Below are 72,089 nucleotides of genomic sequence, written 5' to 3'. Positions count from 1 at the left end.
TTTTTTTTTTCTCCTTTTTCAATCATTATATCCTGTACTAGTTTTTTTTTTATGTATTCATTATAGTAGAGAGCTTTCATCAAGTAATTGCTCCTAATTGATTTTATTCCAGTTTTGAGTTGTTAATTAGTATCTTTGAGTCCCACTGTTCTCTTGTGTGTGTCTCATTTCTATGTAGCTGAGAACATTTATAAATACATGGATTCATCCAATAATCGAGAGCGGATTCACTGTGCAGATTTAAGGGCAGATTTGGTGTGAGCACGGTATTTTACTTAAATGAGGGGTAAATGCTTGCATATGGTTCAGGGGGTTAGAGGTATTGGGTTGTTATTTTTAATCAATGGTATTGTGTCATATCTGTGTATGTGTATGCTTACGTGTCTGAGTTGTATGTTTGTGTGAGGCAGTCTTAGTTTGATTAGGGTCTAAGTAGCATTCGATTGCGAAAATGTTTATGTTATGTTTGAGCTTTAAAAACAAAAAAAGAAAAGAAAAGGTTTAAAGAGCAGTTTTTTTTTTTTTAACATAGATGGACATAAGTTTAGGTTGGGTTGCAGCGAATTTTGTTATGAGAAATTCTGAACTAGTTGTTTGTGGAGTCATAGCAATAGTAATTCCTTCTACTTTAAAGTGCAGTCCATATCTCAGCCTTGTTGAGCACAATACATTTCATGCTATGCCCCTTGTTTGAATATAATCTATTCCATAGATTAGCCTTGTTTGCACAATACAAGTTAGCGCAGTTCAGCCCTTTTGTTTGAGCATATTTTTCACCCCATTGTTGCTCCTGTTTCAGCATAGATTTAGCCATTTTGCTACCCAGTTTTAGCATAGTTTTAGCCCTTAAATCTGTCCAGTTTTTGGGTACAAGATCTGCATTTTCTGCACAATTTTAGCACACAAATTCTGCCGATAAATCTGTTTTTGTTTAACACAGTGCACACACACAAATATGCCTCTGTTTAACACAGTGCACACACACAATTCTGTCCCTAGTTCACCCATGAATCTGTCCCAGTTCTATCACAATTCAGTCCATAAATCCAGCCTATGATTTGACACCGTTTCAACACAGATTCACATAGATTCAGCCCCACTGCTGCCCCTGTTTCAGCCCTTGTTTCAGCCCCCTATTTGAACCAGCCCCTATGTCAGTCCATGTTGAATCAGCCTGTGTTTATATTAGCCTTTGTGTCAGCCCCAATTTCGACACAATCCTGTCCATAGTTCCAACCTGTTTTGGTGTTAATTTGGTCCATGGCAGCCCTCATCATGGGAATCCACATTTTGTTGATTGGGATAGGGTAATGACTATAGTAGTCCTCACAATAACAGCCCTTTCATAGTTATTGAGTTAGAGAAATGTCAATAACAACCTCATTCTGTTTTCTCCCAAGGTGAAATAAAGTCAGTGATGTCAGAATTGAGGTGTAGCAATATGAGTATTGGTTAGAGGACTGAAGGCTCTTCCATCATAACTTTCAAGAGTATATCCCTTTCTTACATGAGCAATTTTGTTGCCGTTATATATCCCCTGTGTCATTGTCATATTATTAGAGTCCCATACCTGAAATTAGGAAAATTTTGAGTGATAAATGATAATTCAGTGAATAGTTGAAATTATTTGGTGATCAAACTATTTTATTAAAGTAGGAGGGAATATGTACATTTATCTTGATTTTGTTTGATTATTCATGGAAATCTTTGGACATGATACTAACGTAACTGTACTTGTTTTTGGATAGACACAATCATGCACTAGTTGGATATTTTAGTTAGAAAAATTATCTTTGCTTAATGGTTGTGTCAGCTGCACCTGAACTGATGTTAATATGCAGATAGAATGTTGATCATAAAAAAATTTATTATTATTTGTTCCTTTGTTTTGGTGCGGCAAGTGCAGGTCATAGAGCAAAGTTGGTTTAAAGTCTTTTGTATAAACATAATATAGTGCTGATTATCGCTTAAAGCATGTATGTTTCATTTAGTTAAGGGTATTTCTGCTTAATTGTTGTAAAAGCTAAGAATCTGTAGGTTTCCTTATTACCTTGATTGAGCAAGGGTATATCAGATTCTCTTGAAAGAATGAAGCTTACATGATCAGTATAACACGATATTAGATGAGGGATAATTGTGACAAAGATTTCAGCTCTATAATGAGAATTTTCTAGGGGAAGTGTTTCATTTATTAGGTTACTTTTTTTTTATTCCTTATTGAGATTACTATCTGGGCAGCTTGATATGTTAAATTGGTCTTTCATTTTCTTTCAGATAAATTAGAGGGGAAGATTTTCATATAAAACAAATTGATTAGAATCTCATATAAACTTCCCTCATGAAATATAGATTAATATGAGGATCATTTGTAGAAAATAGAGGATTTGGATGCACATGTTTGATGTTTGGGGAATAAATAGTTGCTGAAACAGGGCTGTGTTTATAATATTTTTAGATAAATAACTTAACATGATCCTACATTAGTAAAAAAAAAAAAAAACATAAACTCAATTATTTTGGCATTAGTTAGAGTGTTACTAGCTATAAAGTAAACTGTCCCATTCAAATTCTACTCGAAATTTTAACTCTATAATGAGGCATTATATTTTGAAAATGATATTGCTTTATCAATTCGTCTTTCTGCAGTTGACCTTCAAGGGTACTGCATAAATGTGGTAGTGTTATCATCCTTGAGTTATGGTAGAACAGAAGCCATTTTTGCTTGCTTCGCTTTTAATTTTATAGTCGCGTAAAACCATATTTCTATGGTCATAATCCTGGGACTACCGACCCTGTTATTTTGCAGCTAGGATTTATATTGGTTTAAAAGCACATGGCCTTTGTCTCATACTTCTTCTACAGTTTGTAACTATATTTTGTAGCATACAGTGGATGTCCTTGTAGAGTTTTATCTTCTCCAGTCACGATTTATCTTGCTATCTCTGTTGGCTCATTACAACATTATAATATTCCTTTTTAGTATATTGATCTGAATCATTCGTTTCATTCTAAGAGACTTCTTTTGTAGTTATACAGAAAATATTTTGGATATCCACACTGTTAATGTTCTAAATTACTGAAAAAGTGTAAGATTGTCTTTTGTGATGAATATTTTGGTTATCATTGACTGCATTATTTTTTAAAGGATTTGTAATGGGTCCAGTTTGTTTAAACTTCTATCCATTTGGAATTTTAATGTAAGAGTATTCCTTTTTGTCCAACCTCATTTTATAGAACCCTTTTTATAGTTGAAGACCGACTTGGTCTATTAGTTGCCTAATCTTTTTATCATTGCATGGGCAATGAAAGCGCTAGCCCAAGCTCATCCTTAGGGGACTCGTTTAGTCCAAATAGTTTTCCTTCTTTCATTTAGTAGGCTAGCCTAGCCTTTTAAGTGCGTTTGGGCGTTGGGCATTAGTAGTCCAAACCCATCTATAGGGGACTTGCTTAGTCCCAGTAGGGTTTCCCTCTCTTTTATTTAAAAACTTTTCTATTTTTTTAGATGGTAGCTTCTCCTTTTCATTAATTGAGCGATGAAAAAGTCATTTAGAGTGTATCCTTGGGAAGGTTGCCTTAGCAAAGAGTACTCATAGGAGGCATGTCTTGCCTCATTTGTTGGAGTCCCTATTTAAAGACAAGCCTTGTCTCATTTGGGATTTTTTTTTTAGGAGGTTTGCTCAACCTCATGTTAGTGTCTCCCTCATTTCTAGAGGGAGTCTTTGACTCATTCACTCTCCTTTATAGAGCAAATAGAGAATTTTGGATTCGTTGGCTTCCCATTTAGAATTGGTTATCCTATATGTTAGGAGTTCGCCCCGTAGTCTTTTTAGTTCATCTATTAGATAGAAGTTTATCTTTTAAGTTGCTTTTACCTGCTAGGGTTCTTAAATCATTTTCATTGTTCTTGAGACTTTTGTCTACTTGTTTGTGGATTGTTACAAATTATGTTTGAAATACTAGTTTGTTGGTTTGGGGTTTCCCCTTTTACCCTAAGGGTTTTACCCTAGGGTGTTTCATTGTGTGTACCCTTTGGCCTTTGACCAAAAGGGTGAAAAACATTTAAAATTTTAAAATCCATAAAACCATTGAAATCTTAAAATCTCAAGAGCATTGAAATCATTAAAAATCACAAAAACATTAAAAATTTGAAATCCAAAAACAATTGAATATTTTAAAATTCCAAAAACATTGAAATATCTTAAAATTCAAAAACATTGAAATATCTTAAAATTCAAAAAAACATCTTAAAACATTTAAAAATTAAAAAAAATTAAAAAAAATTGAAATATCTTAAAATTCAAAAACCAGTCGAAAAATATCAAAAATCTTAAGTCATGTTGAAATGCTTTTGAGCTTTTTAGCGTATTAGGAGAGTTCATTTTTTGAACTACGTTAGTTTGATCCTCTTTCAAGAGGTACGTAGTGCAGCTTGGGATCCACATCCCAGGTCCAGCCAAAACTTTAAAAATAAAATTTGTCAAACCTTCTAAAAATGCAAAACCTTCTTTAAAATCTTTTTTTCAAAGAGATCTTCCCCTAGAGTTAGGAGTCTGTCATAGCCGTTTGGTTTGTTTTAGAGTTAGGGGGCTGTCTTGATTTGTTTGATATGGTGTGTCCTGTCGTGTGAGTGTCCCTAGAGTTAGGAGGCCTCGAGTCGATCGGTTAGACATCTAGTCGAACCGATGGCTAGACTAGGAAGCATATAGTCAGCCTATGGTTTTCATTAGGTTGCATAGCCTAGATACACGTAGGATATAGGGTTCACGTGCATTAGCTTAAGGCTAATCAACTTGCATTAGTTAGGGCATATAGAGAGTCCTAAAAATTACAATTCACATGAATTTAAGTAATTGTGTAAAAAAAAGCTATAAAAATCAGTCGAGTCTAGTGGATCGAGTTTAGGATAGCGGTTTTAGATGGTTAGGCATCGTAGTTTAGAATAGGTCATTCGAACTACGTTGACTCCGATTCTTCCCGAGGCCGGGATACGTAGTGCAGCTGGGATGGACGGCCATCTTGGTTAGAGTCAAGTCGTATTAGAGTTAGGATTTGTCTTGTCCTGTCATATATATGATTGATTTATGTTTTATATTTTGATGTGTTTTCTTACTTTCTTGTATTGATACTATACCTTTAGCTATAGTTTGCATGTGTTTGCACATCAGAACTTAGACCCCCATTAGGCATGTCACTTATAACCTAGCTTTGCTTAGGTGACACATTTTTTTCATTTCGTTTTGTGTATGTTTGTTTCTTTATCCTCAGGAAATGCATGCTTAGGTAGACGATTCCTGAGAATTGTTCCTATTTCATATGATTTTTGCCCGAAATTCTTTAAATTTAATAATAAATGGCATAAGAGACCAAGTGCTTGCACTCGGACGAATTGGGGGTGCTCTCAGACCTTCTCCATTCGTAATCAGGCACGAACCCATATATATTTCTGGTTATCCATGGTATACAGAGCATATTTTTGTTTAAAGGTTCCATGGCCGTATACCATGGATGGCGACTCTGAGTTTGTTTAGATACGTTTCGAATCCGGACTTGTTCCCGAATCGAAAGGTATCTCTTTTATATCGCCACTCGTGCTATGCTATGAGGGTGGCATCTATTTCGAGAGTTCCTTGGTAGAGCTCTCCATTCACGTGGATGATCCAAGAGGCCGCTGGGGGCTTGTCCCCCACCTCTCTCCCGGATCGGGGTCCACAGGTACCACCTTGACGCTACTTGACAGTCGGGCACCATATAATTTCTGAATACTTTTTATATTTGTGAATTGTATTGTTATACTCTTCATCCCTCATACATTTTCTTTACAGATCTCTTCTTTAATGATTTTGACAGAGCTCTTTAATGTTTGTCATCTTATTGCATTGCTTAATTCACTTGTATAGCACCATTCAAGTGACTGTTTATGTGCAGTTGAAATCAACTCATTTACAGCTTTAAAACTCTAGTATTGGATCATTTATAAAGTCTTATCTCTCTTCTATAATTGTTGTTTGAACGTCACTGCCATCATACATTTACCGACACGCATCATATTTGAACCAAGCTATCAGTCAGAAACACTTACATATTGCATCATTTTCCTTTTCATTTATTCTGCTACATCCAGACCTATTATTTGACCCATTCTCATAACTACTGAGATACGGTTTACTACTTCACCTACACAATTTCTCTAAAGTAAATCCTAATCTCCTCATCCACCTTATTAGCATAAAACATGTCAATATTACTTTAAAACCCCTAACATTGACTTTAAATCCCAATTCAAGTTTAAAATTACCTCATTTGGATTCAAATCCTAACTTTTAAAAGTCTGTTGTTACTAGATTCAAAGATTCAAATACTTAAAATTTTAAACATTAGAAGTTTTCAGATACATATACTAGTAGGTTGGGTTGCACACATGGTACAAAAGATACACCAATACGGAATCCACAATTAATATTCTATATATTTACTACCTATAAATATATGTAAATGATATCAGCACAACCATCCTTTGATATCTTCACTAACACATCTTGTCTTTTAGTATTTAAAGAGTTGTCAAAAGGTTATTACAGTTCCCAAGAAGCTCTCACAAGCCAAATAAAAAAGAAAAGACAGGTTGGGTCTGTTGGGGTTCCACGTGAAAGCAAAGATCCCACATCGGATGTATAATGAGATGTGGATGGGCGTATAAGGGAATCGGTTTCCTCCCCGTAACGGCCGGTATGCCTCCGAGCACGGAAAGATCTCACAGTTTCCACGTTCTTGCCGCGTTGAGGGGCGAGATTGTCCACGGTGCTTCCACGTGGAGGGGGGGATTGTTGAGGGTTCCACGTGAAAGCAAAGATCCCACATCGGATGTATAATGAGATGTGGATGGGCTTATAAGGGAATCAGTTCCCTCCCCTTAACGGGTAGCTTTTGAGGGTGAGTTCTACCTGCATCCTGACAGGGTCGGTGCAATTACTAACACATGGCTGTGTTGATATTATTTCTCTACATATATTATTTTATCAAAAGAGATTTATAAGACTCCTTAGTTGGTTCCAATTAATCCATGTTTCACAGATTCTATTGAATGGGCCAAGTACTCATGTCAGATTCTTTTGTAGAGTTATTGAATTATTTGTTGTTATGTACAAGATTCAAATATAGCCTTATCTTTTTTGAAATGGTGCATCTCTGGTTGGAATGGATCAAGATGTATTATTTGTAGTTCTTATGTATTTATGGTATTCATGTCTTAATGCAGGAGATTATTTCCTATTTATGTATGAACATGAATGCTTTCCCTATATATTTTTATGTTATCTAATATCATGATTTTTGGTACACAGGAGTGAGACGAACTTGTGGAAATATATGGGGGCATAGGATGTGAGGAGTTTGTATCATCACGTCTACTCTCTCGATTTATCTATTTGTATCCTCTATGTCAAGACATGCGAATATATGCAAGAAGTTTTTGTGTAGCAAATCACAAGAGGGGAACATATATCCAAGGCTTTTTTGAAGTGATTGGATTACATTTTTGACTGGGCTATAGTTTCTGTTGTTGTTTTGTAAATGTGATGTGCGTATATAGGTTTTATGTATATTGTAAGGAAGTTTATAAACAGATTCTACTAAAAGTACCAGTAGCGGTCATAACCGCTGCCATAGACCCTTTTTGTTGTAGTGAAGGAAATGGTTTGTTTGCTGACTTTGGATGCCTTTTTTTATGTTGTTTGGATGCCAATATATATGTGCATGTTACTTTCTAATGGGTAAATGTTTTGGTTAATTTTACATGGAAATGATTTGTTTGATGACTTTGGATGCCTTATTTTTCTCTTGTTTAGATGCCAACAGATTCATGTTATTTTCTAATAGGTACAGGATTTATACAGGTTCTAAGTCCCCCAATCTGCTGGTCTGTTTGCCAAAAAAAAAAAAAAAAAAAAAATTCACCGGCGGTCATAAAACCGTCGGTAAATCTCAAAATATACGCCTCTATAATATTCCCCGACTGTTATAACCGCCGGTGTATGTCCTAAATACCGACGGTACGAATGAGCGTCGGTATATACAAACGAGAAAAGTGTCATTTACCGTCATGTTGCGACGCTCATGACCGCCGGTGTAAGGTACATTTACCGACGGTTTCGTCAACCGTCGGTGAATGTTTCATTCCAACCCAATTTTCCGTCACTTAGCGATGCTCATGACCGCCGCTGTAAAGTACATTTACCGACGGTTTCTTCAACCGTCGGTGAATATTTATTTCAAAGCCAATTTTTCTGTCACTATACCGACGCTTCTAAGCGTCGGTATAAAGCCATACACCGACGGTTATGAGTGAACGTCGGTAAAAGTGTTTAGTCACGGTGAAATTACCGACGCTACGACAAACCGTCGGGGTTACTTAAAGCGACGTTTTTGCGTGCTTTTACCGACGGTCGCGAACGTCGCTGAATCTCCTTTTTCTTGTAGTGAAAGCTAAACTTCTCATTTTCTTCAGTCAAATATTCATGATTCTTTTCTGCCATCCAAATTCTTTGGTTCTATTAGGTAGAGCATTTCAAGTGTGATATTCTTAGCTATTTGTTCCTATTTATAACTGATTCCATTCCCTAGGTTGGGGATTAGCACGTCCTTTCATACCAGTGGAGTATTCATAGGTGGTACCGCAGAACATGTACGAGCCCCCTCTAATGGAAAACTAAAATTCAATGATGTCTGCTGGTTGGTTCAATGATGTCTGCTGGTTGGTAGTGAGAGGACTTTTAGTACCCGCATACCAAAAATGGGGCTCTAAGTAATATGATTAGTCAAATATTTGGCAAAAGGCATGAACATGAAAATGAATTGAAAACAAAAGAAGTCAGAAAAAAAGAAGTGGTGCTGTGATCATTTGTCCTATATGTGCAAATAGAATTCTCTACCACTCGGTCAATTCCATTCCACTTAATCCCTCTTTCATGGCCACATATCTTTCCGGCTAAGGAATGGGACAACTCATGGGTTCCAATACCCAAATTAGATACTTTTGACTTGTACTATCCTGACAGGACTCCCCCAAGAAACAATCGAGTTATTTAAATTGAGCTAAAAGTCTTGGTTCCGATCCTTCTAGTGATGCTAGAAGTCGTTTCGATATACGATTTCATTTTTGACTCACCTTTCGAGGAGTTGGTTTCCCAGATCGATTGAATCAACATTTCCCTCTTTGTGATACCTAAGAATCGTTCTAAACCCATTGAATTTTTTGATAATGTTTTTTTTTCCGATTGAAAGACAATTGAAGATGAATAAATAGGTACAAATTTCACCTATTTTGGACTTAAAATGTGAGAGTTGGAGAATTGTGGATGGAAATAAACATCTTTTACCATTTTACAAAAATACTCCTAACGGCTAGTTTGACGTGTTTGGTCTATATATACCCATTTAACTTGAACATTAAGGACTTTTGCAAGGTCTACCAATCCTCCATAAATACTTTCTGAAAAAATACGAGACTACAAGGGATTTCACCATATCAAATCTCAATCATTTGGGTTTTTACAGGCACGCGTGTGTAGCGCAGGACCTTCCCGATTTGCACAATAGTCAACTGTGCTAGCTCCCGATGAACGACAGAGTGGTATATGGATATTCTGCTAGACAATGCGTGAAAAAACCGCTGTAGCAACGGAACCGGAGAAAGTATACAGAAAAGACAATTCTTTTCTATTAGACTAGTAAATATTGCCTTGTCCCTCCTTAGGAATTTGGAGAAGTTCCTTGTCATGAGGGCAATCTCTTCAAATCTTACTCCCTCTTCTTCTTCTTTACCTGTATAAAAAACCATGGCAACACTTTTTACTTTTTCCATTTTGTTTTTAATTGTTGGTCTTTAGTTTTGAACATCATTTCATGGGTAATCAAAGACCCTATTAACTCTTCTAAGCCCATTCTATTTAATTCTTTTGCTTCAATGATTGCATTACTTTAGACTTCATGTTTTAGGTAAGGTTTTTGGGATTTTAGATACAAGTTCTTTGTTTGAGAATTGTTTTCCTATCCCTTTTAACTCATTTGTAAGATTAGTAACTCTAGTGTGCATTCGGCTATAGTTTCATCAGGTTGCATTTGAAATAACTCATATAGCCTAAACATATGATTTATATTTGATTCTTTTACTTGACTTGTTCCTTCATGGGTTTCTTCTAGAAGATCCCAAATTTCTTTAGCCGATTAAAAGTTAGCTACCCTATTAAATTCTTCTGGTGATAAGGCACATATTAATGCGTTCATAGCTTTAACATTTATATTTGAGGCTAATTGTTCACTCTCAGTCCAATCATCTAAAGGTTTGTTAGGGTCTACATACCCGGTTTGAATGATCTTCCATGTGTTAAAGTCTTGGGATAGGTAGATTTTCATTCTTGGTTTCCAACAACCATAATTTGTACCATTGAAATAGGGTGGTCTAGTGGTAGATTTGCCTTCTTGGTGTTGGGCATTTAGTGGATCTTTTACTGTAACCGGTTCAGGTTTTTAAACTAGAGTTCTAGCTCTGATACCAATTGAAATGTAGGTTTAGGCAAACAAGAGGGGGGTGAATTTGTTGGGACTTTTAAACCTTCAAATTTCTTTACAACTTTTCAACTTAATCCCTAATTAATTACTCTTTTCTTAAATGATTAGCTTAATAGAAAATCAAGAAATAAGCAATATGCACAAATTCAAAGTAAAGGAAAGAGAAGTGAGAAGAGAAATGAACACACTCGATTTATAGTGGTTCGAACCCTCAACCCCAAGGCCCTACATCTACTTGTCTCAAGTTTGTCACCTTGAGATGTTTCCACTATTTGGATCCTCCACAAGGGCCGGATTCCTAGCTGCCTAACAAGATGTCTTCCAAGGGAATTAAGAACAGTGCCCTTCCACCTTTTATAATGAAGCTCAAGTTGGGGAATGCTTTCTCTCCCTTTAGGGGCTGATTGCACAATGGATTGCACAATGGATTGCTTACACAAGATCTCTTCAAGTTAAATCTCAAGTCAAGGCACAAGTTTGGATGAGAAAAAATCAAGCCTAAATTGACAGCAAAGAGTTATTAGAGGCTTAGGAGGGTTGGTAGATCAATAGTGAAATACTCAAGAGGGGGGGTGAATTGAATTTAACTCAATATTAGGCCTTTTGAAAATTACCTATGAACCCTAATTGGAGTTCCGAGAAGCCTAAAAATCTTTATATTTTGAGATTTTATTTCTTGTTTGATTTTTTTTGGCTTTTGGAACTCAACTCCTTATGATAATTATGGAATGTTTATGAGGGTCCCAACATGTTGGTCCACCACATAATCATTCACTAACCCGTTAAAGTTCTTTAAGTGTTATTTGAAAAATATTTTGAAAACACTTTGCCTTGACTTGGAAATCTAAAGAGACAGGATGTACAATGATACCTATGTAGCTTTCAACTTCTCTTTAGTCTTGGTCTTCACTTGATCTTCCATTTTGTGTATGCTTGCTTGAGAGATGAGGTGAGCTCCACTTAGCTCATTTGACTCTTGTTGGGTACATCTTCAAGCATGACCAAGTTGAGTGTTGGTTTCTTCAATGATCAATCCTATCTTAAACACAACACTTCAAAGCAAATTGATTAGTATTCAAAAACACAATCAATTATGTTTAGAATCATCAAAACAAGATTGAAGAATAGACCCTTGGGCTTACAATCTCCCCCCTTTTGATGATGACAAACAAAATTGATTATGAGGTGTGTGTGGAGTGACATAGTAGGCAAGTGAATACTAGAACTCCCCCTCAATATATGCACACATATAAATGATACAAGTTATAAGCATGTGGTGCATATAGTAAATTTGAATAGATAATCAATTTCAAACCTTCTCCCCCTTTTGTCATCGACAGAAAGGGTGTAAAAAACAAATTTAGGAGTAGATAACTCCCCCTAAATCAATGCTTATGGTATAAAAATATATAACCAAGTAATGCACATATACCTGTTCATGATCGAGATGTTGACATATGTCAAAATATTAGGTATTTTAATTAAAGTGAAGATACCTCTCCAACTTAGAAAACTAAGAAGGCTAAGAATATCAATTGAGTGATTTTTAAGATTAAAGATTTGACATCTCATTCATGCAGATACTACCAAACAAAGATTATATATATAAATACTATATAGATACGCTGGTGAAAGGCACAAAGTATTTATTTTGCAATTTCTTTAATTTGATCCGCACTCCAAATGTTTAAGGCACTTCGGATATAACAAATTCTATCATCACTAAGGGGTTTTGTAAAGATATCCGCTAATTGATCTTCAGTGTTGATATATTTTAAGCAAATATCCCCTTTTTGTGAGTGATCTCTGATGAAGTGATGCCTAATCTCAATGTGTTTTGTTCTTGAGTGTTGTATGAGGTTCTTTGTTAAGCTTATAGCACTAGTATTGTCACATTTGATGAGAATATTTTCCATTTTGATTGCATAGTCCATCAATGTGCTTTTCATCCATAGGACTTGAGCACAGCAAGCTCCAGCTGCCACATATTCTGCTTCTGTTGTGGACAGAGCTACTGAATTTTGCTTCTTGCTAAACCATGAAACAAGTGATTTACCCAAGAATTGGCAAGTTCCACTAGTGCTTTTTCTATCTACTCTACATCCAGCAAAGTCTGCATCTGAATATCCGATGAGAGTGAAGGAAGATGATCTTTCATACCACAGTCCTAGACTTTGGGTTCCTCTTAAGTACTTGAAGATCTTCTTAACTGCTGATAGGTGAGATTCTTTAGGATCCGATTGAAATCGAGCACAGAGACAGACAGTAAACATAATGTCTGGTCTGCTGGCTGTCAAATAGAGCAAACTACCTATCATACCCCTATACAATTTCTGATCCACAGATTTGCCAAATTCATCTTTTTCTAGCTTAGCAGTAGTACTCATGGGAATTCTTGATGTCTTACTGCTATCCATGCCATACTTCTTTAATAACTCCTTTGTATATTTTTCTTGATTTAAAAATATTCCATTTTTGTATTGTTTAATTTGGAGTCCTAAGAAGTAGGTTAACTCTCCCATCATGCTCATTTCAAATTCATTTTTCATTAAGGTTGCAAATTCATCACACAATTTTTGATTAGTTGAGCCACAGATGGTATCATCCACATAGATTTGGACAAGGAGAATATCATGATTTTCTCTTTTGATAAACAAGGTTTTATCCACCTTTCCCATCTCGAATCCTTTTTCAACTAAGAAAGTGCAAAGCCTCTCATACCAAGCTCTAGGAGCTTGCTTTAGTCCATATAAAGCTTTATCAAGCCTGAAGACATGATTTGGATGTTTGAAGTCTTCAAAACCTGGAGGTTGCTCAACATACACTTCCTCTTGGATATAGCCATTTAGGAAGGCACTTTTGACATCCATTTGATATAGTTTAAATCCTTTATGAGATGCATATGCCAAAAGTATCCTAATAGCCTCCATACGGGCAACAGGAGCAAATGTCTCATCATAATCTATCCCTTCCTCCTGATTGTACCCTTGGGCTACAAGCCTAGCTTTATTCCTAGTGATAATTCCATTTTCATCCAATTTATTTCTATACACCCATCTCGTGCCAATGACTGGATGATCACTAGGTCTAGGCACTAGCCTCCACACTTTGTTCCTTTCGAATTGACTTAGCTCTTCTTGCATGGCCATCAACCAATATTCATCCTTTTCAGCTTCCTTGATGGGTTTTGGTTCTAATTCGGATAGGAACGCCAAATTGTTACTCACACTACGATAGTATGATCTAGTTCTTACTGGCAATGTGGCATCACCTAAAATTTGGGATTCAGGATGATCTACCAATGTTCTCCTATCCCTAGGCAATGAGTCATCATTTTCATTTTCTACTTCCTCACTAGGTAATGTATGACTTGTTGATGCATGAGGAGGAGCACTCAATTTTGGAAAAAGATGTTCAATGGGTTCATCCTCATCATGTGGCATTTCTTGAGGTGTTGGCTCTCTTTCATCAAATGTCACATGCATGGATTCTTCTACAACTAGGGTTCTTCGATTAAATACTCTATATGCCTTGCTATGTGACGAATACCCTAAGAATATTCCATCATCCGACTTCTTATCAAATTTGTGTAAATTTTCTTTAATGTTTAAAATGAAGCATTTACATCCAAACACTCTAAAATAGCTTATATTTGGTTTCAAGTTTTTCCAAAGCTCATAAGGTGTTTTCTTAGAAATTGGCCTTAAATATACCCTGTTTATAATATAGCAAGCGGTGCTAACCGCTTCCGTCCAAAAATATCTAGGGAGATCATTTTCATGCAACATAGTTCTAGCCATTTCTTGGAGAGTTCGATTCTTTCTTTCTACTACTCCATTTTGTTGAGGTGTTCTAGGTGCGGAAAAATTATGTTTTATGCCATGTTCATTACAATAAGTGTCAAAATGTACATTTTCAAATTCCGTTCCATGATCACTTCTAATGTGGGAGATGGCAATACCTTTTTCATTTTGAATTTGATTGCACAATGTAAGAAAGTTTTCATAAGTTTCATCTTTATGTCCTAGAAATATGACCCATGTGAATCGTGAGTAGTCATCCACAACTACAAACACGTACCTCTTTCCACCTAGGCTACTAGTCTTCATTGGTCCAAAAAGGTCCATATGAAGTAGCTCCAAGGGGTAGGAAGTTGAAATCATATTTTTAGGTGCAAATGAGCTTTTCAATTGTTTTCCTAATTGACAAGTTCTACAAATGTGATCTTTGATGAATTTTAACTTAGGCAAACCTCTAACACTTTCTTTTGAGGAGAGGGTTGAAATGAGATCCATTCCGGCATGACCCAACCTCCTATGCCATAGCCAAGAATCCTCACTAATGGAATTAAGACAAGTCACATTTTGAAGTCTAAGATCATCTAGTCCAATTGTGTAAATGTTATTGTCTCTAGAACCTGTGAATTTTACTTCTCCATTTTTCTTATTTTTAACAATGCATTTATCAGGATTGAAGACAACTTCAAAACCATTATCACATAGTTGACTAATGCTAATAAGATTATGGGATAAGCCAATGAACAAATAGTACATCATGTATGGGAGAGGTAGAGTTACCTATGGTGCCTTCACCTTTGACTTTTCCTTTCTTATCATCTCCAAAGGTAACGTCTCCACCATCCTTGAGTGATAGGGATGCGAATTGAGTAAGGTCTCCGGTCATATGTCTAGAGCATCCACTATCAAGGTACCATGTGTTCTTCTTGTTATGGCTTTTAAGGCATACCTACATATGAATAGGCAAGTGAGATCCTTTGGGTACCCAAATCTTCCTAATCTTGCTATGTTCATTTGTTTTTACTTTAAAGTTCAATTTAATTTTATCTTGTTTGGCATGCATGCAAGCAACTTTATAATGACCTTCTAAACCACAATAAAAGAAAGTTTTGGTACTATTAGAAGAAGCCTTTAAAAGTTTGTTTTTATAGTTGGATATTGTAGTATTCCATTTAAGACCAAGTCCACTTTTATCATATGTCATTCTTTGAATGTTAACAAGCCTATCCAATTTCAATGAACTATGTTCAAATTTTTCAAATAGTTTCTTTAGTTCATCATATTCAAAAGATATTTTACCATTTTCATGCTTTAGCTTGTTGTTTTCAATCGAAAGCTCTTGTCGGTTTTCATTCAAAATGGTGATAGAAGCATTTAGCTCATGAATTTCTACTTTGTATTTTTCATTTTTATCATCTAAAAATTCGTGATCTTTCTTTAACCAACCAAATTCTTTTGTCATGTTAGCAAGAGAGTTTTCAAGTGAAGCAATCTTATCAAATTGAATTTCAAGTTCATCATTTGCACTTTGTAAGGAATCAAGAACTTCTTTCAAAACAACGACATCATTTAAAGTGTTTACCTCGTTATTGTCGTTTGTTGAGGCCATGAAGCATACGTTCTTTGCTATCAAGCAATCTTCGCCATCATTTTGTTCGCCTTCGCTTTCAATTTCTTCATCCCACGTGGCGGTCATTCCTTTCTTGCCTTCTCTTCTCTTGAAGCGGTTGTTTGAAGTGGGTTCATTGTTGAGTGGACAATCCGGGCAAATGTGTTCAAGCTTCTTGCAACCGTAGCATCGGGGTTGAGAAGACCCATCACCGAGTTCTTCTTTCTTCTTGAATGGGGGATTTGTCCTTCTATTTCTCATGCCTCCCATGTTCCTTTGCAAGAATTTGATCCTTCTTGTTAGGAGGGCAACTTCATCTTCCATGTCTTCCTTTGCATCTTCATTTTCACCTACATTAGAAGCAAAAGCAATTCCTTTTCCTTTTTTGATTTTAGTTTCGATTTCGGGTGCTTTTGTTTTGAAAATCATTTCATGGGTGATCAAGGACCCTATTAGGTCATCTAGGTTCAATGTGTTCATGTCCTTGGCTTCGGTGATTGCGGAGGTTTTGGATTCCCAAGACAAAGGTAAGGACCTAAGGATTTTAGTCACTAAATCTCTATTTGAAAATTATTTTCCAAGACCCCTTAATCCATTTACAAGATTGGTGAATCTAGTGTACATGTCGGCAATTGTTTCATCGGGTGTCATTTGAAAGAGTTCGTATTGCCGAAAAAGATGGTTCATTTTAGATTCTTTTACTTGATTGGTTCCCTCATGGGTGACTTCTAAAGTGTCCCAAATTTCCTTAGCCGAATTCAAATTTGATACTCTATTGAATTCTCCGGGAGATAGAGCACAAATAAGAGAATTCATGGCTTTGGCATTATAATTCGAAGCTTGTTGTTCGGCTTCGGTCCAATCATTTAAATTTCTTGTGGGTAAGATGTATTCATTATTAATTGCTCTCCACATTTGATAGTCTTGGGTTAAAAAGATTTTCATTTTGGTTTTCCAAAAACCATAGTTTGTTCCATCAAAATAGGGTGGCCTAGTGTTTGAATAACCTTCATGGTGTTGAGGGTAGTTTGCCATTTTAGAATCTTTACTCTAGACCGGTTAGGGTTTTCTAAAAATTAGAGACGAGGCTCTGATACCAATTGAAATACTCAAGAGGGGGGGTGAATTGAATTTAACTCAATATTAGGCCTTTTGAAAATTACCTATGAACCCTAATTGGAATTTTTCTTCACTTAATTAAATATTTGGTTAGTGCAAATATAATTGAAAGAACAAAGTGAAATGCCAAGCCAAACAATAATGGAAATGCAAGAGTGAGAAATGACACACTGATATATAGTGGTTCGGCCAACGGCCTACTCCACTCTACTCAAGGTCGCACTTGAGGGATTCCACTATTGGAGACCTCCACGATGCCCGGCTCCGAGGCGGTTACAATTCCAAGGGATATTAAACAAGGATGCCCTTACACCTTTACAAAGACTCTCCTTCTCCGCCGAGTTCTAAGCGGTTGCTCTCTAGGGAATTAAAAACGGAATGCCCTAGCCACCTATACAAGATATGAAAGATTGATAGCTTGGCTTCTTCTTGAAAGCTTGATGCCCTTTGTAGTTCCTTGATTGCTCTTCAACAAAGATTTGCAAGTGATAGCTCTAAAATATCCAAACTCAATAGGTTCACAAGTGAAAGGCAAGTTTGGGAAAAACCAAAAATCTTAAGCTTGAAAGGGTTGCAAGTTAGCTTGAGTGCTTAAGAGAGTTTTTTAAAAATCAAGAGGAGGGAAATAATCCTCTAGATGTTGTATAAATAGTCTCTCCTCAAAATATGACCGTTTGGGGGTGTAGATAACAGAAATCAACTTTTAAATCAAAACCCAACGGCTCTTTTTTGAGCTGTCGCAAGGTTCTCGGAGTTCCGAGAAATATTCTCGGAGTTCCGAGACAACGGCCAGAAGAAATAAAATTTCTACTGGACCATTTCTCGGAGTTCCGAGAAAATGTCCAGACGCTACTGGACCTTTTCTCGGAGTTCCGAGGGAACTCTCGGAGTTCCGAGCTCGGAGCTCCGAGAAAAATCTCGGAGTTCCGAGAAGCCTAAAAATCTTTATATTTTGAGATTTTATTTCTTGTTTGATTTTTTTTGGCTTTTGGAACTCAACTCCTTATGATAATTATGGAATGTTTATGAGGGTCCCAACATGTTGGTCCACCACATAATCATTCACTAACCCGTTAAAGTTCTTTAAGTGTTATTTGAAAAATATTTTGAAAACACTTTGCCTTGACTTGGAAATCTAAAGAGACAGGATGTACAATGATACCTATGTAGCTTTCAACTTCTCTTTAGTCTTGGTCTTCACTTGATCTTCCATTTTGTGTATGCTTGCTTGAGAGATGAGGTGAGCTCCACTTAGCTCCTTTGACTCTTGTTGGGTACATCTTCAAGCATGACCAAGTTGAGTGTTGGTTTCTTCAATGATCAATCCTATCTTAAACACAACACTTCAAAGCAAATTGATTAGTATTCAAAAACACAATCAATTATGTTTAGAATCATCAAAACAAGATTGAAGAATAGACCCTTGGGCTTACAAATAGAATGGCTATAAATGCAAGTATACATGTATTTATAACCCTTAAGAACAAAAACTATCCGTTACAACATTCTAACGGCTATCGCGGATGACCTCTCGGTCGATCAGGTTAGCCCAACAACTATCTTTTTAAAAACAGATTCGTTCAATGTCGGTCGAACTGCCATGGTTGACTGGGTCCAATCGACCTCCAGGGTCGGTCGACCTAGACCGACTTGCTGGTCCTCTTCTGATATTGGCCATTTTGAGGCCGATCGACCTAGAGGGGGTCGGTCGATTAGGGAACAATTTTCCCAAATTTTCTTTTTAAAACCATTTGATAATTTTTCAAACTCTTGGTCATGGTTTTATCTTTATTTCGAAAACGTTTTGGGAGTGTTTTAACAGTGCTTTGACTTGAAATAAAACAAGAGAGAAGGATGCACAATTCTAGGTAAAAATCTCACTTCTCTTGTCTTGGCCTTCAATGATTTTCCTTTGAATGTGCTTTTTGTTGGATGCTTGAATTTGAGCTCCTCCTTGAGAATATCTCCAACGGATGATGATTCAAGTGTGCTCTAGCTCCTTTTACATGTGTATGGTTCATTATCAAGCTTTTGGCCATAGTGTGGTGGTGAAGTGCTAAAATAGATTGATCAGCGAAAAATCTGTCTAATGCACTAAAATGTCCGAAAAAACCTGCTAGGGAACTACAGAGCAGTGGAAAAAACAAAATAAGTAGATACATCGGATCGAGTGTTATCAGACAACCATCACCAGTCCATAAAATCTAATCAATTTGAGTTTGTTAACCATCAAAATAAGGGATTAGTTGAACCCTTGGGCTAACAGTTCAATGCCCTCTAAACCATTAAGGAACACTCTTAAGCCTTATTTGAACTTAATATTGAGTGAGAAATACCCTTGTGCCTCTCTTAGAAGAATTTGTCAAGGATTGGGCTTAGGATCAAATTTGTATATCTTTTCTTGTAAGAGAACTTTGTATTTGCCTTTGACAAAGGCACTCTTCCGTTCTTTCTTGTACTTTTTATTTGGCAAGTATTCAGAGACACAGAGACATCTCCGTGGGCGAGTGTTCAGAGAGGTAGAGCCATATCCGTGGGCAAGTTTTGGAGACGCAGAGTCTTTTCCCCTGAAGTTAAAAAGATTGCATTTTAGTGAAAGCCATCAACAGTTATATTGAAGTGGATGTAGGTACGAGTTTGGACCGAACCACTATAAAGATCTGTGGTGCCTCTCACTCTCTATCTTCTTACTCGCACCTTGATTTTTATCTTCATTAGTTCAATTATTATATTTGCGTTTGGTTTTTATCTCATTAATCTTTAAAAGGCAAAATTTTCTAAAACTCAATTCACCCCCTCTTGGGTTGCACCTGGGATTTCAATTGGTATCAGAGCTAAGACTCCTGCTAAAAGACGAAGAGTCTAAAAGAGAATGACAACCACGTTGGGGTATGCAGATGGCCAATATATCTCTAGACCCCCATTCTCAATGGGATTAATTATGCCTATTGGAAGACCCGCATGACCATATATCTAAAATCATTAGATTATGAAATGTGGAAGCTCCTTGAAGATGGGTATACATTTCCATCCAAACCAAGAAAAGAACGGATCACCAATGAAAATAAGTTGGCTCAATTGGAATCTAAGGCGAGTAGTTATGTCATCTCCGACTTGGCGCTCAAGGTTCAAGTTCAGAATCTGGATCAGGATATGGAGGATCACTGGCAAGTATTTCTGATGGAGTTCTTGATGACATAACTAGAAGGTATACTTCGAACAAGGAACACCCGTTTGCAATTGAGGCTTAGAGATGGTCGGCGAGTAGTAATATTGTTCCTGATTATGGAGTTCCACAAGTTCAGGAACAGTTTCCAGGGTACATCAAAGACAGCAACATCGGCAATAGTTTTGCTCAGAGGCCTTATTTGGATGACCTTGAAATGTATGGGCAGTGGGAGGCTGATATTTGACTACAGCTCGGATTGTATGGTAAGCAAAGTTCAGATGATTTGCTTCAAAGGAACCCATATCAATTGGGTCAAGATTCTGGATTGGGAAAACGGGCTGCTTCGCTGTCTTCTCCCTTTAGGCTCTCGGGTTCAGTTACCGAATCATCCAGATTGAACTTGTAGGCAATGCAGCGTTATGCCCCTTGTCTCGATGAGATGAACTATGGGAGGTCTAGTCCTTTTGCCACTGATATGTCCTCCATGACAGGCCAAAGTAGCATGTCTGAGATGTCCTCCCTGACAGGCAGAAGTAGCGTTTTTGACGCACCTGGTGCACCACCTACTTATAATGCTGACACACTGGGCTTTGCACTGGGCCCTCAACAGCCTCCATATCCATATGATAATCCATCTGGCTGGCTTAACTGAGTTACTTTGTAATAAATTATCTGGGTTTGTTTTAATCAGTGAATTAACGTCATAAGACACCATTTACTAGCCTATGCTTGTCAAGATTACTTTAGTTAATGATCTGCAAATTTTTGCTTCTTGACCTTCTGGATTTTTACCATGTTCCATTGGGATATTCTAGCTATGGTCCTTGAAAAACTTCTGATCTTTAACTGCATTCTCTGCTCTGGATAGGAACACTTGCATCACTGCTCTGTATCACTCATATCAACTTGGTTCCTTGTGCAGGCTACTATAAAGCTCCCTGCAAAGCTATCTCATTTTTTCAGTTTACGCAGGTTTTATATCCTGCTGAACTGACCCATAGATCTTTCAATAACAGCAACTAGATTCTTTAGTCCTAAGAAAATTCAATCAACAACCAGATCGTCAACGGGTTCTGGACTCTGGTTCATTGATTCTCAGACATGAATGTAGAACTTTGGGCTGAGAAATTTAGACACAAATTTGGTCTAATCATATTGGTGTAGCCATTCAGCCAATTTTTTTTGGCTGTTTCCACATAATTTTTTGAAGAGGAAAAAACACAACACAAATAGAAGCAACCCTAAGATAAATTAAAGGTTATGCATATAAAATTTACATTGGCCACATGTACCCTCATCACGACAATAATATATCTCATAGACGATGAGAAAAGTTTATACTTTAGTGATTCCTTCTTGTATGACACAGACTTTCTCATTGTCCATGTGAATTTCTCCCCACCAACTTCGTGACCGAGGAAGATGATGTGTTCTTGAGTAAATGAGCACTTTTCACTTCACATAGAGACAAACCATCGTAATTATTAAGATAAGATAACCCTTAATGTATGACTACGCTCTATTTCACATGCCTCAATAGACCCTTATCCCAAGATATATGTCTTTAATGACATGCAGTTGTATGACAACATCTCCCATCTCCATTCGTTCTCGCGGTGATTCTACACAACAAGTTACACCGATTCTAAACACCGACAACAAGCAATCATGGATTCTATTTTTCATGTTGCTATGAATTTCATTGTTGTTCTTGGTAGTTTCGACTTCCGAAAGTAGTTGTTGATCTGCAATCTCCATCACTCGACCTGGCAAAGCCATCTTAGCAAATTGGTAAAGACTTAGACCATCTGTAAATATGATATCAGTAGGTCTCTTTCCCGTGAATATTTCCAACAAAAGGATCCCATAACTGTACACATCTCCACGTGTAGATGCCTTTCCACCTATCCCATGCTCTGTAATTTACATATTAGTACAATAATTACAATTTGATCTTGTGAGAAAGAAAGCATGGCGTTATGAAAAATCAGATATCTGATAACTAAAAAAAATAAAAATGCAGTTGTTTACCTGGAGCAATATATCCTATAGATCCCTTTATCCCCATTGAGTTGGTTTGATTTTCTGAGCGGCTATCATTGGCTTTGAAAAGGAATTTCGCCAACCCAAAATCACCTAAATGGGCAATCATGTCATCGTCAAGGAGAATGTTGCTTGGTTTTAAATCGCGATGAATAATTGGTGTTTGGCCATGGTGATGAAGATAATCTAATGCAGAAGCCACATCAATGGCTATGTTTAGCCTCTGAATAAGTGTCAAATTCCTCATTGGGTGCTCCTCATCTCCACTTTGATGCAACCAATTCTCCAAATTCCCGTTAGGCATGTACTCAAAAACTAAAGCTTTGAAATCATTGCCATGGAAATCAATACTCGAGCATGAAGTTAAGATCTTAACGAGATTTCGATGCCGTATGTTTCTTAGGGCTTCACATTCAGCATCAAAGCTCTCATAAGCTCCTCGTTGTTGAAGGTTGAGAACCTTTACTGCAATGGCTGTTTGGTTTTGGTCCAAAATTCCTTTATATACAGAACCATAACTTCCCACACCAATCAAATTGTCCAAAGAGAACCCATTAGTTGCTCTAAGAAGCTCAGCATAAGAAACTTGTAAACATTGATTCTCCAAGGAAATTGTATTGAAAGGCTTCTTTTTCGACTTTCTTACCCAATAAAAAATAGCGAAGAAACATGAGAATAAAATTAAGCATAAAATCAGGCTTGTTATGGAAAGTATTACTCTCAGAGAGTGGGACCTTCTATGTTTCTTGTAAACTTGTACAGAGCATGCAGGCAACTGTAGTTCGAATATACCACCACAAAGTTTGTTGTTTCCCTGGACTGAAATTGCACTTGCATTTCTAAAGATCCCTGCTTTTGGCACTTCACCCTCGAGATCATTAAAAGAGAGATTTAGATACTCAAGGAAAGGAAACTTCTCCAAGTATTTTGGAATATTTCCTGACAAGTTATTGTTTGAAAGATCTAGCTCCCGAATAGCTTTTAAAGTGCTCAATGATGATGGAATGATTCCTTGAAGAGAGTTATGATCCATATAAAGGTATTCCAAACTAAGACAGTTGCCCAATGTACTAGGAATTTCACCAGATACTCTGTTGTAAGAAATGACCAATGTCCCAAGTTGGTTCATGTTTCCAACTTCTGATGCTAGGGACCCTGTGAAAGAATTATGTGAAAAATCGAGTGATTTTGATGGGGAGGAAAGCTGAAGAATTTCTATGGGTATGGTACCACTAAGGTTATTTTTGGAAAGGATTAGGTCTTCCATATGCTTGCACTTTCCAAAACTGGATGGAATGCTTCCTTGTAAGTTGTTTCCAGATAAAATGAGTTGTGACAATTGACTTATATTTCCAATGGAAGGTGGAATTTGGCCAAAAAAATTATTATGGGATAAGATTAGTGCTCTCAATTTGCTAAGCTTCCCAATTCCTGTAGGAATAATACCTGTTAAAGAATTCTCCTCCATGCCCAGTGCGGTTAAATTCACGAGATTCTCAATCCCTAGAGGGATGCTCCCAAATATCTGGTTTCTTCCTAAACGCAAATTTATCAGTTGGGATGAGAGATTAGCTATAGAGTTGGGCAATACACCGCTTATGTAATTAATATCTAGAAGTAACTGTTGTAGACTAGAACAATTAGTCAAAGAAGTGAGAAAAATCAAGTCATTGGATTTTCCCTTGCTACCTAGCTGGTTACTTTCAAAGCTGAGTATGTTGAGATCCTGAAGGCTTCCCAAATTCATAGGCAGGGACCCACTAAAGTTGTTGTTACCAAAATCAATTAGTGTTAGTCCTGAAGCATTGGCTAATGAAACTGGTATGGGTCCTGTAAATTGGTTACCACCAACAAGAAGTTGCTCTAAATTGGGGAGGGTGAGGCCCAGGTCTTGAGGAAGGCTTCCGTAGAGTAGATTACCAGCCACAACGAATAAAACCATTGACGAGATATTGTAGAGCGAGTGAGGAATCATACCAGACAATTTATTTGTATAAAGAGAAAGTTCTTGTAGGCTTACCAATCGTCCTAGTTCATTTGGGATGCTTCCTTCCAAAATATTGCCTGCCAGATAAAGATAGACAAGAGATGAAAGATTCCCAAGAGAAGATGGGATGGTTCCTGTAAGATTGTTTTCAGAAATTTGTAAGAAAGCAATCCTCGAGAATGTGTGGAACTTGTCAGGAACTCCCCCAACAAGTTCATTGTAAGTTAAATCTATGTATAACAATTTTGAGCAATGGATTGTTATATTGACTGGAATTACTCCTTGATAGGAATTGGTGCTGAGATCGAGCCAACTCAATCGGAAAAGGTGACTAATATCTGAGGGGATTTGGCCATTGAAATTATTGTTGGAGAGATCTATTCTGCTGAGGAAGGAGAGGTTTGCTATGTAGGGAGAAGTAGGGCCCACCAAGCCTTGATTGGTGAGGTTCAAAATGGTGACCCTTAGAGGATGGCGGAGACTGCATGTGACTCCCTGCCATTGGCAGAAATGGAGAGTATGGTTCCATGATGTTAAGGCACCATTGGGATCATCAATTATTTCATTTTTGAAGGCGAGCAAAGCTAGTCGGTCGGTTTCATTTCCTAATGTGGCAGATTCTACTGCTAAGAAGATGAATAAGAAAAAGATGAAAGTGAAGACAAATGATGGCCCAAACATCCTAAGACTCTTGTTATTTGGAAGCCTCTGAGAATTGCAGATAAACCCAGACACCAATGGCTGTATTTATCGGCTATATATTACAAAACAGAGAGAGTGCCGTATTGACTAGGGCATTGAGAGAGAGAGAGAGAGAGAGAGAGAGGCAACAGGTATTGACTAGAGCTATGTCATTAAATGTGCGATGCGTTTAATTTATTGTTGGTTGTTGATATTGAGGAATTCTAAACTCAGGGGCGCCCTTGCAAAAAAGGGATCAAAGGGCGCCCCCCTTTGGCTAAAATGCATTTAATACATTTATAACGGCCGGTAGTCAAAGAGTATTAAATGCACTTCAGCCAATGGGGGTGCCCTTAGACCCTTTCTTGCAAGGGAGCCCTTAACTCTAGCATACCTCCTCTTTTTTTCTATTCTAAACTACTTGAAATTGGGTCGTCCAGGAAGCGGTTGAATTGCATCGGCGAGATATAATAGTGGGTATGTTATTATGTCAGACGAGGACTGAGTCGAAGTCTCGCACAGTTGGTTAGGGGTTTGTTCCTGAGGAGTTTAATTCCAGCTTACCTACCAAAAAAATATTATTAGGATAACAAGAGGGCTCTGACCTTAAGGCCCTATTTGTTTTGGATTTTTGAGAATCGATATCTGTGTATAAAACTGATTATTGGACTCTTTTAAAATCCAAAACAAACATAGAGGGTTTTGATTGTTGGTTTATTTCTTTTTGTTGCTAAGTTGCGCAACTGGATCTTAGTATTGCAGGGATTTCATTAGCTTCATTTTGTACCATCATGGTAGATAGTTTTTGACTCTTAAAAAGACCAAAATGCCCTTATATATGAAAATACAAAATACTACCAAAAGAACCTTCATGACTCTGCTCACTAAACCTCAGTTCCAGACCACTAAATCGGGCTCAATTAAGGCATACTTGTTGAGAATCGCCGTGATTCATTCATGGATCTAAGCTGGTGGTATTGCTGAGAACCTTTGTTAGCCCAAGGGTTCCCATGGGTTCAACTAATCACCTTTACCATGTTGTTTTGATATTAGCAAACCCAAATTGATTAGTCTTTATGAACTAATGTGTTGCTTTGTAGGATTGTGCCTTAGACAAGAAACTCAAATGTCAAACCAAAGTTAGCACATCTAGTACAATACAACTCAACACATGGCTTGCGGATCAACATGCACAATGAACCAAACGAGCTTGTACATACATTGGACACATCATCCTTGGAAGATGTTCAAGTCAAGAGCTCAAGTTAAAGATCCCACAAGCATGCCTAGCAAAGTGCCAAAAGACACTACAACAAACGTTACATTTAGGACCGGACATTTAGCAGCGGTCATAAAAGCCGCCACCAATTGGGGATTTGCCAGCGGTCTAGACCGCTGTTGAATGTCCCTCGAAGGACTAAACTTTGCAGCGGTCATGACCGCTCGTATATATGAGCAAGTTGGACGCGAAAATTTTCTCCGTCCCGTGCGAGTATTTTCTCCGTCCCGCATTACTGTTTTTCCCCATTTCTTTCGAGCTCTTCTCCCTTCCCACCATCAGCCGAACCACCCAAACCCATTTTCCCCTGTTAAATCCCTACTCAAACCCTCTTCTTCATTTTCTTCTTCCTCTAAAATTCCATCAGCCACCTCTACGCCCCTCAAACTCACCTCAGCCAATACTCCTTCCCCACTGACCACCTCATTCTTACCACTACCAAACCCTCTTCTATCTCCAAAACTCCTTTTCCCCATCATCGCTCCACCATCTTCTTCTTCTTCTTCATCTTCTACCTCAAACCCATCTCAGCCAACACCCATCACCATCCTAGCCACCCAACCCTAACCTCCTTAAACCCTTCTTCCTCATTTTCTCCGGCAAGGCATTGCCGGATTCTGACCAATTTCCCCTCCCCACGTCAGATCTACTATTTCTGCCCATCTCCTTCAACCACCATCCATCCCCCATCTTGTCTTATCTACTCCACCCCATCTCCACCTCCATAGAACCCATTTCCATTCCCATTTTCGCCCAAATCAACCACCATCAAACCTTCCTCCATTTCTCTGAACCTTAAACCCTCTTTTCATCTCTCCCGTTTAACCTCCATCGGCCACCACCTCTGCAAATCATCTCTATCAATCTCTTTCTCAACTTTTAGGGTTTGCCAAAAAGGGGAAAAAGCTTTTCAGGAGAGGGTTTTTGCAGAGAAAGAAAGGAGGATGCGATTCCTTTTAGGGTTTGGCTGAGGAGAAATAGGAGGAAGAAAAAAGGGAAAGACATCGCCTCTATGCTCAATCCCCTCTATCCTATTCTCTCTTTCATTCCACCTCTCTTCTCTTGTTGTTCATGTAGGGTTTCTTCTTGTTACTTCTTTCCCTCTCTATCATCATCTCAACAGACAACTATTTCGCCTTTCCCTCTCTTTCGATATTGCCCTAAAAATCTCGCTCTGTTTTGGAATTTCGTAGAAGAAATCCGTGGATTTCGGATAAAGGTAATCATCTCTAGTGTTTCCATCTTTATTTTATAGGATTTCTTCTGTTATTTCTTTTTTATTGTGTCATTTCTTCTTTGATTTTTTGTTTTTCTCTTTTCAGGGTCTTCAGGGTTTAGGGTTTGAAGAAGAAGAAGAGGAAGAAGAAGAAGGTATGTTTCCTATTCAATCAAAGAGGTTGACACATTTTTTCAATAAAAATGGCCATTAATATATTTTTAGAGTTTTTGCACATGGTCCTTCTGAATTTTTAAAATAAATTGAACATTAAAAAAATTATATGAAGAGAGAACTACTGGCCAGACAGTTACGATCCGAATCCGTGGTAATAGAAAATTTTTGGATCTCACACGAAGATATGTGTGTGCAATCGAGGCCGTTGATCTGATCTTGGTCTTATGCGAAATAAACTGATATGATTTTTGATATAGAATTCTAAAAAAATGAAGAGAACTTAGAGAAAAGGGGAGAAGAGGACGAAGAAGAAGAAGTTCAGAGAGAAGATATTTTTCTATTATTCCTCTCACATGCGTTGATTACACTTTTATAGACATTCCTGACGGAATTGATGCTCTGACAATCAATCCTAATTGATTCTGCTATACCTGGCTTTCTAGTTTTTTAAAGAAATTGAAAAATAACAACTTGGGTTAACAACTCTGTAACTAATCTACTTCTAATTAGCTCTGACAATCAATCCTATAATCCTTCATCCAAACATGGTTCTTCTTCCTTCGACTCTCTCTGTCTCCACCTTGATGCGACTTGACCTCCTTCTCATCCCAGCTTTGATTATCAGATACGCTCTGTTTTCTATCATTGCCCCCTTCTGGAAAAATAACCTTGTCCTCAAGGTTGAAGGATGGATATTCTAACTGTAGCTCAGTCAAATTTTCCCAAGAAGTGTCTTCTGGTAACAGGCCGTGCCATTGAACAAGCACTTGAGTTACTTGTTGATTTTGTTGGATTACCACTCGTCTGCCCAAAATAGCAAGGGGTGTGATAATTGGATGATTGTCGACAGTGTGGGAAGGCAAAGGGCAAGGGGTTTGTAGAGCAGGTCCATGGTATGATTTGAGCTGTGAAATACAGAAAACAGGGTGGATTCTGCTACCTTCTGGTAAATGTAATTTGTAAGCAACATTTCCAACCCATGCAGCAATTTGAAACGGACCATAAAATCTCTTGCTGAGCTTCTGAGAGTGTCTACCAAAAACAGAGTGCTGTCTGTAAGGTTGAAGTTTTAGTAAAACCCATGTTCCAACCTCCAAATTTTTATCAATACGTTTCTGATCGGCCATAGATTTCATTCTTGATTTAGCTTTAGCTAAATTGTGCTTGAGTTTAGCTAGGATTGTATCCCGTTGTGTCAGTTCCGTGTCAACAGCCTCAATTTTGGAGGACCTAGGAATGTAATGTGGTAAGGAAGGTGGGGGTCTCCCATACACTGCTTCAAAAGGAGTCATTTGTATGGCTATGTGGAATGAGGTATTGTAGGAATATTCTGCCCATAATAAGTAGGAATGCCAATGCTTCGGGTTGTCTTGAACAAATGCCCTTAAATACTGTTCCACACACCTGTTTAACACTTCCAATTGCCCATCAATTTGGGGGTGATATGCAGAAGACAGGTTTAGAGAAGTGCCACTTAATTTGAAAAGTTCAGACCAAAATTTGTTGAGGAAAATGTGATCTCGGTCAGATACAATTGACTTGGGAATGCCATGGAGTTTTACCACCATTTCTGTGAACAATTGAGCTACCTGGGCGGCATTGAAAGAAGTTTTCAGAGCCCCTAAATGCGCATACTTGGATAACCTGTCGATGACCACGAAGATGCTAGTATAACCATTTGATAGAGGTAATCCAATGATGAAATCCATGGAGATATCCTCCCAGATTTTGCCAGGAGTTGGTAACAGTTGAAGCAGACCCATGGGAGGATTCGTTGCATATTTGGTTTGTTGGCAAACTAAACAATCTTTGATGAATTGCTTGATATCAGAACACATTTTGAACCGGAAAAAACTGGCAGATATGTGTTTGAGTGTCCGTAATACGCCAGTGTGGCCTCCTTGTACAGTGCTGTGAAATTCATAAATGACTTGGTGTCGCAAGGACAATCATAAAAAAAATATGGGAAAACTATAACAGTGGGCCAGTGAAAACAAACCAACCATCTAGGAGCGAGCAATGAATGATCAAATGAGACAAACAATGAAAATAGAGTGAAGCACCATTGACAAATTAAACTTTAACAAAACATATCCTGTGTCCCCAAATAACAGTAAGGTTCAATTTAATGGGAAAAAGTGACTTACCCTACTTTGTAGAAGAACCAGATGAAAAGGAATCAAATCGTCAAATGCAGTAACAGACAAGTAATCATTTCCTACATGACATAGAGAAGAAATGCATTAGAAGCAACCCGACTCTAAGAGTCATCACATGACATAGAAAATAGCATGAAGAATTGGGAAAAAATTGATGTTACAAAAACATAACAGCAAGAAACAATGAGTTGCATCAAGACATTGTGATACTGAATAAATGTAGATCTTACATGTGCCGGAATTATTATTAAGTGTAAATCCAAGAATATAATTTCCAAAGAAATATCCACTATACTCGCTGTTGGTCCACTATACCTTCGACATTTGGCAGTGGGGGACTGTCAGGTAATTGTTCCAGTGATGGAAATCAACCAAATGAGGAAGATACCAGCTTCACATTTATTTATTTTTCATATTGTTTCTACAATAGAAGAGAAAAATGATCTGCGGGAGTATTTTGATGTAGATTACGCTGTCCTTACTGAGGTTCGATAGGGACACAATGTGTAAGGCAGTTTGAATGACCAATATTTATGCGAGGTGATCATTCTATTGATTATCAACTTTGAAATCTTATTGGCCGCCTCCGCCATTGGTTTGGGGTCTAGGGCAAAGTTTATCACCTTTGAATTCTTATGCAACCTGCATTGTTTGATATTATACTTATCGCATAGTGAATTCACCTCTTTCATGAAATGTGAACTGCTGTCTGAGATAAGTAAATGTGGGGTACCATATCGGCAGAGTTCATTCATCAAGATAAACTTTGCTCACCAGTGCAAGGTTAGAGACGCAAATGAAGCTTTTTCGGCCCATTTAGTGAACAATTTATTCATGACCGGCAAATGATTTGGGTCTATTTTTCCAATGATATCTATTCCCCATGTTGAAAAGGGCCATGGTGAAGTCAAAGTATGTAACCTCGCAGGTGGCCCGTGGAGATTTAACACTTGTGGCACTGTCAAACTTTATGAAAATCATTCTCCCGGGGTCGTCTAGTAGTATCCTTGTCAAAGAATTTTCTTTTCTAGGGCCTTACCACGGATGTGAGGACCACGACCCCATCGTGGATCTCTTTCATGATCCTAATGGCTTACTCTTCATCTACTCTCTACCACAGGTGACGAAATTCGAGGCTGGGTTCCTTATGGCTCTATTTTTTTTATAGGAGGCTTCATTGGGGTATTTGTGGCACTCGATGAGTCTTAGATCGTGGAACCAGGGTTTTCCATCTGGCGCCTTTGTGGCTGTTTCAATTGCCCCAACATTGGTGGGAGTTGTCCTTTGCTTTATGATGATGAGAAATATTCTGTGATTGTGGAACATAAGCCCATTTCTGATTGAGAATTCTGGTGCTGCTGACCCCTTGTTAATCTGATCATGGAGCTCCAATAACTCAGCATCAATAAGATTTTCATGTTGGAGCTGTGCTTGAATGTTGAAAACGGGTGTAGAGACGACTAGCTGTAATTGGGTAGATTGTTCAACATCTGAAACAGAATAGTTTTCTCCAACTCTTGACAAGGCATCTGCTACCTTGTTCTCTTTTCCCGCCTTATACAAAATGGTGTAATTGTACCCCAACAACTTGGAAAGGTATTGCTATTGTTCGGGGGTTTGAATAATTTGTGGCATCAGATTTTTCAAACTGCGATGATCAGTGAAAATTGTGAAATTTCTTCCTAACAAGTATTGTCTCCATTTCTTCACTGCTTCGGTGATCGCAAATAATTCCTTTACATAAGTAGAAGCCTTAGACATGGTGGAAGTCATTTTTTTACTGAAATAAGCGATTGGATGCTTATTTTGTATGAGAACTGCTCCGATTGCAATGCTAGAGGCATCGGTTTCTAAGATGAAATCCTCGTTAAAATTTGGTAATGCAAGAACTGGAAGTTGTGTCATGAGGGATTTCAAATGTTCAAAGGCTGACTGAGCATCCGGAGACCAATGCAAAACATTTTTCTTCATAAGGTTTGTGAGGGGGGAGGCAAATGTGGCATAATTTTTGACAAACCGTCAGTAATATCCTGTAAGGCCCAAGAATCCTCGCAACTGTTTCAAGTACTTTGGTGGAGGCCAGAGTTGCATTGCCTGAATTTTGGCCGGGTCAGGCTTTACCCCATTTCCAGAGACTAGATGACCAAGGTACTCAATTTGATGTTGACAAAACTGGCATTTACTTAATTTGACAAACAACTGGTGAGTGAGTAAACAGTCTAAAATGCATTTCAAATGAGACACATGAGTATCCAAAGTTTTGCTGTAGATGAGGATGTCATCAAAGAATACGATGACAAACTTCCTGAGGAATGGTTTGAAGACCATGTTCATGGTCTTTTGGAAAGTGGAGGGGGGGTTGGTAAGGCCAAAAGGCATTACTAAAAACTCGTAATGGTCCTCATGGGTTCGAAAAGCTGTTTTTGGGCAATCTTCCTGCTTCATACGTATTTGATGATAACCAGAGCGCAAATCTAGTTTAGAAAACACCATTGAACCATGTAATTCATCTAAAAGTTCATCAATGGTAGGTATGGGAAATCTGTCTTTGATTGTGATAGCGTTTAATGCGCGATAGTCAACACAAAAACGCCATGAATTGTCCTTTTTTCAACTAGAAGAACAGGGGATGAATAGGGGCTGTGGCTCGGTGTAATTATACCCGAGTCTAGCATTTCTTGAATTAGTTTCTCAATTTCTTTCTTTTGGAAATGTGGGTATCGATAGGGCTTTACATTCACTGGTTGGGAACCCGGAAGTAAATGGATGTGATGATCAATGGCTCTTGTTGGGGGTAGGCTTGTTGGTAACTGGAAGACAGATGCAAATTGGAGTAACAGTTGGGAAATAGGAGACGGTAATTGTTTCGGAATATCAAAGGATTGGGTATTGGACATGAAGGGAGTTGAAATTGTGTGATCAATACAAATCAATTGAAAACAAGAGGCAATGGAATCGGTCTTTGTGAAACCCTTTAGTTGAGTTGCCTTCAGGAGACAAGGATTTAAGTCTGATTCGCCCACTAATTTTACAAGTTTTCCCTGCCATGTAAAATCCATGGTGGACACCTTATAGTCAGTTAAGATGTGAGTCAGCGAGCCATTGAACGCCCAAAACCACATCTGCACCTTTGATAGGTAGCAAAAATAGATCCAAGGTGAATTCGTAAGTCTGTAAGTAGAGTTTAACCCCAATGCATTTTTTGTTGCAGAGGAGGTACTCTCCATTACCAATTACCACTCGGAAAGGTGCTGTAGGAACTATAGTCCAATGCAGGGACTGGGCTATTGTTTCTTTGACGAAGTTATGAGTAGACCCACTATCTATTAAAACATGAATGGAAGTTGATGCACATACCCCTGTTACTCGGATAGTACTCAGATTTTGATGTCCCACCATAACATGGAAGCTGATTTCAGCGGATTTGTCTGTAGGTAATTCCTCACTTTGATGGAATGAAGGATCGGAAACAGAGTCTTCTAGTAGTAATTCTTCTTCTTCTTCATCATCAGCTATCTTTAGTGAGAGATCTATTTGCATGCTCTCTCTCTCTCTCTCTCTCTCTCTCTCTCTCTCTCTTTCAATCTCTTTGAAGGTATTAATGGCATTCTGGAGGTACCAAAGTCAATTGTCACATATCTAAGACGTAGTTATTATGTATAGAAGGAAGCATCTTAGTCTTGACTTTACTTGATTATATAAAGAGGGAATTGTATATATGTTGTTTCTTCTTAGTTGGAATACAGTTGGACTATAGAAGCATTGGCTGTGGTGCATTTTGTTGTTCGTATGATGCATAAAGAAGTTTTTAAATCTCATTTTTATTTCCCCTTGAGTTGATACATGTGCTTTGGATCACAAAATTCCAACAAGTTAATTATTCTTAGAGACAATCATTTACTTCTTCAGTGAATACCCATGATATTAGGGACAATCATATCCGGGTTGACCATCCGACCGGATCTCCGTGGTGGTTTCAGTTGTACACGTTTCTTCCCATTGTTTTCGTTCTGTTCTGGAGAAAATTAGAAAAACAATCATGGATAGAAGTTGGATTCAACTTCCAAGGTATGGCCACCTGAAGCTTTAGTTTTCCAAATATAGTATAAAATAGAAAGGAGATGTATTATTTTATGATGTCTAATGTGTGTCTACATTTGAATAAAATAGGAATGACCCGGCGTACGAGGAAGGTGTTGTTCAATTTCTTAACTTCGCATTTGCTCATGGAGCTGTTGAAGGAAAGATATTCTGCCCGTGTACGAAATGTGGCAACATTAGAAGGGTTGATAAAGATGACGCCATGGCACATTTGCTATGGCATGGGATGTTGTCTGGCTACACTAGATGGATTTATCATGGGGAAAGGTCATCTCTTGGTAGGGATGATAATGCTAATCGAGTGGTCGATGAACCAATTATAGAAGATGAAATGCATGAAGTGTTACATGATTTATATCCAAGGTCGAACCGCGATGATGATGGACAAGCAGATGAGGACGTTGAGCTAGCAGATGCAAGTAGGGACGGGCCTGGTGGAGATGTAGAGAAGTTTTATAAATTATTACAAGATGCCGAGCATGAATTATACCCTGGAAGCAAGTTCACAAAATTATCTTTCGTGGTTCGGTTGTTTCACATAAAGTGTCTGAATGGGTGGAGTAACAAGTCATTCACCATGTTGCTTGAATTGTTGAAAGAGGTACTTCTCGAGGGTGCTGCACTGCCGAAATCCTTTTATGAAATGAAGAAGATTGTTGGGGATTTGGGCCTCCATTACGATAAAATCGATGCATGCCCTAATGACTGCATGCTATACTGGAAGGAAGCCTCCAACGAGGAGACATGTCGCATGTGTCGGGCTTCAAGGTGGAAAACAACTGAATGGTATTCGGAAGATCAGGGAACTCATTCATCCTCTACATACCCAAAAGTTCCTGCAAAGATTCTGCGTCACTTTCCTTTAAAGCCGAGGTTGCAGAGGATATACATGTCTACCAAAATGGCTTCTTTCATGACATGGCATCATGACAACCGTACCAAAGATGATATATTAAGGCATCCTGCAGACTCTGCGGCATGGCAAACTTTTGACTACATTCACCAGTGGTTTTCCTCAGAGCCTCGCAATATCAGACTTGGGTTAGCAAGCGACGGATTCAATCCATTTAGGACGATGAGTATTGCTCATAGCACATGGCCTGTTGTGCTCATTCCATATAACTTGCCACCATGGATGTGCATGAAGCAACCATATAATGATGTCGTTGCTGATTCCTGGCCCATCTAGTCCAGGAAATGATATTGATGTCTACTTACAACCCTTGGTTGAAGAGTCGAAGGAACTATGGGAGACAGGTTTGCAGACCTATGATGCATCGAAGAAAGAGAATTTTCAAATGCATGCAGCACTTTTGTGGACGATTAGTGACTTTCCTGCATATGCTAACTTGTCGGGATGGAGCACCAAAGGAAAACTTGCATGTCCTTCTTGCAGTAAGGACACCTGTTCTCTTCGTTTGAAGCATGGAAGAAAATTTTGTTACATGGGTCACCGGCGTTTCTTAGAGGAGAACCACAAATTAGGTTTGAAAAGTTTGCTTTTGATGGCACTGTAGAAAAGAGGTCAGCTCCGATTCCCCTGTCAGGGACACAGGTATTGCATCAATTACAAAGTATTAACACAACATTTGGCAAAAAGAAAGATACCGATCCGAAGAAGAAAAGCACCCGTCGGAAAAAAGTGGAACTGAGGAGAATATATTGGACCAAGGAAGTTCTAATTCTGCATCTAAGAAAAAAGAGAAGCATCCCAAGGAACAAAATTAGAAGAAGAAAAGTATATTTTTCAGTCTGCCGTACTGGGAAACACTCCTACTGCGCCACAACCTAGATGTGATGCATATTGAGAAGAATGTATGTGACAGTGTAATTTGGACATTACTGAATATTGAAGGAAAAACAAAGGACACTGTAAAAGCGCGGCTAGATTTGCAAGAAATGAAACTAAGAAGAACACTTCACCCGATGAATAATGAAAGGAACAAAACATACTTGCCCCCAGCATGTTTCACAATGTCTCCAAAGGAGAAAGAAGTTCTTTGCAACATCCTGAAGGACATCAAAGTTCCAGATGGCTATTCGTCTAATATCTCGCGACGTGTGAATGTTCGAGAGCACAAGCTTTCCGGGTTAAAGAGCCATGACTGTCATGTTTTGATGCAGCAACTGCTTCCGTTAGCTGTACGCTCATCATTGCATAAGAATGTCAGCTCGGTATTGATTGAACTATGTAACTTTTTCCGAGAGTCATGTTCAAAAGTCCTTAATGTAAGTGACCTCCTCCAACTCCAAGATCGGATTGCACTAACACTTTGTCATATGGAAAATATCTTCCCTCCTACCTTTTTTGATATCATGGTGCACCTACCTATACATTTAGCAGACGAGGCAATGTTGGCTGGACCGGTACAGTACCGATGGATGTACCACACAGAGAGGTATGCATAGTTCATGAAATTGTTTTTCATACTTGAAAATTTATTCGTATTAGTGAAAGTAATGAAAAGTTGTTTTCGTTTAGCTACCTGCTCACATTAAAGTCATATGTGCGTAATAGAAGTCGTCCCGAGGGATCTATTCTAGAGGGGTACCTAGCAGAAGAATGTATGACATTTTGCTCGAGATATTTTGAAGGTGTTGAATCATAGTTGAATCGACCAGTTAGAAATGATGAGGATATTCCAAGTGAAATAGAAGAAGGATTCGCTATTTTTTCCGTAGCAGGACGTCCTATAGGCAACGCTAAGACGTGTGCCTTTGATCAACTCATTGTTGATCAAGCACATCGATATGTTCTCTTCAACTGCCCTGTAGTTGAACCATTTATTGAGTAAGTCAATTAAATTGTCTAATCATTTATTGAGCAAATACGTTAAAGCTCTTTTCTCTAACAAACATTAATTTCTATGCAGAGAACACCTTAAACATATTCAAACGCAGCATCCTCGTGCTAGACCAAGGGTTATAGAAAACATTCACAACAAAAATTTTCCAACTTGGTTCCGCACACATGTAAGTTTGTTATGAACCATACGCAAATCTTCAAGTTTATTTAGCAAAAATTTTGATCTTTGTAATTGAACGATCAAATTCTAAATAGGTTCAAAAGTTGCATCGTTCAAGAAGTGAGCAGCTATCAGAAAAGCTTAGATGGTTAGCCGGAGGTTCATCGACTGTCGTTACGAAATACAAAGGGTTTATTAGTAAAGGTTTCCGCTTTCACACAAAAAGTTGTGAACGGTTAAAAAGACACAAAATAGCGGGGTTGTTGTCACTGCAAGTACAAGAAGTTTTTCAAGCTCTAGGGATTGGAATCCAATGGCAGGAGATGTTAGTTATTACGGTGTTTTGACAGATATCTTGGAACTTAACTATTACGGAAGACTGAAGGCATTACTTTTCAAGTGTGATTGGTTTGATGTTCTAACACCGGACAGGGGAATGAAAATAGATGAGTTCGGCTATACGGTTGTAAATATGGCACGGCAAATTTATAAAGATGAGCCTTTTGTATTTGCATCTCAAGCTGAGCAGGTATTCTACGTGCAAAATCACCCCAGCAAAAAAGATTGGCACGTGGTTGTGAAGACGAAACCTAGGGACTTGTATGACGTGGGTGGGAAAAATGAGGAAGCATATGTCCAGACCGAGGCAGTGGAAATCCAAAATTTGGAAGACATTGGTAGATGGGAATGGACAGATATAGTTGGGACAATATTTGATGAACCGTTGGAAACCTTGACCCAGAAAATTCAAGATGATGACGAAGAATGTGATAGTGAATCAGATGGTAGTGACGAAGATGATACTGACGATGCTAATGTTGACATGGATGATCTAGAGTATGGTCACTACACTCTTAAATCAATTTTATTTATTTGGCAAAACTGTAAATTATTATTTTCAATTGGCTGTTAGTTTCATGAAGGAGCATCCACTAGAATATCTACAATTGGCCCTTTCATGCTTATTATTGTAGTATTTTTTTTCATTTGATGCATTAGCCTCACTAGTAGGTTAGTTTGTTTATTTGATGCATTAAGCTAGGGACTTGTTAAATTATTATTCATACCATCAAAATTTTAAATTATTATTCATTGTTGTTATTTCTATAATTTTGTTCTCTCATTGTTATTTGACCCACTTTTAAATTGTGAAATTGTTATCTTTTTTTTACACTAGTTGTATGTTTTTTAATTTAAATACTAATCTCAATTGATAATCTTGTGCAGGTAATTAGAGATGACACGACAAAATCTCTTGAGGCCATCATCACAGTTACATGATCAAGATTCATCTGATGATGCTCAGGATCACTACCAAGATGACCTGGCTCAGCACTTGGATGAGCTGCCACACTCCCAGCCCTCAGAGACACAAGATGTTGAGGAGGACTTGGGGTCCGACTTATTGCAAAGATACGTGGGGAAAACAAGGCCCGAAGAAGAGAGTGAAGTTCAATGAGCTGAGCCAGCCTATAGGTAAAACAGGAAAAAAATTCACGAGTTTCCTAGGCTCTGTTGCGAGAATTGGTCCTAAGTTGCCCATTGACTATCTTGATTGGAGACAAATACCGAATGAAAACAAAGAAGATGTGTGGGATATTGTTCAGGTACGATGAAAATGAAATTTATGTTAGATTTTCTTATTGCATTCATTTTAATTCCATCATATTATTAACATTTTACATGACCTTTTAGCAAACTTACGATGTTCATGAGATACATAAGAGTTGGGTGCTTGGTAATTCGGTCTGAAATGGAAAAATTGGAAGTGTAAGATCAAAAAACAGTACTTCGATGAAAATATACCATGCACAGAGCCGAGAGTAGAACAATCGCAGTGGACGAAACTTTGCATCCATTGGCATTCCGTGCTAGGTCAGGTAAGATGTGATATTATTGTTTTGGTTTTTCTGTGATTTCATTGAAAGATTTATAATTTATATTATATTAATTATAAATTGCAGGAGCTGAGTAAAACCAATAAAGCTAATAGGTCCAAACAAAAAAGTATGCATACTGCGGGAAGTAAGAGTTTCGCAATGATACATAGTGAGGTGGGCGGGAATCTTAGCTGCATCGAAATGTTTAAGCGTACTCATACCAAGAAGAATGGGAAGCCTGTTGATCCAGCCTCAGAGGAACTGATGGTATGTTAGGGTATAAAATGTTTATATTTATATATTTCTTGGTTTAACTGGGTAGTTTTCTTATAAGTTATCTTTATTTTACTTTCAGAACAAATTTAAAGAGTATGAGATACAGTATCTAGAGGCTACCACTACCGGCATTGTTGCTAGGGACGACGGCTTTGCCCAGTGTGTGGGATCAGAAAGGCATGGCCGAGTACGGATGATGGGATATGGTGCAAACTTGACTACCACATTTGGGTCATCCTCAAGTCGCATGAATTACTGTACACAGATCGAACAACAAAGAGATGTAATTGAACAACTTAGGGAGGAGAATAGCCAGTTTAAGGAGGCTATTACCCAAAAGATTGATGATTTCATATCGACTTACATGCGCAGCCAGGTAAAATTTGAATTTTGTTCGTTAGGAGTTAGTTATAAATATGTGATATGATGCTTTTGAATGATGGATCTACCTTAAAATATTTAAGGCTCCCGCTGAGGGGACACCTAGACGAATGGATGCTTCGTCCCCCTCTAGTATCAACATAGATCGCTCCCGCCCTGAGGTATAAATGATTTTTACGTTTTCATCCAATTAATCATGTATTTTCTTTACTATTAGAATTTTGGAGTATAAATGTACTTGGCTTCATTTCTTTAATGTTGCTAAGGTTATTTTGATGAGCATGAAAGAACCGGGGCTTGAAGTGGCCAAGGGACTTCTTGTGAGTGATGATCCGATGACTCTAGTTGATGGCAAACCAATGGGAGATGGATTCTCTCTGGTTAGTGTCAAGGTTGCAATGGTGGGTACTGAACCTCTAATAAGACCATCAGGACGACACAAAACTATTAGAGACGCCGCAGGAGGACATGTGCCATGGGTTTCTTCCTTTGTAAGTATATGATACTTTTATTTATTAATAAATTTATTTTGGCTTTGTTGAATCTGTCACTTATTCTAATTTTTTTTTTTTTAGGTCAAACGAATAGGAAGCACTTAAGCCAGTTTCTTGTGTCTTTTCTATTTCTGTTCTTTAGTACATGCATGGATTTTGGTAACTTTTTGTATGGGATTTTGATGTACTTAAATAAACCTGAAGCACTTCAGTCCCTTTGTCTTATTCCATTTCTATGGTTGATGTATGAACCTTTATATTTCATTTCTAAGTTTGAAGTAGTGCATCATTACAGTCAATCTACACATGTAGTGTATTTTGCCACATTATGTTATTTTTATGTAAGGTATTTTGATGTACAATTCGTACAAATTTAAGCTATTTAATGTCTCTGTGTTGTCTATTCCAAATGGGAACTTTATAAGGTATAGAGATGATGGTTGTTGGGATGTCTTGGAGAGGGGGCTGATGGTGGATTGTTGAAGGAGGTGATGTTGAGATGGAGGAGAGGAGGATGATGGTGGATTGTTGAAGGAGGTGATGTCTTGCACGCCCTTCAACACGAGCCCTAGTGTTGTGCTACCCTTCATCATTCTCATAAAAAGGATTGATGTTATTACTTTCTAATAGAGAGCCATCTTAATGCTCTTCTTGCTCGTCACTCAAGTTCCCTTCCGGCATTCTCGGATTCCAACACATTTATGCTTTCTTTGATATATGACCCACTTTACTGATATTGTAAAGTTTGTCTTTTTAATTTTACATAATAAATGAGTTACTGAGATTCTGATTACATGAATTTTTAGTCTCACAATGGTTTTGTTTGATAAAAGTAAATAACAGAGTTAAGGGTTCCAGAAAAATTGTCCAAGTCCAAAGTGCAGATCATTGGGGATTGTGAAATTGAATGCAATTCAATTTATTTACTCGATAAACCTTTTCAAGTTATTTCTTAATTGGGTACGATTTTAAGTTGGGATTGTCTTCAAATCTAATGGCTGTGATACTCTTTTCCAAGTTGTGTGAGTTTTGAACTTTTGATTAGGTCGATCAACTTTAATATTTTAATTGAATGGACCTAAGTTCAAAAATCATGGACCTAATTATTCTGTCATAGTTCTAGTTGAATACAATCCTCTCCGAATAGGCAAGCAATTTTCATTGTCCTTGTTACATTTTCATCTGAAAGTTAGATACTAATAACCTTCTCACTAAGCTATCTGTTTGAACAAGATATTTGCTGATATAGAAACTTCTCATTTTGGTCTATTGTTGTACAATTGGATATGTACATAAGTAGGATGCTGCTTTATTCAGAACTACTTACTATATCTTAGTTTCTTTTGCAAAAACCTGGAGGAATTATAGCTCTTCTTGATGAAGCTTGGTAGGATAATTTTTCCTTTCCCTTGATCTAATATCTCTCCTCTTCCTTTTTTGGGTAAGTGTTATGGATTCATCCGTGGATGTAATTTTTCACTTTATTGAATTTCCTTTTTGTTTATACCCAGTATGATTCCAAGGTCAACGCATGAAACATTTTGTGAGAAGCTTTATCAGACATTCAAAGCTCATAAGCGGTTTATCCAGCCAAAACTGTCTCGCACTGATTTTAGCATCTCTCATTATGGGGGCGAGGTGAATTTGATTCCTGAACCATCAAGTATTCATTTTTGTTCTAATTGCTTTTGCATTGCAATACATTCATTCTCCATATTCGCTTTTAGGTTACATACCTGTCTGATCAGTTTCTGGACAAAAACAAAGACTATGTAGTGCTAGAACATCAAGATTTGTTGAGTGCTTCCAAATGTTCATTTGTATCCGGCCTTTTCCCTCCTCCCCCTGAGGAGACAACTAAATCTTCTAAGTTTTCTTCCATTGCTTCTCGGTTTAAGGTATCTTGCTCTTTTTAAGTTTAGTCGACAATGCTATTGGTATTTAATGCTCATGGCAGTCATCCAAATATCATCTCCAGTCATGCATTGTCCACATAATTTAATTACTAGTCGGGGCTAATGCTATTACAATGCAATTGATGCAGCTACAACTACAATCATTGATGGAGATATTGAATTCAACAGAACCTCATTATATAAGATGTGTAAAGCCAAACAATCTTCTAAAACCTGCCATATTTGTTACTGTCAATGTTATTCAACAACTGCGCCGTGGTGTGAGTACATTTAAAATAAAGTGGAAAAAAAGATGTAGCAATTTCTAAGTTGTGTCTTTGCTTCCAATGCTTATTATCATTGCCTTTATAGGGTGTCCTTGAGGCTATCAAAATCAGCATGGCAGGATACCCCACTCATTTTATGAATTTCTTCGTCGTTTTGGCATCCTCGCTCCAGAGATTTTACAAGGGAAGTAAGTATTTCCTTTCATTCTGCTTCTGACATAATTAAACATTTAGTTCATTAGCTGTACTTGTTAAGACATAGGAATTATTTCGGTCTAAAATTTCTTATTGGAGGTTAGAGGTGAATGCCATTCTAACCATCTTGCATTCTTGAACAGCTATGATGAAAAGGTTGCATGCGAAAAGATTTTGGAAAAAAAGGACCTGATAGGGTTTCAGGTAATTCCAGACACTTTTTCTCAATGCTCATGCTTAGAGTCAGATTTTGTGAATTTGAGCTTCCTTAATAGATTTAAAAGGCCATCTACATTCTGTACTTTCTCTTTCGTCAATTTCATTCCAACCATATGTTTTTTGTTTGTCTTTCCGATATAATTTTTTTTCGTCTTGATGGTTATGAATGGCTCTTGAAAAATTGTGACATCTATAATACTAATAGGGATGCTTGGAAATGAAAATCTTATATGTTTCAGGTAGAAAGGTGGACAGAACAGTATCTTGCTTCAACTGGTGAGGGTAAACCCCAGCGGAATCCAAAGATGCTGGATTTGGCTGGCTGGCTAAGGCAACATATTCCTCTTGAGGATTCATCAAAAACGTCAGGAGTTGGCCTTCTTCATGGTGATTATCGGATTGATAACCTAGTTTTCCATCCTCTTGAGGTCTGGTAATTTGAATATCCTTTTTTTAATTGTATTTTTTGAATGGTAATTCGAATATCCTTTTTAACCACTGAATATCATATACCAATAGCTTGTGCATGAGTGTATCTGAAGATATATATATATATATATATATATATATAGAGGAAAAGGATTGTAAGCTCGAGCGTACCAACCTTATGGTACGCTCGAGTGCCCAATCACATGGGTCCCACATTTTTTCGTGGTGATCGAAAGCATTCATTTGCAAGGCCCTATCATAGATAGGGTGTGTACCAAAAAATCAGCTCCATTGAATCATCCTAACCCCTCCAAAGTGGAGGGCAAAAATGGGCAGATTTGTGGACAAATAAGGAGTTAAAAGGGATGATGAAGACTGTTAAGATTCAAGACATAGATGTATGATCCCAAAACACTTTTCTCCTAGTTCATCTTTGTTTTCGATCTAAGCTTCTCATTTAATTTATGAATTTATGATATGTTGATAGCACGTTGCTCATCACAATGTTCTGAGTAACGGTTCCTTTGATTCCTGCTATGTGTAGAACATGCAAGACGAGATGATGGATTTGATGGACGTGAGCAACGAAATTCAAGAATCACTTGGTAGAAGCTACAGTGTACCTGATGACATTGATGAAGACGACCTTATGGGCGGTAATCTAACAACATATTCTCGTTTGGGAGTTATTTTCATATGTAACTTGCATCAGAACTAGTTTCATTAATGGGTTTATGATGGTCATGGTCAGGGGCTCTTGGATTATGTACATTTTGATTCACTCTCTTTGTTTCGCTTTCTCTTTTGATAACGTGATTTCAGAGCTTGATGCCTTGGAAGCTGACATGGGAACGGAGACTGAGCATGATGGCATGCCCTCATATCTTCAACCTGATCTGGAGGCTGAACTCAATTTGCCTTCAGCACCTTCAGGCAATGCAGCAATGCCACCTAGTAGATATAACGCACAGGTAGCATTCATCATCTCCATTACCTCTGTTAAATTGCTAAAAATTCACACAGGTGAATCTGATTAGTTAAAAAAATAGAGTTACAAAACAAACAGGTTCTAAATGCAATTATTGAGCCCAATTATCGGTTTTGGAAGAAATCAATTCTCAAAATCCAAAACTAACAGGGCCTTAGAGGGCTGCAAATCATCAAAATGAGGGTTGCAGTTATTGGGTTCATTTCAGCATTTGAATAACTCGTGCATTATGATGACACACAAGGATTTTTACTGTAAAATGAAATTGTTTGTTTTCTTTTTTCCTCTGTATTTTCATGTAATTTTCTTGTGTAACAGGCTGAAGATGAACTGGGTTTACCTGCTGTGCCTCAAGCATCAATCCATGGTTAAGAGGGAGGGGATGTATTGTATGTAAAATTCTTGGTTTATATTGGTCTCTAATATCGAAGAAACCAGTTTATTGGAAATATGGTAGGTAATTTCTCATTAGAATGGAGCCTCATTTGAGTGTGCTTGCTAATCAACAAGAATGAATGAAGGCGAAAAGTCTAGCGATGTAAACACAATTTTTTTATAATGTTGATGTGAACATTGATCGATTGAAATAGTAGTGTTTTGGGATCTGCTGAGAATTAAATTTTTTTTTAAAAAACTGTAACTTTTAGCAGCGGTCATGACCGCTGCTATATGCTGCAAAACCCAGTCAGTTGTTAGATATTTAGTAGTGGTTTCAATCACTGCTACTGGTACCGCTAGTGTATATAACAACTTTAGCAGCGGTTCTACCACTGCTATATGCTGCTACACACACTCCATAGTTAGATATTTAGCCGCGGTTAAGACCGCTAGTGCAAGTAACAAATTTAGCAGCGGTCTTAACCGCTGCTATATTGGCGACCCTAGACTCCTCAGAGTCGAAAATAGTAGCGGTTATAACCGCTGCTAAATAGTTTCATACACAAGCGGTCTATGTAGCAGCGGTAGTGACCGCTGCCATAACATATAGCGACTCGAGATTTAGTAGCGGTTAAATAACCGCTGCTAAATGTAATGGTAGCGGTTAAGCCTGCTTTCAGCAGCGGTCTTGCCCGCTGCTAAAAACCATTTTTGTTGTAGTGAGAAGCTTGAGATGAACTAGCATTGATGACCACCTCATGTACCATTGAAGATGTTAAAAAAATGGAGGAAGTCACAGGGCCCAAAGAAAGTTGAAGAGTTCATTCACAAGTTGGAGATGTCCAAGAAAGTGCTAAGGAGCCAAGACAACAAAAAGACTCAAGGTTCTATTTTTATAGATTGTATTGGAGTCCTCTTGTCAAATGTGTTGCATTTTCAAAAGGTTTTCAAATGGTTTTCATAACAAACTTGACATCTTTGAAAACCATCCACACACCCCAAAATGTGTTTGAAAACCTTGGACAAAAGCCTAAAGATCATAGCCTAAAGCCCTAGAGTTCAAACAAGTAAAAACAAGTTTTCAAAACAGGGCCGGTCGACTGGGGCATCCCGGGTGACCGCAGATGGATACTGGAACTCCAGCATCTACCCGATGAAAGTGGGCCGGTCAACCTAGGAACCCACGGTTGACCGCGGATGGGCTCTTGGAAAATTCGGAGCCATCCAGAAAGGTCTTGTTCGGTCGACAGCGAATAGGTTTTGGACAAAAATTAAAAAGCCCAGAAAGCCCTTGGCGGGCGATTGCAACACCTCCGGTCGACCACCGTGGTCTTGAAATTCAAAATAAAAAAGGAGCGCCTGATAAGGGCTGGCGACCGTGACACCCCGGTCGACTGTCCCCGTCTGGCAAAGTAGCCATTGGGGCTTGCACGACTTGCTTTTTCTTGGCCCGTTATTAACGATTTTGCCCCCAAATGGTCATATTACTACTTGGGCTATATATACCCTATCATTGAACTTTTAAACAACCTTTTGGAAGATCATTTCACATCTTTTTGAGCTTACACTTTCAAATCTAAGGTTTTTAGGTTGATCCTCTTCAATGCTTTAATTTGTGCATTTTTACATTCAACAAGAGGATCTCCATAAGGCTTTTATTGGTGTAATCTTTTGGAGAGATTGTGAGTTATTCATTATCTGTATTAGCCTATCAAGAGGCATTGAGTGAGCTTCATCTTCTTCCTATCTGTAAGCCCAATGGTTCCCACCTTGGCATTACCTTCTTGTTTTGATGATTCCAAACACAAGTTAATTTTTGTTGTTTATCTAATGTGTTTGATGTTTCAAAGTGCATGTATTGGAAATCAAGGAATCAAACACCAAAGTCAAGGAAGCATGGATCGTGGCATGAACCAATTGAAGATATCTCATTGGAAGCCAAAGGATTCTTGAAGGCTTGGAGAAATCAAGGAGTTATCTTGAAGAGCCAAAGCATCAAAGAGAAGATTCATGGAAGTGACCAAGACATGAAGAGCTTCAAAGTTGAAGATTTGCAATTGTCTTGAGTTAGATTGAAAGTCTAATCCCACTAGGGTATCCCATTTTGAGGCACTATCAATTGAGTTTTAAAGGCCTTAACTAAGTTTGAGAATGAACTTGAAAATGTATTTGAGAACTTATGAAAATGTATTTGAAAATCATAGGACTAAAGCCCAAAGACCTTGGCCCAAAAGCCCCTGTTGTTTTAAAGTAAAAATGGAATTTTACCTAGGGCCGGTCGACCAAGGTTCACCGGGCGACTGCGGAAGCAAGTCTGAAAATCCAGCACTTGGCTTCCAATATAGGGCCGATTGATCGGGCCATCCCGGACGACCGCGGATGTGTTCTGGAAATCCAGAAACAATTCAGCATGGTCAGGCCGGTCAAGCGCCTAGGGCCGGGGGACCGTGGAGAGGTATCTGGACAAAAAAAATATAAAGTCCAGGTAGCCCTTGCCGGACAACTGCAATTGGCCGGTCGACCTCGACGGTAGAAATTTGAAAATAAAAAAGGCTAGCCTGATACGGGTGGGTGACCGCTGTGGCTTGGTCGACCGCGACAGTATGACAATAGAGCCGTTGGGGCTTTCACAGATGTTAGAATATCAAATATTTATCAAAACATATGTGCAGAATGTCAATTCAATTCATAGATCGAAATAAGATTTCACACATGTCTGGCTGAAGGACCCTCTTGTGTCCCTGACCCCTGCCTCAAGGCCTCGTTCTCCTTATGAACTGCTAGGATAATCTGGCTATCATCATGTCGAGCGCGCTCCAGTTTAGAGATCCTTAGTTTCTCCGACATAGTCCTCGTCGGACGCGTCGTCTTTGTCATCGGTGCTCCCTGTGCCCTTCGGATCTGGCTCTCAAAGCTTCCGAGCATATCTGCTTAGTCTCACATCCCCACAGGGTAGGACTATCCAAAGTCTTCGAATAACAAAGATTGGTAAATCTATTCTCATCGAATCTGCAGGCATTCAATGACTTCTCGAAAGAATTTCTTTAGCGGAACGATGGAGATAATTCAATGCCTCCTCAATCATTCCCAGTAGAGCTCATTAATTTCGAATGAATCGCCTGTCACGACGAAAAGAAGTCAAGGCGCATAGCTGCCTCGACATATTTCCCAGCAAGGTGCATAGTAGCCAAAACTTTTCCCTAGCTGAGTGTCTAAAGCATCCACTTCCCTCGAAAGTCGAAAGATTGATCTTTCCTCCCCAGTAGAGTTGATTCTTCGTATGTTCGATAGAACACTGATTCCCCAACATAGTTGGACCTGCTCGTTTGGCAATCTCAAACCTCCCAAGCTACTTTAGCTTCTGCGCTATCCCCATCAGAGTCGAAATGACGTGGGACCTCCGCAAAGGTGGTCAAATGACAAAAAATCCCCCTTTCTTACATAGAAAATCCCCAGTAGATGCTGCTGTTACTAATACTTGTTATTTGTGTCGTCCCCACCAACGAGTCACCTACATTTAAACTCTGAACAGAGAATGTATACTCTTGGTTTTTCCTAGCAAATCAATCAATCCCTAGCGGCAATCCCTAGCGGAATCAAGGTGTGTGAAGGCCTTTCAATCATCTTTCGACAAAGGCCCCTACTTGTACAGTCCGGTTGTCAACATACTCGTCAACACTTGGTCGAAGACGACCAATTCCGACACTGTTGGCGGATGTTTACCATCCCCATCAGAGTCAATTCTTCACTTTGTCGGTATAACATCGACTCCCACGACATAGTCAGACCCCCTTCATCAGAGTCAATTCTGATTGACTCTCAGCTGATTTAAGGCACTCAAGGAACCTTACTATCTTCGTTAGCTCTTACGGTCTTCCCCACCAGGGTCGAGACGACACATTGTCACAGATTCCATCGTCACAAACACCTCATATCCTTAGAGAGTCATTTGTACCCGGTCCTTAACAAAGGACGTATGTTCCGAGATTCTCCAATATAGAGTAACCAATCCCCAACAAAGTCATTCAAAAATCAGAGTGAGTCCCTTGAGGCATCCCAACCAGAGTGAGTCCTGTAAGCCCAATGGTTTTTACCTTGGCATTCCCATCTTGTTTTGATGATTCCAATACACAAGTAATCTTTTATCACTAATGTGTTTATTTGTCTAAGTTGTAGATTATGATAAAGTAAGATCAAAGATGCTTGGATTGAAGGCCAAGAAGCTCACATTGGACCACCAATTGGAAGGCCAAAGTCATCAAGCAAGAAGTCATGAAGACTTGAAGACATGAAGAAATTCATATTGAAGACCATTTTTTGTCTTTTAGAATGTAAATGATCCAAACCTAGATTAGGCTTTTAGAGGCATAATTAAGTTAATCTCACAAACCCTAAATAAACAAGTGATTGTATTTGTGGAGTTCCAACACCTTGGAACCCTCATAGCAATCCCATCTTGGTTGAGAATTGGAAGCCCAAAACAGAAGTGAAAATATGCTCTGCATAGGCTTCTCGGAACTCCGAGAGTTTTTCTCGGAACTCCGAGAAATGGTCCAGTAGACATCTTTTTATCTTCTGTTAGAATTCCCGGAACTCCGAGATTTTTTCTCGGAACTCCGAGAATTCTCGGAACTCCGGGAACACTAATAACGGCTAGATTTATATCCGTTGGTGTTTTTCCAGAAATTACCGTAATGCCACTGAACGGTCATATTTTGTTTTTCCTATAAATATGGGTGTTCTAAACATTCAAATCATCAATCCTAACACTCTAAAACTTCATTTGAATATCCAAGAGTGAATCAAACTTCAATTGTGCCTCTCATCACCATCTTTAGGATTTGGATCATAGGCTCAAATTTGTACATCCATTTTGTAACCCTTGTGAGGGATTTTTCATTTCTTTCTTTCAACCTTCGAGTGTTGTATTCGGGCGAATATTCGGAGAAGCGAAGCCCATTCTCCGTGGTGAGGATAGCCACCAAGGTTAAAGCTACAGGGGTGAGGATAGCCACCAAAGTTAAAGCTATTGTAATTGGCATTCGATCTTCGCCAAGGTTAAGAAGATCAAATAGTGAAGCCATAAACGGGTTTGCTTGGTGGAGTGGAGTAGGCCTCGGATTTGAGGATCGAACCACTTTAAATCTCGGGTGCACTCTTTCTATCTCTTTGCTCTTTTATTTGCATTGCACCATTAGATTTAACTTGAATATTGATTCTTGATCTCTTAATCTTAAAATCGGTTTAAAGATTTTAAATTGGTAGATTCTATTTCTTAAACAACCATATTCTCCCTCCTCATTGTGTTGCCAATCTAGTATAACTTGGGACCCCCCTACATCGGATTTTCACTTGGTATCAGAGCATTGGCTCTTAAAAGATTTTAAAATTTTTGTGAAAGTTATTTCAAAATCTAACTAGGGAAAGATTTTATTTGGCAACTTCTAATTGTGAAATGGCATACCAAATTGGAACCGGACTTCCGGAAGGCCATTCCACAACTAGACCTCCTTTCTTCAATGGGTCAAACTATGGACATTGGAAAACAAGGATGCGCATCTATCTTCTTTCGATAGATGTGGAACTTTGGTACATTGTTGAAAATGGATACAATGTACCTTCCAAACCATTTGAAGAATGGAATGTGGTAGAGAAAAGGCAAGCTAATTTGAACTACAAAGCAATAAATTATTTGTTTTGTGCCTTAGCTACCGAGGAGTTCAATCGAGTTGCTCTTTTTGATTCCGCCAAAACTATTTGGGATACCCTTGCGACTACCCATGAGGGAACATCACAAGTCAAGGATTCCAAAATAAACTTGTTAAAGAGCAAGTATGAAATATTTAGAATGAGTCCAAACGAGAGTATTTCGGAAATGTATACTCGTTTTTCTATTATTTCTAACGAACTAGCTAATCTTGGTAAATCTTATCCTACTGATGAGCTTGTAAGTAAGTTGCTTAGGTCTCTTCCTCCACATTGGGATCCAAAGGTCACCGCGATTCAAGAATCTAAGAATCTCAAGACGCTAACCATTGAGGAGCTTGTAGGATCTCTCATCACCCATGAGATGCTCCTTACTAGCCGACAAGAGGAAAAGAAGCCAAAGGAGAAGGAGAGGGAATTTAGATCCCTAGCACTCAAGGCTTCCAAGGAAGACTCATCAAGTGAAGCGGATAGTGACGAAGAGAAGCTTTACGAAGATTCAAGAGCTTGTGGAGAAAGAAGCATAAGAAAGATAAGAAGAAGAAAGAAGAAAGTGATGTTGATGGAGCCTTAAGATGCTTCAATTGCAAGAAGATTGGACACAAAAGGCCGGATTGTCCACTTCTAAAATCAACTTCCTCTAAGTACAAGGGTAAGAAGGATTGGAAGAAGCATAAGGCTCTTGCCGCCGGTTGGGATGCGTTAAGCACATCAGGCAAAAGCTCAAGTGAAGGGGAAGAAAATAAAAAAGATGATCTTTGCTTCATGACATTCACCCATGAAGATGAGGTAAACTCTCACCCATCTTGTAAATCATCAAGTAGCGATAATGAAAAAATATCTTATGATGAATTGTGTAACACTTTGCACTCTCAAATTTCCAAAAACAAAGTTCTTAAAAAATCCATTTTAAAGTTAGAAAAAGAACTTGATTTTTTGAAAAAAGATTTATCTTCTTCCATATCTCAAGAACAAGTTAATCTTGCAAATCATAAAATTGAGATTGATACCCTTAAGGGTAGTTTGGATGAGAAAACTTGCCAACTTTTAAAACTTCAAAATATGGCAAGCTCCTCCAGTTCTTATGAAGATGAAAGAAATGAGCTTTTAGTTCAAACATCCCATCTTCATAATGAAAATGAGAGACTTAGATTATGTTTACATGGATTTCTAAATGGAAATAAAATTATAGACATAATCCTAAGTAAAACTAGTCTTAGACCTCAACATGCTTATCATGATAGGACTAGTGTATCTAACCCTCTTGTTAGATGCCATTTTTGTGGAATGAATGGTCATTACCAATTCCAATGTGCATCCAAGAGTAGGGCTAGATGTGGGACCAAGAAATCTTGGGTTCCCAAAACCCCCATATGATTTTATTCATATTGTTTAGATTAGGGGTTTTTGAACTTAAAATTGAATATATTTCATTTGTATGGTTTGTGATAACCCCTCTCGTATTGTAAAATTATTTTAACTAGGGGGAGTTAAAATTGAATTTTTCTTTGAAAAAGGGGGGCTTTAAAATTGTAAATTTTAAACCCCTTTGTTTTTCTTACCCCTTCTTTTTGTTGATGACAAAGGGGGAGAAGAATCTAGAGTAAAGTCTCTAGAGTAAGAAAAATGTGAAAAGAGTATATGCTTTGATTTGTAAATCTCTTGTGCTTGTCATCATAAAAAAGGGGGAGATTGTAAGCCCAATGGTTTTTACCTTGGCATTCCCATCTTGTTTTGATGATTCCAATACACAAGTGATCTTTTATCACTAATGTGTTTATTTGTCTAAGTTGTAGATTATGATAAAGTAAGATCAAAGATGCTTGGATTGAAGGCCAAGAAGCTCACATTGGACCACCAATTGGAAGGCCAAAGTCATCAAGCAAGAAGTCATGAAGACATGAAGAAATTCATATTGAAGACCATTTTTTGTCTTTTAGAATGTAAATGATCCAAACCTAGATTAGGCTTTTAGAGGCATAATTAAGTTAATCTCATAAACCCTAAATAAACAAGTGATTGTATTTGTGGAGTTCCAACACCTTGGAACCCTCATAGCAATCCCATCTTGGTTGAGAATTAGAAGCCCAAAACAGAAGTGAAAATCTGCTCTGCATAGGCTTCTCGGAACTCCGAGAGTTTTTCTCGGAACTCCGAGAATTCTCGGAACTCCGAGAAATGGTCCAGTAGACATCTTTTTATCTTCTGTTAGAATTCCCGGAACTCCGAGATTTTTTCTCGGAACTCCGAGAACACTAATAACGGCTAGATTTATATCCGTTGGTGTTTTTCCAGAAATTACCGTAATGCCACTGAACGGTCATATTTTGTTTTTCCTATAAATATGGGTGTTCTAAACATTCAAATCATCAATCCTAACACTCTAAAACTTCATTTGAATATCCAAGAGTGAATCAAACTTCAATTGTGCCTCTCATCACCATCTTTAGGATTTGGATCATAGGCTCAAATTTGTACATCCATTTTGTAACCCTTGTGAGGGATTTTTCATTTCTTTCTTTCAACCTTCGAGTGTTGTATTCGGGCGAGTATTCGGAGAAGCGAAGCCCATTCTCCGTGGTGAGGATAGCCACCAAGGTTAAAGCTACAGGGGTGAGGATAGCCACCAAAGTTAAAGCTATTGTAATTGGCATTCGATCTTCGCCAAGGTTAAGAAGATCAAATAGTGAAGCCATCAACGGGTTTGGTTGGTGGAGTGGAGTAGGCCTCGGATTTGAGGACCGAACCACTTTAAATCTCGGGTGCACTCTTTCTATCTCTTTGCTCTTTTATTTGCATTGCACCATTAGATTTAACTCGAATATTGATTCTTGATCTCTTAATCTTAAAATCGGTGTAAAGATTTTAAATTGGTAGATTCTATTTCTTAAACAACCATATTCTCCCTCCTCATTGTGTTGCCAATCTAGTATAACTTGGGAGCCCCCTACATCGGATTTTCAAGTCCCCTGAGGCATCCAACCAGATTGAGTCCCTTGAGGCATCCCGAACAATCAAAGTCTTCCCGAGAGCACCTGCCTAGAGGCTTCAAAAATATGGAAGCCCACTTAGGCATTCAAATCAGAGCAAACCCGTTATCACACGGTAGCTCTTCAGGGTAAGTCCATTTCTACGGGTAACCCTCTAAATCAATGTAAACCCGTTGTCACATAGTACCAAATCAGAGCAAACCCGTTATCACATGGTAGTTCTTGAAATTCCAATAGGCAACCCAAGAGGGGGGGGTGAATTGGTTGTCTTATAAAAGATTTTACCCTTTTAAAACTTTTACAAGATTAGTTAGTTTTCAAAAGCTTAAGTGAATATTCTCTCTTAGACCTTTTGACAAACACTTGTTAGGTGAATTTTGAAAATCCTAGTTGATTATTTCCTTTTTAATCTTTTTACCAAAATACCTGTTGGATGATTAAAGATTACAAATATAATATAAATCCCACAACAAGATAAAGGAATAAGATGAATGGTTTCTTTTAGGCCTTTTATCAAGCACTTGTTGGAACCTTAGTTGATCTACTCTTCTTTAGATCTTTCAACAAACCCTTTGTGGATGGTTCATGTAAACTTAATTAACAAAATTAAATGGCCTAATTAGCAAGGTACTATATAAGCAAGTTAAGTACCAATGCTAACTACTCACTCAATTCTAAGTGTATAAATGCAAGCACAAATAAGAGTTAGGGAGAGAGAGAGATAAGTACCGCACAAGAGACACAAATATTTATAATGGTTCGGTCTTAACCCCAAGACCTACTCCACTCTTCTCAAGTTTTGTCTCCTTGAGGAATCCACTATCTTCTTCCAAGAAACTTAAATACGGCGTTCTTTCCGCCAAGTACAATTCGAGCGTCCAAGCTCCAAGGGTTTTAAATATGCCACATATAATGAAGAGAAGAAGGATGTTGCTCACTTACCTCTAGATAGGCTGATTACAAGTAAAAAGCACTCACTGTCACTCTAGAAAAGATGAACAAGTAAAAGCCCTAGGGTCTCTCAAGAGTAATCTTAAGTAAAGGCATCAAAGAGAAGGGGAGAGTGAAAATCTTGTTAGAATGAGTAAATATACCTTTAAAGGCTCAAGGAATTTTAGGTTTAATCATTAGGTGAGTTCCCAAAGGCCCCAAGGTTCATATATATAGAGGGAGTAAAAATATGATATTTTTAGACTCCCCAACGGTCTTTTCGAAGTCCGCGCTCGGAGCTCCGAGTGGACCGTTACAACTTTATTTTTTGAACCTGGAGCATTTCTCGAAGCTCTGAGAATTTTCTCAGAGTTCCGAGCTCGGAGCTCCTAGAAAATTCTCGGAGCTCGGAGTAGGCCATTTCCACCAAGATGTTCGTATCTTGTAAAATTCATATCTCCTTCGTTTCTTGTCGGATTTCGATGTTCTTATACTCTACGGATATGAGAAAAATGAGAGATATCTCTTAAAAATATTTTCAAAAATATTTAAAAATATTTTAAACAAGTTTTGATGGGAATTAGTTGCTAGTCCAGGTTGTTTCTTCGGAACTCTGTTTTGTTCAATGTTGTGTTGAATACCATATGGGTCCCAACATGTTGGTACACCACCTGGCCATTGACTTATCCATTTAAGTCCTTAAATGGTGTGTTAGTATCTTTGAAAAATATATTTTTAAGGGGTTTTAAGATGTACCTTGATCAAGAGAAAACACAGGAGAGAGGAATACATTCTACCATTTTGACCACTCTCTTGAATGAACTCTTGAGGTAGCCATTGCTTGATCTTCTCTTTGAGTGCATGGCTTGTTTCAGGATCTTGAAGGTTGAGATTCTTTGCTTGATACATTCCAAGGATGATGGCACCTTTTGGTTGAAGCTCCTTTCCAAGTTGTTGGTCCACAAGCTTTGGCCTTCATTGATCTTCCTTTGTTTGTTCAATCCTTTGATATGGTTGATGTTGTAGAGATTACCAATCACCAAGTGTAAAGAGAGGGAGAAGAGAAAGCATCCACAAGGCACAGGATTTATAGTGGTTTGGTCACAACTTGACCTACACCACTATTCCAAGTTTTCCTCTTTGGGATTCTCCACAAACCAATGAGATTCTACAACGGGCAAATCTCAAAGCCGTACACCAACTTCTCATTCAAAAGGATCACACCCTTTCTGCATGAAGCCTTGCGAGTGCACCTCCCTCTTACAGTGATTCACCTCTCTTAACGGGCAGAATCGGAGACCCTCACAAACAAATGAAGAAATAAAAGAAAAGAACTCTCTTTGCCTCTAAAATAGGCTGATTACAACTTTGAAAGCTCATAAACACTCCAAGGAAGATAAAATGTAAAGCCTATGGAGTATCTCTTGGTAGAATGTACAAATACAAGTTCAAAGAGGTTTTAACCTTTCATATAAAAGTTTTAGGTTCAACAAGACAGAATCTAATCTTGCCAAAAGGTTGGTTTTGAAAGGTTTGGATAGTGTATATATAGCCCACAAAGAAATATGACCGTTTGGGGGTAAAATTATAAATTACAGGGATAAAAAAGTCAACCTGCGAAAGCCCCAACGGATCTATTTCCTTGTGTATATAAAGCCCACAAGGAAATATGACCGTTTGGGGATAAAATTATAAATCCAGAAAACATATCTGTCGTCGTCCGGTTTACCCTGGTCGACCGGTCCAATAAATTTTGAGATGCCCTGGACTTCCAGGTAGCATCCTGCTGTCGCCCGGCATATCCCGGTCGACCGACCCTGAGTAAAATTCTTTTTTTTTAACTTTAAGTTCCATGGGCTTTGGGCTTTGGTCTTGGGCTTAAGTCCTAGGCTTTCAAACACAGTTTTAGGTGTGTGTATGGTTTTCAAAGATATAAAAACTTAGGTATGAAAACCATTTTGAAAACCTTTTGAAGGTGCAATTAAACATAAAAACAAGAGGACTCCGAATACATTCTAAAAGTAAGAACCCTGAGTCTTCTTGGAATGTCTTTGCTCTTTGCACTACTTTGGACTTCTTCAGCTTGAATGAACAGCTTGAACTTTGTCTTGGCTCTTGTGACTTGTCCTCCAATCTTCAATGCATGTCGAGGTACATAAGGTGTCACCATGGCATATTCAATTCCAAGCTCCTTCTTGACACTTGCTGGGAAACTTGTGGGATCTTCATGTTAAGCTCCTTGACTTGATCATCTCCAATTGGTGATGACTTTAATGTAGGTGCAAGCTCTTTGCTCCTTGTTTTCTTGATCCACAAGGTATGTGTTGAGTTGAGTTGTGTAATGGCTATTATGACATGAAATTTCTGTATATGACACAACACCTCAAGGCAACACATTAGTCCATAAATGCTAAACAATTTAGTTTGCTAGCATCAAAATAAGAAGGTGAGATGAATGTTTAACCCATGGGAACCCTTGGGCTTCAATTCTCCCCCTTTTTGATGATGGCAAACAAGTTGATTAGGGAGGAAGGAGATGTTAACCAAATAGATGAGTATGCATGATATGATATACAAAATAGAGCATAGCTCCCCCTCACTATATGCACAAATATAATTAATGACTACAAATCATATGGTGCATATATAATTGGACTACCTAATCAATTCTCAAAATTCTTCCCCTTTTGGCAACAACAACAAGTGAAAGTGCAAGTGGGGTGTTAAGATGAATAATAGCTTGTCTAAGCTATGTGCCTTGTATATGATATACTATTCAAGCTCTAGGAATGCTTATCAAAGAGAAAAACAAAAGTGAAATGCATGATAAGCCCCCCTTTTTTTTTTGATCAAATGATTCGCAAGTTGAGCATAAGAATAGGGGCAATAGACCTTGTGAGCACATCACAATGATCTATAGAAGCATGAAGATATCACCATTTGGCTCTCCCCCTATGAATTTATCATTGGCCCTAGGTGAAATCTATGTTGCAGGGCATGACATGTCAGAATGATTTGAATACTTGGGCTTCATTTGCAACTTTTTAAAGCAGATTAGTATCTACTTGAGCAAGGATATGCTCAGATATGTAACTTAACCTTCCAAGTTCACAAGTTGCATTATGTAGGGGTTTTCTTGTCATAGGGCATACAAGTCTCTTCCTGAGCATGAACATGCTCAGAACTATAAAATAACTTTTGAGTTTAAGTTGTTTGGCCCTAGATAGTTATACATTTGCAAGTGAAAGCTCTCCCTGACTATGTGCATTTAGTCTAACTGTAAAAGATCCAAGCACATAGGCCCAGTGATTTAAATCACTTTAACCATTCCACATTTGCTCCATTCAAAAGATATTCACAATTTGAACATGAATGGATGAATATTAAACAAAATATGATGACCTTGAAGCGGATTCAGTCTAATAAACACATGGATACCAAAACAATGAACAAGAAGGGAATATGCATCCATGGCAACCAAAAGATCATGTATATATATAGGAAAACATAGAACTCCATATACATGAGCCAATAGATGAGAGAAACACACCTTCTTCTCATCATGTCAAACATGACTAACAAAATGAACCATAGCGTACAAGGCCTTTCTGGGCACCATCCATAATATTCAAAAGCCCATACTGGGCATCTAACCAACAATATCCACAAGCCCATCTAGGGCAATATCCACACGGTCATAAAGCCCATACTGGGCATATACATCCAGACATAAAAGCCCACATCGAGCATAAACGACATCCATGAAGAGAGAAAAATATAAACATAGTCCAAAAGCCCAAACTGGGCAAGAAGAAGGCTAAACAGAAAATATCTGGTGAAGGCTGGTGCTCCTCACGAGGTGAAGTCCTGGAGGTGTAGTATCTGGTGACCTGACTCCTCTGATAAGTTTGCACCATCTCCCTATGTTGCCTCGCCATAAGCTCCATAAGTCTCTCATGATCAGAGGCTCTCTGACTCTCTGCGGTCGTAAAGGAAGTAGAGAGGGAATCAAAGCCAGTCGTGAGGGCGTCCATCCTAGATTTTAATGATGCAATATCTCTGACAAGAATCTCATATGAACCAATGATAGGGGGCTAGCGCTGCTGTGCCTATGCCTGCTCATGTGCTCTAATCTGCTCCTGCATCCGAGATACGCATTCAGCTTCAGCTACCGCCTCATCAACATCATCAGATGTGACCCCACTAGGACCACCTACTCCTGGTATAGGAATTCTCATAAGGGTGATGGTGGAGTGGTGGATTAGGGTTTGTTGAAAGGACTTTTTCAAAATTGAACTTATTGCGCCTTAGTAGTTTAGTAATTTGGACCCCATAAGGAAGACCACCTTGTCCTCTCTTGTCTGGCTCATCCATATAACTCATCATAATGAATCCTATGTTTAGCTGGATCTTTTCCATAATGCAATGGATTATGAGAGCTTCGAAGGGCTTTACGATATCAAAGTTTCCCGCTCTAGGGGTAATGTTGTAGGCCACAATTTTGTGAATCAGTCTTGCAGTGTAATTCATCGAGCTGGCATTGATGTTCAGTTTTTCTTCATAAGGGGGTACAGTTCCTAAGGTTTTATAAACATCCGTCCTTGAAAAATGTTTTTCTAGTTCATCCTTTTTCCAAAAGAAAATCCTTCTCCCATCATTAGTGTAAGCCCAAGGGTCTACTCTCCTATCTTGTTTTGATGATTCTAAACATAATTGATTGTGTTTTTGAATACTGATCAATTTGCTTTGAAGTGTTGTGTTTGAGATAGGATTGATCATTGAAGAAACCAACACACAACATGGTCATGCTTGGAGATATCCCATACAAGAGTCAAAGGAGCTAAGTGAAGCTCAACTCATCTCTCAAGCAAGCATACACAAGATGGAAGATCAATTGAAGACCAAGACTAAAGAGAAGTTGAAAGCTACATAGGTATCATTGTACATCTTTTCTCTTTAGATTTTCAAGTCAAGGCAAAACGTTTTCAAAGTGTTTTCAAATTGTTTTTCAAAGAACACTTAAGAACTTAAAATGGATTAGTGAATGGTTATGTGGTGGACCAACATGTTGGGACCCTCATAAACATTCCAAAATAATCATAGGAGTTGAGTTCCAAAAGCTAAAAATCAAACAAGCAATAAAAATAAAAAACTGCAGATTTTTAGGCTTCTCGGAACTCCGAGATTTTTCTCGGAGCTCCGAGATTTTTCTCGGAGCTCCGAGCTCGGAACTCCGAGAAAATTTCTCGGAACTCCGAGAAATGGTCCAGTAGAAATTTTATTTCTTCTGGCCGTTGTCTCGGACCTCCGAGAATATTTCTCGGAACTCCGAGAATTCTCGGAACTCCGAGAATGGTTCTCGGAACTCCGAGAACCCTGTGACAGCTCAGAATATAGCCGTTGAGATTTGAATTAATTCTTGTTTTTTGATATTTCCACCCCCAAACGGTCATATTCTTTGGAGAGGCTATAAATACAATATGTAGAGAAGTTTTTCTCACTCTCTCTTGATCATTTTGAAAACATCTTTGAGCATCAAAGAAAACTTGCAACCTATTATTGCTTGAGATTTTGTTTTCCCCAAACTTGCCTTGCAACTTGCAAATCTATTTGAGTTGGGATTTTAGAGCTTTCACTTGCAACCATCATTGAAGAGCAATCAAGGATCTACAAAGAGCATCAAGCTTTCAAGAAGAAGCCAAGCTATTCAATCTTCATTTCTTGTATAAGTGGCTAGGGCATTCCGTTTTTAATTCCCTAGAGAGCAACCGCTTAGAAATCGGCGGAGAAGGAGAGTCTTTGTAAAGGTGTAAGGGCATCCTCATTTAATATCCCTTGGAAGTGTAACCGCCTCGGAGCCGGGCATCGTGGAGGTCTCCAATAGTGGAAATCCTTAAGGACGATCTTAAGAAGAGTGGAGTAGGGCTTTGCCCGAACCACTATACATCGGTGTGTTCTTTCTTGTCTTGCATTTCCATTATTAACTTTTGGTTTGACATTTCCTTTCTGTTTCTAATTATTTGCACTAACCAAATATTTAACTAAGTGAAGAAAATTCCAATTAGGGTTCATAGGTAATTTTCAAAAGGCCTAATTTTGAGTTAAATTCAATTCACCCCCCCTCTTGTGTATTTCAATTGGTATCAAAGCCTCGTCTCTAATTTTTAGAAAACCCTAACCGGTCTAGAGTAAAGATTCTAAAATGGCAAACTACCCTCAACACCATGAAGGTTATTCAAACACTAGGCCACCCTATTTTGATGGAACAAACTATGGTTTTTGGAAAACCAAAATGAAAATCTTTTTAACCCAAGACTATCAAATGTGGAGAGCAATTAATAATGAATACATCTTACCCACAAGAAATTTAAATGATTGGACCGAAGCCGAACAACAAGCTTCGAATTATAATGCCAAAGCCATGAATTCTCTTATTTGTGCTCTATCTCCCAGAGAATTCAATAGAGTATCAAATTTGAATTCGGCTAAGGAAATTTGGGACACTTTAGAAGTCACCCATGAGGGAACCAATCAAGTAAAAGAATCTAAAATGAACCATCTTTTTCGGCAATACGAACTCTTTCAAATGACACCCGATGAAACAATTGCCGACATGTACACTAGATTCACCAATCTTGTAAATGGATTAAGGGGTCTTGGAAAACAATTTTCCAATAGAGATTTAGTGACTAAAATCCTTAGGTCCTTACCTTTGTCTTGGGAATCCAAAACTTCCGCAATCACCGAAGCCAAGGACATGAACACATTGAACCTAGATGAACTAATAGGGTCCTTGATCACCCATGAAATGATTTTCAAAACAAAAGCACCCGAAATCGAAACTAAAATCGAAAAAGGAAAAGGAATTGCTTTTGCTTGTAATGTAGGTGAAAATGAAGATGCAAAGGAAGACATGGAAGATGAAGTTGCCCTCCTAACAAGAAGGATCAAATTCTTGCAAAGGAACATGGGAGGCATGAGAAATAGAAGGACAAATCCCCCATTCAAGAAGAAAGAAGAACTTGGTGATGGGTCTTCTCAACCCCGATGCTACGGTTGCAAGAAGCTTGGACACATTCGCCCGGATTGTCCACTCCACAATGAACCAACTTCAAACACCCGCTTCAAGAGAAGAGATGGCAAGAAAGGAATGACCGCCACATGAGATGAGGAAATTGATAGCGAAGGCGAACAAAATGATGGCGAAGATTGCTTGATAGCAAGGAACGTATGCTTCATGGCCTCAACAAACGACAACAATGAGGTAAACACTTTAAATGATGTTATTGTTTTAAAAGAAGTTCTTGATTCCCTACAAAATGCAAATGATGAACTTGAAATTCAATTTGATAAAATTGCATTACTTGAAAATTCTCTTACTAACATGACAAAAGAATTTGGTTGGTTAAAAAAGGATCATGAATTTTTAGATGATAAGAATGAAAAATACAAAGTAGAAATTCATGAGTTAAATGCTTCTATCAAAATCTTAAATAAAAACCGACAAGAACTCTCAAATGAAAACAACAATCTAAAGCATGAAAATGGTAGATTATTTTTTGAGTATGATGAACTAAAGAAACTTTTTGAAAAATTTGAAAATAGTTCATTAAAATTGGATAGGCTTGTAAATCTTCAAAGAATGTCAAGTGACAAAAGTGGACTTGGACATAAATGGAACACCACAATATCCAACTATAAAACTAAACTTGAAAAGGTTTCTTCTAGCGGTACCAAAATTTGCTTTTATTGTGGTCTAGAAGGTCATTACAAGGTTGCTTGCTTACATGCTAAACAAGATAAGATTAAGTTGAACTCTAATGTGAAAACAAATGAACATAGCAAGATTAGGAAGATTTGGGTACCTAAAGGATCTCACTTGCCTATTCATATGTAGGTATGCCTTAAAAGCCATAACAAGAAGAACACATGGTACCTTGATAGTGGATGCTCTAGACATATGACCGGAGACCTTACTCAATTCGCATCCCTATCGCTCAAGGATGGTGGAGACGTTACCTTTGGAGATGATAAGAAAGGAAAAGTCAAAGGTGAAGGCACCATAGGTAACTCTACCTCTCCCATACATGATGTACTATTTGTTGATGGCTTGTCCCATAATCTTATTAGCATTAGTCAATTATGTGATAATGGTTTTGAAGTTGTCTTCAATCCCGATAAATGCATTGTTAAAAATAAGATAAATGGAGAAGTAAAATTCATAGGGTCTAGAGACAATAACATTTATACAATTGGACTAGATGATCTTAGACTCCAAAATGTGACTTGTCTAAATGCCATTAGTGAGGATTCTTGGCTATGGCATAGGAGGTTGGGTCACGCCGGAATGGATCTCATTTCGACCCTCTCCTCAAAAGAAAGTGTTAGAGGTTTGCCTAAGTTAAAATTCATCAAAGATCACATTTGTAGAACTTGTCAATTAGGAAAACAATTGAAAAGCTCATTTGCACCTAAAAATATGATTTCAACTTCCTACCCCTTGGAGCTACTTCATATGGACCTTTTTGGACCAATGAAGACTAGTAGCCTAGGTGGAAAGAGGTACGTGTTCGTAGTTGTGGATGACTACTCACGATTCACATGGGTCATATTTCTAGGACATAAAGATGAAACTTATGAAAACTTTCTTACATTGTGCAATCAAATTCAAAATGAAAAAGGTATTGCCATCTCCCACATTAGAAGTGATCATGGAACAGAATTTGAAAATGTACATTTTGACACTTATTGTAATAAACATGGCATAAAACATAATTTTTCCGCACCTAGAACACCTCAACAAAATGGAGTAGTAGAAAGAAAGAATCGAACTCTCCAAGAAATGGCTAGAACTATGTTGCATGAAAATGATCTCCCTAGATATTTTTGGGCGGAAGCGGTTAGCACCGCTTGCTATATTATAAACAGGGTATATTTAAGGCCAATTTCTAAGAAAACACCTTATGAGCTTTGGAAAAACTTGAAACCAAATATAAGCTATTTTAGAGTGTTTGGATGTAAATGCTTCATTTTAAACATTAAAGAAAATTTACACAAATTTGATAAGAAGTCGGATGATGGAATATTCTTAGGGTATTCGTCACATAGCAAGGCATATAGAGTATTTAATCGAAGAACCCTAGTTGTAGAAGAATCCATGCATGTGACATTTGATGAAAGAGAGCCAACACCTCAAGAAATGCCACATGATGAGGATGAACCCATTGAACATCTTTTTCCAAAATTGAGTGCTCCTCCTCATGCATCAACAAGTCATACATTACCTAGTGAGGAAGTAGAAAATGAAAATGATGACTCATTGCCTAGGGATAGGAGAACATTGGTAGATCATCCTGAATCCCAAATTTTAGGTGATGCCACATTGCCAGTAAGAACTAGATCATACTATCGTAGTGTGAGTAACAATTTGGCGTTCCTATCCGAATTAGAACTAAAATCCATCAAGGAAGCTGAAAAGGATGAATATTGGTTGATGGCCATGCAAGAAGAGCTAAGTCAATTCGAAAGGAACAAAGTGTGGAGGCTAGTGCCTAGACCTAGTGATCATCCAGTCATTGGCACGAGATGGGTGTATAGAAATAAATTGGATGAAAATGGAATTATCACTAGGAATAAAGCTAGGCTTGTAGCCCAAGGGTACAATCAGGAGGAAGGGATAGATTATGATGAGACATTTGCTCCTGTTGCCCGTATGGAGGCTATTAGGATACTTTTGGCATATGCATCTCATAAAGGATTTAAACTATATCAAATGGATGTCAAAAGTGCCTTCCTAAATGGCTATATCCAAGAGGAAGTGTATGTTGAGCAACCTCCAGGTTTTGAAGACTTCAAACATCTAAATCATGTCTTCAGGCTTGATAAAGCTTTATATGGACTAAAGCAAGCTCCTAGAGCTTGGTATGAGAGGCTTTGCACTTTCTTAGTTGAAAAAGGATTCGAGATGGGAAAGGTGGATAAAACCTTGTTTATCAAAAGAGAAAATCATGATATCCTCCTTGTCCAAATTTATGTGGATGATACCATCTGTGGCTCAACTAATCAAAAATTATGTCATGAATTTGCAACTCTTATGAAAAATGAATTTGAAATGAGCATGATGGGTGAGTTAACCTACTTCTTAGGACTCCAAATAAAACAATATAAAAATGAAATATTTTTAAATCAAGAAAAATATACAAAGGAGTTATTAAAGAAGTATGGCATGGATAGCAGTAAGATATCAAGAATTCCCATGAGTACTACTGCTAAGCTAGAAAATGATGAATTTGGCAAATCTGTGGATCAAAAGATGTATAGGGGTATGATAGGTAGTTTACTCTATTTGACGGCCAGCAGACCAGACATTATGTTTACTGTCTGTCTCTGTACTCGATTTCAATCGGATCCAAAAGAGTCTCACCTATTGGCAGTTAAGAAGATCTTCAAGTACCTAAGAGGAACCCAAAGTTTAGGACTATGGTATGAAAGATCTCTTCCTTCACTCTCATCGGATATTCAGATGCAGACTTCGCTGGATGTAAAGTAGATAGGAAAAGCACTAGTGGGACTTGCCAATTCTTGGGTAAATCACTTATTTCATGGTTTAGCAAGAAGCAAAATTCAGTAGCTCTGTCCACAACAGAAGCAGAATATGTGGCAGCTGGAGCTTGCTGTGCTCAAGTCCTATGGATGAAAAGCACATTGATGGACTATGCAATTAAAATGGACAATATTCTCATCCAATGTGACAACACTAGTGCTATAAGCTTAACAAAGAACCCCATACAACACTCAAGAACAAAACATATTGAGATCAGGCACCACTTCATTAGAGATCACTCACAAAAAGGGGATATTTGCTTAAAATATATCAACACTGAAGAACAATTAGCGGATATTTTTACAAAACCCCTTAGTGATGATAGAATTTGCTATATCCGAAGTGCCTTAAACATATGGAGTGCGGATCAAATCAAAGAAATTGCCAAATAAATACTTTGTGCCTTTCACTAGCTTATCTATATAGTGTTTATATATATATCATCTTTGTTTGGTAGTATCTGCATGAATGAGATGTAAAATACTAATCTTAAAAATCACTCAATTGATATTCTTAGCCTTCTTAGTTTTCTAAGTTGGAGAGGTATCTTCACTTTAATTAAAATACCTAACATTTTGACATATGTCAACATCTCGATCATGAACAGGTATATGTACATTACTTGGTTATATATTTCTATACCATAAGCATTGATGTAGGGGGAGTTATCCAGTCCTAAATTTTTTTTACACCCTTTCTGTCGATGACAAAAGGGGGAGAAGTTTGAAATTGATTATCTATTCAATTGACTATATGCACCACATGCTTATAACTTGTATCATTTATATGTGTGCCTATATTGAGGGGGAGTTCCAGTATTCACTTACCTACTATGTCACTCCACACACACCTCATAATCAATTTTGTTTGTCATCATCAAAAAGGGGGAGATTGTAAGCCCAAGGGTCTACTCTCCTATCTTGTTTTGATGATTCTAAACATAATTGATTGTGTTTTTTAATACTGATCAATTTGCTTTGAAGTGTTGTGTTTGAGATAGGATTGATCATTGAAGAAACCAACACACAACATGGTCATGCTTGGAGATATCCCATACAAGAGTCAAAGGAGCTAAGTGAAGCTCACCTCATCTCTCAAGCAAGCATACACAAGATGGAAGATCAATTGAAGACCAAGACTAAAGAGAAGTTGAAAGCTACATAGGTATCATTGTACATCCTTTCTCTTTAGATTTTCAAGTCAAGGCAAAACATTTTCAAAGTGTTTTCAAATTGTTTTTCAAAGAACACTTAAGAACTTAAAATGGATTAGTGAATGGTTATGTGGTGGACCAACATGTTGGGACCCTCATAAACATTCCAAAATAATCATAGGAGTTGAGTTCCAAAAGCTAAAAATCAAACAAGCAATAAAAATAAAAAACTGCAGATTTTTAGGCTTCTCGGAACTCCGAGATTTTTCTCGGAGCTCCGAGCTCGGAACTCCGAGAGTTCCCTCGGAACTCCGAGAAAAGGTCCAGTAGCGTCTGGACATTTTCTCGGAACTCCGAGAAATGGTCCAGTAGAAATTTTATTTCTTCTGGCCGTTGTCTCGGAACTCTGAGAATTCTCGGAACTCCGAGAACCCTGCGACAGCTCAGAATATAGCCGTTGGGATTTGAATTAATTCTTGTTTTTTGATATTTCCACCCCCAAACGGTCATATTCTTTGGAGAGGCTATAAATACAATATGTAGAGAAGTTTTTCTCACTCTCTCTTGATCATTTTGAAAACATCTTTGAGCATCAAAGAAAACTTGCAACCTATTATTGCTTGAGATTTTGTTTTCCCCAAACTTGCCTTGCAACTTGCAAATCTATTTGAGTTGGGATTTTAGAGCTTTCACTTGCAACCATCATTGAAGAGCAATCAAGGATCTACAAAGAGCATCAAGCTTTCAAGAAGAAGCCAAGCTATTCAATCTTCATTTCTTGTATAGGTGGCTAGGGCATTCCGTTTTTAATTCCCTAGAGAGCAACCACTTAGAACTCGGCGGAGAAGGAGAGTCTTTGTAAAGGTGTAAGGGCATCCTCATTTAATATCCCTTGGAAGTGTAACTGCCTCGGAGCCGGGCATCGTGGAGGTCTCCAATAGTGGAAATCCTTAAGGACGATCTTAAGAAGAGTGGAGTAGGGCTTTGCCCGAACCACTATAATTCGGTGTGTTCTTTCTTGTTTTGCATTTCCATTATTAACTTTTGGTTTGACATTTCCTTTCTGTTTCTAATTATTTGCACTAACCAAATATTTAACTAAGTGAAGAAAATTCCAATTAGTTCAGAGGTAATTTTCAAAAGGCCTAATTTTGAGTTAAATTCAATTCACCCCCCCCTCTTGTGTATTTCAATTAGGTACATCAAGCCAAGCACAGAAGTCCTTCAAACTTAATCCAAATTGTTCTCCTCGAAGGTGGGTGTTCATTACTACTCTTTCATGGGTAATTTCGAGATTGGCATAAAATACCTAACAATTTCATGATAGACCAAGGCGGAATAAATGGGGAAAAAGGACCAACCTTGGAATTCGAAAAGCGATAGAAGATTGCACTTATTGAAGTCTTGAAAAATCACTTTTTGACCCACGATGACACCTCTCTGTTGAAAAACTGTGAAGAGATTCATGGCCTTTTTGTTGAAGAAGTGTTCGGTGGGGAACGCCTCTTCTTCCGGCTCGGGTCTAGCTCGCTTTCCCCTTTGTACGATAGTTTTTCTTGAACACAACATTCTAAAAACCTAGGGTCTTGAGAGAAAATAAGGAGAAAACAAAAAGGGATTTGAAGAAGAATGAAGAGGATGAATAAAGAGAATGAGACACAGAGGGAAAACACAAAATATTTGGGAGAAATGATAGGAGAGATAAAGACAATGAATAATGGATGATTTGATAAGAAACGAAGAAAAAGATGAAAGCGAAAAAAAAGATTTAAGAGGAGAAGATGAAGAATCTTACTCAAAACACCTTAATTTTGAAGATCTTGGTCGAAAATAATTTTAGGGGAGGAGAAGCACAAGAATCTTAGGGAAGAATGGCACGGCAGAAGTGAAAAAATCAATTCGCGGACGCCCTTTAAAACACAGTTTTTGACTGTCGCGGTCGACCGGGCTATCGCGGTCGCCTCCCACGACCCGCCTGTTCATTTATGGTTTTCACATCGCGACCATTCGCGGTCGCCCGCCGCAACAAACCTATTTCCTTTTTATTTTGTCTAGGTTGCATTCCGCGGTCGTCCTCCAAGGTCCGGTCGACCGCCACACCCCCGTTTTCAATTTCTTGATATTTTTTAAGGGATTTTGTGGACTAACCCATTTTCTTCTATTTTTCTTGCATCTATGGGATTCTAATGAACATGTAAACTCGATCCCTAGGCTATGTGAGGACATCTAAAATTCATTTCTAGTTTTCTAACATTTAAGCTCAAGGAAATAAATGGGCATATATTTTCAATGAAATTCATTTTGGATGTGTTCTTGATGAATTTTGCTAGATACAACATGTGACACTTGTTAGATCTATGTCTAGCAATATTTGACATGTTAGCTCATCTAATTGTGGATGCTAATGCATATGTGTGTGTTTTTGCACTCAGATGGATTTTTAAAAAGATTTTCAACAAAGCACAAGATATAGTCTAAAGAGGCAATTTCTTGTTTTCTTTATAGACTATAAGTGATATATGATGTGATCATGACGCTCAATAAGTAAGGATACATTCTATTAAAAATATGACTAATGATATGTATCTATGCTTAATTATAAAATAATATATCATTAAAGCACATGTGATCTATACATTGAATGCAATATTGAAATAGTATCTAGAGAGAAAATTCATATAATATATCAATTAAACCACAACCCATTCAACCAAAGTGTTAAATAAAGAGTTTGAATGGGTGATTTTGGAACCCAAATTACTTTGATTCCAACTAAGTTTGTGTGTGGAAGTGTATCTTTTCTTATCCACACAAACTTATTTGATTTCACAATCTAAGCCTACACCTAGATTTGTGATGTCCTAATCTACCACAATATGAACATTAATATGTATGGGTAGATGAGGAATAACTAGAACCACAAGAATACATATGTGAACATGTATGTTTGTCTTTATCCTCTTGTAATCTTTGGTTCTTTAATGAGAGTTCTTTATTCATTAATTCAAACTCATCCATTTGATTCTTAAGACGATTTATTTGATGAGTAGAATTAATTTTTAAATGTTCTTCATTTTTACAAACAAGTTTATATTTTTTATTTAAATTCTTGTTTGTGGTTTCAAGGCTTACTTTTTCTTTTCCAAGAATAATGCATTTTTTAATTAAGTCATCATTTTTGTTTATCAAGATTTTGCTCAAATGACTTAATTTTCCATTTCTTTCTAAACATTCATTAACCTCTGATTTTAAATTTTAAATTTGTTTTTCCAAATCAGAAATTGAATGTTTGAAAGAATTTTCCTTTGCAAAAGATTTTTGTAGAGTCTCTTTTTGTTCAAGAACAATATATTTATCATTTGAAAGAGTCTACTATTTTTCTCTTAAAAATTTACAAGATTAGTCCAAATATCTATTGCATTTGTACATGATGATATTTTCTCAAAAGCCTTGGGACATAGTCCACACCATATTACAATAGTAACTTTTTAGTTTGATGAAAATAATTTTACATCATTTTTAGTGCATTTTTTTGGAATAGAAAATCCCCTTTCAATGACATCTAAGATGTCAATGTCTATGGATTTGAGATAGGCAAACATTTTTATTTTTCAAGCTCTATAATTTGTTCCATCAAAGAATGGAGGAATTATAGCGGATTGTCCTAACTCAAAGTCCATTTGGATTGTCACGGATCTTTATCTCTTGTAGATTTTGAATTTAAAAATTTATTTAAGAGCCTAAGCTCTGATACCAAATGAAGTACAAGGTGACAATCCAAGAGGGGGGTGAATTGGCTAATTAAAAATTTGGAGCTTAATTAAGTGGATTATTAAAATTAATTTACTAATTAAGCACTAGTTAATCTAATCCTTTTTTAAATAATCAATATAGTGAAATCTAGGGTTTAGTTGTTACTTTAAGCTTATATACTCTAACTCTTGTTCAATAAACTATAAATGCAATTTAAAGGGTAGAGATTACCAATCACCAAGTGTAAAGAGAGGGAGAAGAGAAAGCATCTACAAGGTACAAGATTTATAGTGGTTCGGTCACAACTTGACATACTCCACTCTTCCAAGTTTTCCTCCTTGGGATTCTCCACTAACAAATGAGATTCTTCAACAGGCGAATCTCAAAGCCGTATACAACCTTCTCCTTCAAAGGGATCACACCCTTTCTGCAGGAAGCCTTGCGAGGGCACCTCCCTCTTACAATGATTCACCTTTCTTAATGGGCCGATGAAGAAATAAAAGAAAAGAACTCTCTTTGCCTCTTAGATAGGCTGATTACAACTTTGAAAGCTCATAAACACTTAAAGGAAGATAAAATGTAATGTCGATGGAGTACCTCTGAAATAATCAAGAGGGGGGTGAATTGAATTTAACTCAATATTAGGCCTTTTGAAAATTACCTATGAACCCTAATTGGAATTTTTCTTTACTTAATTAAATATTTGGTTAGTACAAATATAATTGAAAAACAAAATGAAATGCCAAACCAAACAATAATGGAAATGCAAGAGTGAGAAATGACACACCGATATATAGTGGTTCGGCCAACGGCCTACTCCACTCTACTCAAGGTCGCACTTGAGGGATTCCACTATTGGAGACTTCCACGATGCCCGGCTCCGAGGCGGTTACAATTCCAAGGGATATTAAACAAGGATGCCCTTACACCTTTACAAAGACTCTCCTTCTCCGCCGAGTTCTAAGCGGTTGCTCTCTAGGGAATTAAAAACGGAATGCCCTAGCCACCTATACAAGATATGAAGGATTGATAGCTTGGCTTCTTCTTGAAAGCTTGATGCCCTTTGTAGTTCCTTGATTGCTCTTCAACAAAGATTTGCAAGTGATAGCTCTAAAATATCCAAACTCAATAGGTTCACAAGTGAAAGGCAAGTTTGGGAAAAACCAAAAAATCTTAAGCTTAAAAGGGTTGCAAGTTAGCTTGAGTGCTTAAGAGGGTTTTTCAAAAATCAAGAGGGAGGAAATAATCCTCTAGATGTTGTATAAATAGTCTCTCCTCAAAATATGACCGTTTGGGGGTGTAGATAACAAAAATCAATTTTTAAATCAAAACCCAACGGCTCTTTTTTTGAGGTGTCGCAAGGTTCTCGGAGTTCCGAGACAACGGCTAGAAGAAATAAAATTTCTACTGGACCATTTCTCGGAGTTCCGAGGGAACTCTCGGAGTTCCGAGGGAACTCTCGGAGTTCCGAGCTCTAGTCTCGGAGCTCCGAGAAAAATCTCGAAGTTCCGAGAAGCCTAAAAAATCTGATATTTTGATGTGTGATTTTTGGCTTTTGGAACTTGACTCCTATGATAATTTTGGAATGTTTATGAGGGTCCCAACATGTTGGTCCACCACATAAGCATTCACTAAACCGTTGAAGTTCTTTAAGTGTTATTTGAAAAACAATTTTGAAAACACTTTGAAAATACTTTGCCTTGACTTGAAACTCTAAAGAGAAAGGATGTACAATGATACCTATGCAATCTTCGATCCCTCTTTAGCTTTGGTCTTCAAATGATCTTCCATCTTTGGATGCTTGCTTGAGTGATGATGTGAGCTACACTTAGCTCCTTTGGCTCTTGTTTGGTACATCTTCAAGCATGACCAAGTTGAGTGTTGGTTTCTTCAATGATCAATCCTATCTTAAACACAACACTTCAAAGCAAATTGATTAGTATTCAAAAACACAATCAATTATGTTTAGAATCATCAAAACAAGATTGAAGAATAGACCCTTGGGCTTACAATCTCCCCCTTTTTGATGATGACAAACAAAATTGATTATGAGGTGTGTGTGGAGTGACATAGTAGGCAAGTGAATACTAGAACTCCCCCTCAATATATGCACACATATAAATGATACAAGTTATAAGCATGTGGTGCATATAGTAAATTTGAATAGATAATCAATTTCAAACCTTCTCCCCCTTTTGTCATCGACAGAAAGGGTGTAAAAATAAATTTAGGAGTAGATAACTCTCCCTAAATCAATGCTTATGGTATAAAAATATATAACCAAGTAATGCACATATACCTGTTCATGATCGAGATGTTGACATATGTCAAAATGTTAGGTATTTTAATTAAAGTGAAGATACCTCTCCAACTTAGAAAACTAAGACGGCTAAGAATATCAATTGAGTGATTTTTAAGATTAAAAATTTGACATCTCATTCATGCAGATACTACCAAACAAAGATTATATATATAAATACTATATAGATAAGCTGGTGAAAGGCACAAAGTATTTATTTGGCAATTTCTTTAATTTGACCCGCACTCCAAATGTTTAAGGCACTTCAGATATAACAAATTCTATCATCACTAAGGGGTTTTGTAAGGATATCCGCTAATTGATCTTCAGTGTTGATATATTTTAAGCAAATATCACCTTTTTG

The 72,089-nt window shown here is 37.9% G+C and overlaps 3 protein-coding genes across 9 annotated transcripts; 2 read left to right on the top strand and 1 right to left on the bottom strand.

Annotated features, from left to right (window-relative positions):
* Window positions 1–21,488: 21,488 nt before the first annotated feature.
* On the bottom strand, window positions 21,489–25,005 carry LOC143862710 (receptor kinase-like protein Xa21). The gene is made up of 2 exons (XM_077373789.1): window positions 22,292–25,005; window positions 21,489–22,176 (listed from the first exon to the last, which is right to left on the bottom strand). Exons 1-2 carry the CDS (start codon window positions 24,969–24,971, stop codon window positions 21,794–21,796), a joined length of 3,063 nt encoding a protein of 1,020 aa, XP_077229904.1. The 5' UTR covers window positions 24,972–25,005; the 3' UTR covers window positions 21,489–21,793.
* Window positions 25,006–26,517: 1,512 nt separating this feature from the next.
* Window positions 26,518–44,518, top strand: LOC143855456 (vacuolar protein sorting-associated protein 60.1-like). 7 transcript variants are annotated; one of them, XR_013237883.1, is made up of 15 exons: window positions 26,518–27,469; window positions 27,573–27,621; window positions 36,777–36,876; window positions 36,965–37,706; window positions 38,097–38,476; window positions 38,565–38,749; window positions 38,834–39,016; window positions 39,105–39,401; window positions 39,490–39,567; window positions 39,673–39,897; window positions 41,412–41,538; window positions 41,628–41,798; window positions 41,945–42,076; window positions 42,168–42,270; window positions 42,421–42,484. XR_013237883.1 is itself a non-coding variant. In XM_077365579.1 (9 exons), the coding sequence occupies exons 5-9, from the start codon at window positions 38,879–38,881 to the stop codon at window positions 40,003–40,005; spliced, it is 762 nt and encodes a 253-aa protein (XP_077221694.1). In that variant the 5' UTR covers window positions 26,518–27,469; window positions 27,573–27,621; window positions 38,097–38,476; window positions 38,565–38,749; window positions 38,834–38,878; the 3' UTR covers window positions 40,006–41,389. The 7 variants fall into 7 exon arrangements, 3 of the variants coding, with proteins under 3 accessions (XP_077221694.1, XP_077221698.1, XP_077221704.1); XR_013237884.1 differs by lacking the exons at window positions 26,518–27,469; window positions 27,573–27,621 and adding an exon at window positions 36,513–36,694; XR_013237885.1 differs by lacking the exons at window positions 36,777–36,876; window positions 36,965–37,706 and having other exon boundaries at window positions 38,565–38,744.
* LOC143869849 (uncharacterized) lies at window positions 33,842–35,092 on the top strand. Its single transcript, XM_077376409.1, has 2 exons — window positions 33,842–33,870; window positions 33,973–35,092. The coding sequence occupies exons 1-2, from the start codon at window positions 33,842–33,844 to the stop codon at window positions 35,090–35,092; spliced, it is 1,149 nt and encodes a 382-aa protein (XP_077232524.1).
* Window positions 44,519–72,089: the final 27,571 nt, after the last annotated feature.

The sequence above is a fragment of the Tasmannia lanceolata genome, unplaced genomic scaffold (assembly GCF_043159265.1).
Source record: "Tasmannia lanceolata isolate RefF3 unplaced genomic scaffold, GAP_Taslan_0.1 ptg000003l, whole genome shotgun sequence".
NCBI classification, from domain to species: domain Eukaryota; kingdom Viridiplantae; phylum Streptophyta; class Magnoliopsida; order Canellales; family Winteraceae; genus Tasmannia; species Tasmannia lanceolata.
Note: the sequence above shows the minus strand (reverse complement) of the source record. Positions and strands in the feature narration are given on the sequence as shown.

Bases quoted from the DNA above. Each gene is read 5' to 3' on its own strand.
- LOC143855456 (XM_077365579.1), top strand. From the start codon at position 38,879: ATGCATACTGCGGGAAGTAAGAGTTTCGCAATGATACATAGTGAGGTG. The intron at 39,402-39,489 runs GTAAAATTTGAA...AAAATATTTAAG, and splicing joins CGACTTACATGCGCAGCCAG to GCTCCCGCTGAGGGGACACC. The intron at 39,568-39,672 runs GTATAAATGATT...AATGTTGCTAAG, and splicing joins TAGATCGCTCCCGCCCTGAG to GTTATTTTGATGAGCATGAA.
- LOC143869849 (XM_077376409.1), top strand. From the start codon at position 33,842: ATGGATAGAAGTTGGATTCAACTTCCAAG. The intron at 33,871-33,972 runs GTATGGCCACCT...TGAATAAAATAG, and splicing joins AGTTGGATTCAACTTCCAAG to GAATGACCCGGCGTACGAGG.
- LOC143862710 (XM_077373789.1), bottom strand. From the start codon at position 24,971: ATGTTTGGGCCATCATTTGTCTTCACTTTCATCTTTTTCTTATTCATC. The intron at 22,177-22,291 runs GTAAACAACTGC...TGTAAATTACAG, and splicing joins TATAGGATATATTGCTCCAG to AGCATGGGATAGGTGGAAAG.